The sequence below is a fragment of the Mustela lutreola genome, chromosome X (assembly GCF_030435805.1).
Source record: "Mustela lutreola isolate mMusLut2 chromosome X, mMusLut2.pri, whole genome shotgun sequence".
In the NCBI taxonomy this organism is placed as follows: Eukaryota; Metazoa; Chordata; class Mammalia; order Carnivora; family Mustelidae; genus Mustela; species Mustela lutreola.
Genome location: NC_081308.1, coordinates 34953930 through 35026018, shown reverse-complemented (window position 1 = coordinate 35026018; position 72089 = coordinate 34953930). Strand labels below are relative to the sequence as shown.

General features: G+C 46.8%; 1 long non-coding RNA gene across 1 annotated transcript; it reads left to right on the top strand.

The window, feature by feature from the left end:
* Positions 1–32973: 32973 nt before the first annotated feature.
* Positions 32974–68814, top strand: LOC131821935 (uncharacterized). Its single transcript, XR_009350022.1, has 3 exons — positions 32974–33229; positions 66271–66560; positions 67382–68814. It is a non-coding gene; the product is annotated as an uncharacterized LOC131821935 (long non-coding RNA).
* The last annotated feature ends 3275 nt before the right edge of the window (positions 68815–72089 follow it).

The following is a 72089-nucleotide window of genomic DNA, read 5'->3' as shown; positions in this document are numbered from 1 at the left end:
CCAGGGGTCCTGGGATTGAGCCCCACATTGAGGGGAGTCTCTGCTCAGCAGGGAGCCAGTGCCCCCCACCTCCGCCTGCCTCTGCCTACTTGTGATCTCTGTCTGTCAAATAAATAAATAAAATCTAAAAAAAAAGAAATGTAGTCTTGGACTGTACAACTGGGTATCAATGACAACTCTAAGCCATGCAAAGGGAGTGGGGACACAAATTTTAGTGGAACAGCTAGCTATCCCTGTAGTAACACCCAAGTTAGAACTGTTTTGAATCAATTGAGTCTTATGGTCCAAAAGACTCAAGAAGACACTGTCAAAGCTCAAAGACTAAATAATTTATTTTGTACCAGGGACCTCCATGGCCCAGCGATTGCTATGGGATGTGGTTTGACTATGAGCTGCCAGGCCCAGCTCAGTCCTATGAGATCCCACACTTCCACTCCCTGTTTTGAAGGACACATTTTTCTTCACTTTGCAGGAAGCTCCATCCAATTTCAGGACACAGCCCCAAACCAATGACCAGACCAAATGGGCCATGAGACCTAAAAGATGCATCAGTATTGGTGTCTACCTTCAGATCACAAGGACTGCTGGGCTTCCCCACTTCCTGCTGCCATGTTCAGTAACAGTGATGTCATTTCCACAGTCCGGGGCACACGTTTTCACTCTCTCTGCCTCCGATTCTTCTCAAGGTACTTCCAACATTTGACGGAGCTCTGGGGCATGATTACCTCTATCTAGCACCAAGCATCCAACCCATTGTTGGTAATACACAACATTTGAATTTTCTCATGGAAGAAATGGACCTCCAATGATCCTCCCCTTCCATCTCCTGCCCCAGCATGGCTCCTTCTGGCCAAATGGCACCCATCACTCAGCCAGGTGGTCACTGCACAGAGCATGGAGCATAGTGTTTATGGAAAGATTTTCAACTTCCTATGTCTACAAGGAATTAACCACTCAGGAATGAAAGAAAGGCATGTTTTCAGTTCCCGTGCAGGGAAAATATTAAAAACACATACAAATAATCATGCCGGGAGAACAAGAAGAACCACTTCTAACATAAATCCAGAATGTAAAAGAGTTCAATTCATGCTTAGAATTCACAGCACATCATGTCAGATAATGGCAAGACAGTCCTTCATTATTTCATTGAACACAGTTATTCAGCATCTACTGTATGCGCTGAGTCATAAGGCTCCCTGGAAAGCTATGACTGACAGGTTTATAGGCCACAGAAACAAAGTGGAAGAGAAATTATTAACAGTGACTATTTGGCTTGCTTCCAGATTACCAACTGATCATTTCAGAGGTTAGTTGCAACTCTGTAGTTTGGTCAGTGAAAATGACTCTAGTTAAAACCTTGTTCCTGGCATCAGAAAGCCTGGCTTTTGATCTCAGTCCTGTCACTCTCTGGTTGGGTGAACTTAGGGCAGGTCAGCTGTCCTTGCCAGCCCTGAGGCTCCTCATCTTGGGGATTCCTATGGCTCTTTTCAGCCCTGACATCCCCTGGATCAGATAGATTCCAACGAGAAACTTAGAAATGACCTCACCTTTCCTACTTACATCATCCCAGCTAAGAACATGCAGATCAAGCCATGATTAATTTTATGGTTGAGACAAGGTCCATTTATAGGGTATGGAGGTTTAGTTAAGGCAATTGAAGTTAAAGTGACTGCTCTCTAAATGACCAGAAGCACATAAAAAGGGGATTTTTGTGAACATGAAGAAAAGGAAATAATTGGTGACCCAGGGAGAGGAAGGAACACTTTCTGAGCTACTGGGGATGAGGCCAGGAGGAATACTTATGTAGATAAAAGAAAGCATGTCAAAGGTGGATTAAATAATAATTCAAAAACCTATTTGGTGCTGGATGCTTTATAAACATTAGCTCTAATTTTAACCTCATCCCTGCAAAGTAGGTACTAGCATCCCCATTTTATAGATGGTGGAAACTGAGCTGAAGATAGAGCTAGTTTTCCCAAGGACACCCAGCTGGAAGTAACAGCAATGTCTTGCTGATTCCCGAACCTGTGTCTATTTTTTTTCCCTCATACCCTTCACTGCCTCTCTGGTTAATGACTTAACAGTATTCCTAAAGCACAAAAGCAAGAATATTTTTCAGTAAAGATCAACAGAAGGAGCAATTCCAGACAGAAGGCCAAATATCATGCCAAGAGTCACCTGCTAAAGAGTGAAACTTAGGGCAGTGGCTAGTCTTTATGATTGTAACCTTAAAAAATGTACAAAAATATAAACTGCTATATTTATCTGTGATACTTAAGGAAAGAATATCAATATCACAGCCAGGGATCTCAGCAAATGGTAGATTTCATATTTACTTATATAAATAAGTTTCAGCTTCCAGTTCTGGCAATACTAGGATTGAGATAACCCAAAAACCCATTTTCCACAGTTATCTAGAAAGAAACAAATATTTATTTGAATGAGTAGATGTGTATGTGGGGAATTGACAGGGGCTGTGAATGAAAAGTGTACTGGAAACTGGACAGGAAGCTTGTGAATGATAGTGTGAGTGCCTTGGGGTGGAGAGAGACACTGTCTCGGTATTCGAGGGTCTTAGACAATTTAATGCCCATTTATCATGAGTGGGAGCTAGTGCTTTGGGTCCTGCGAGGCAAGAGTTGGACCTGAGATATAGCCGTAAAGCTGGAACCCTCAGTGTGAAGGTAAGTTAGGAAGAAATCTGCCTGCTATCTGGGAGGCATTGTCTGTATCAGTCTAGGCTCTGAGTGGAAAAAAGTATCTCCTAAGAAATTTCAACCTGTATCTCATGAAGGTTGGAAAATGAATATATATTACTTCTGTGGCCCAGGAACCCCCAAGTGAAGAGATTGTTATAAAAATGATAATGAAACCCTTGGAGAATTTAGTAGAAACAAAACCCAAAATATGACAGGACACCACATCAATCAAGTCTTACAGAATTCCCACACATAAGGCTGTGCTTAAGATGAGCTCACAACTCAAAAATACAAAGCAGTTGAAGAAATAATCCTCCATAAACAATAGAGAGCAGGACTGGACACCCAAGAATATCTGATAATATAAAAACCTATTAGAGACTCTGATAGTTAGTTTTATATGTCAGTCTGACTGGGCTAAGGGATACCCAGAGAGTCGGCAAACTATTATTTCTGGGTATGTCTGTGAGAGTGTTTCTGGAAGAGATTAGCACTTGAATCCACAGACTGAATGCAAAAGATTGCTCTTACCAATGTGGGTGGGCATCACCCAACTTGCTGAGGGCCTGAAAAGAACAAAAATGTGGAGGAAGGGAGAAAATTGGCTCTCTGTTTGAGCTGGGACAGTTATCCTTTTTCCTCCTTAGACATTGGCCCTCTTGGGCCTCAGGCCTTTGGACTCAGACTGAATTACATCACCAGATTTCCTTGTCCTCCTGCTTGCAGATGACAGGTCATGGGATTTCTTGGTTTCATGATTATGCAAACTAATTCCTATAAGAAATCTCTTTTTATACATATTTCTCTATATCTTATTGGTTTGGTTTCTCTAGAAAACCCTAATACAGAGACCATAAAATTAGCTTATTGACAATTATTAAAAATGTAGAAAAAGACAAACCTGGGAGGGGGGCAGAGAACCCAGACACTATGAAAAAGAACATGCATATTTGAAAAACAATTAGATAGAACTAGAAATAAAAATATAGTCATTGAAATAAAAATCTCAGTGTGTGGTTAAATAGGAATTATTGAACCTGAGAATGATATCAATGAATTATCAGGATGCTGCACAAAGAGATAAAAATAAGAAAGGGAGGTGAAAAGATTTGAAGAATAGAATTTAAAAAGTCCCATACACAGCCAATAAGAGTTCCAGAAGGGAAGAACAGAGAGAATGTGGGAGAAGAGATAGTCAATGACATAATAAGAATTTTCCAGAATTGATGAAAGACGGATTCAGAATGCACAGTTAAGTCCTCAGCAGGCTACGTAAAGTAAACCCAGCCACATCATGGTAACATTCTAAAGAAAGAGGGCATTTTAAAAGCAGAGAGGAGAGATAGGGAGCCTAAGGAAGAACATTAAGACTGGCAGCAGATTTTTCACTAGCAATAATAAAATCTAGAAGACAATGGAATGACAGCTTCAAAATGCTGAGTGAACACAATTTAGTTAGAATTCTATACACTGTGAAATTATTGATTAAGAATAAAGGTGAAATAGACATTTTCAGACAAACAAAAGCTGTCTACCACCTAGAGATTGTCTTTGAAAAGGCTCCTGAAGGATATACTCCAGAAAAAAGGAAAATGGTCCTAGGAAGTAAGTGTGCAATGCAAGTGATGTTAAATAAACAAGATGGGGGGTGTTGATTTGTGAAATAATAGCAATGTTCTCTCATTTGAAGCACCAAGCAAAATAGGACAATGATACCATAAAAGATTCAGGAAGATGATTTGGAATAAAAGTACTCTAAGTACTCTCCTGTTCAGCAGGAGAGCAGAGCTATTGATTAACTGAACACTTTATGTCAAGTATGTATTTTAAAACTTTCAGAGTAACATGAATGGCATAGAAATAGAGTAAATAATTTCCAAACCACTAGAGGGGAAAAAGGAAAATAAAGAGAACCCAGGTAATCTAATAGAGAAAATGGAGGACAAAAGAAGCAGCATAGTAAATAGCACAGAATAAGATAACATACACAGATACACCAAATCATTCATCAAAAAAAATGGGCTAAATACTCTGGTTTTGGGATATATGGAAAGTGAAAATCATTTTCTAACTCAAGAAGTATGTGGCTCTGTTAAAAGGTAAGACACTCCCTTCTACCAAGCACATTCATATCAATTCTGATGCCAACATAGCGTCACTAGATGGGGCGGGGGGTAGGGAAACTAAAACGAGAATGCTACAGGACTTCTGTTGTTTCAGGGGAAATGTACCTATTCCAGTTGTGCGCTTACATAAAAATCACTCCAAAGCTTAGTGACTTAAAATAACTGCAATCATTTCATTATCTCTTGTTATTTCTGTGGGTCAGGAGTTCTGGAAGGGCTTGGCTGAGTGGTTCTGGCTTGGAGACGCTCATGTGGTTACAGTTAGCCTGTGGCTGGAGCTGGAGTGGCAGAGAGCCAAAGCCACTGGGGGCTGGGTCGGGCATCTTTCTCTCTTCTCATGGTCTCAGGGCTTCTCCACCCATGTGAACTATTTGGGCTTATAGCACGGCAGACTTGGGGGTAGTCAGACTACTTAAATGGTGGTTCAGGGCCCTAGCATAAGTGATCTAACAAATGAGGTAGATGTGGCATCACATTTTTGACTTAGCCTTGGATGTCACAGTGTCATTTCCAACACATTCATGTCACATTTGAATCACAAGTCCACCCAGATTCCAGAGGAATGGATAGGACTCTTTCATGATGAGAGGAATGTTACAGTCCCATGGTAGAGCACTAACGTGGGATGCAGAATTGTATGTGGAATGGAGGGACATTGTTGGAACCTTCTTTGGAAAATACAATTTCCCACAGAATGGGTGTTGGTAAGCTGAACGAATTGATTAAAGAAGTGAGGATAAATAAGCTAGAAGTATCACCAGAGGAATAAACTTAAAATGTAGCTTGTAAGCTAGCAGAGAAATGTGAAATTTTCCATGAAAGTCAGGACAGAAAAGAAAACAAACACAAAAAGAAATTATGGCTACTAGAAAATGGGAAACAAGGCAGTACAGTGAATTCATAAAGGTAATTACAATAAATATAAGTGTGCCAATCTCACAGATCAGGACCCAGCCTGCTAGTGTTTGCTCGCAGCTATTTTGTATTCTTAAAGAATACAGAATAGTGTCAAGCAAATGAGTGGAAAGACAGATATGCCAGGAAAGAGAAATCCACTAAAGCTGGGGTAGTAATTTTACTGTCTGACAAAATAGAAGTCAAGGCAACAGACATTGAAGTTAGGAAGGGGTAATATATACCTGGAAGAGGAATACTAGCTCCAGAGTATTTAACAGTGATGAACACATGTTTATTTATTCACATAGCAAAATGTATGAAATGCCTACAAAATTCTAGGCATTATTCTAGGTTTGAAAGATACATTCCCTGTAATTAGCAACATAACGTCAGGTCTTTAAAGCAACAGTGGGCAGAACTAGAAAACAAAAGAGTTAAGCCAGGAAGCGTAAGTAGAGATTTTAAGATTTCTGTCTCTAAAAACTAATGGCTCAAGAAGACCAAAAAAAGCTATTGAAGATTGGAGCCACACAATTAATGAAGTTTTACCTAATGGATTCAAATAGAATTTGAGTCTCAGCAAACAGATTACACATTCTTTCTGAATGGGCATGGCACATTTACAAAAAAACAGGATGTCACCTACCAAAAAGGCCACCTAAGTGAATTCCACAGCTTCAGCATCATACAGGACTCTCTCCCTTTACCTTTCAGCCCAGAGTCTTCTCTGCACCAACTTTTGGAAGGCAAAGCAGATGTTTGAATGACTTTTTGACTCTATTCCCTGCAAGAGTCTGTTTCCCCAAACAAACCAAAACCCAAAGAGCAAAAACCATGTCCTGTAGCAATGAATTGGACTATCCCTATTTTTTCTAAACAAGAGTAACTTCTGTTGGCAGGGACTCTCCCTAGTTATCTTCAGTTCTGGTTTTGCCTTTGTTCTGGGTTTCCTCAGGGGAAACAAAATGGTGCCAGGCCAAGAAAGAGAGTTTGTTTCCCCTGAGCCCTGAGTGGAGCTTTCATCCCTATCTGGCTTTCCCGGTGGTTGTTTGGGGTGACAGCAGTGTTTCTGGTGGCAGTGAGGGTTTTCCTTCACAGCAAGCTAGACCTTCTCACTTGAGAACAAGGTCATGGGATTTGTGAACTGCCTCAGTCAGAGACTGCCTCTCAACTGCAAGGCTTTAGGAGGCAATTCTGCCATCAGCTACTAAAGGTGTCACCAGAACTTCACCAACAGAAATCCGAAGCCTCCAAACCAATGCATCTCAACTTTCGTTAACAGGGAGGCTGTCTTTGGAAAGGCCTCTTGGGTTCAACGCCTGCCTCAAAGTGTTGACATCAAAGTTCATCCTTGTCGTCAAGTAGTTTCTCACTGAGGACAAAATTGTAGACCTAAAATCTACCCCCAGTTCCCTTCCCTTTCTTTCTTTCTTTCTTTCTTTCTTTCTTTCTTTCTTTCTTTCTTTCTTCTTTCTTTCTTTCTTTTTTTCTCCTTTCCTTCCTTCCTTCCTTTTTTTAAATTTATTTTTTATTTTTAAAAAAAGATTTTATTTATTTATTTGACAGACAGAGATCACAAGTAGGCAGAGAGGCAGGCAGAGAGAGAGGAGGAAGCAGGCTCCCCCCTGAGCAGAGAGCCCAATTCGGGACTCGATCCCAGGACCCTGAGATCATGACCTGAGCCGAAGGCAGAGGCTTTAATTCACTGAGCCACCCAGGCGCCCCCCTCCTTTTAAAAACTGCTTTGTTGAGGTATGCAAGATGTACCCAAAACTGTATATATTTAATGTATACAACTGGACATGTTTGGGAGATAGGTACACACCCGTGAAACCTTCATCACCGAAGGTGCCAGAAATGAACCCACTGCCTCTGAAAGTGTTCTTTCACCGCCTTGCTTTTCTTTCCCTTCTGTGCGAAGAGTGCTTAACAGAAGATCTACTCTCTCTGTGCATTTTTAAGTATACGATGTAGTGTTGCTAATCACAGACCTGTGTTATGCCCACTTTTTGTAATTACAAGATTCTCTCCATCTCCATGCCCCAGACCTACCTGAGGGGCGGGCAATTTTCAGGGCCACGGCTGAGCACTTCTTTTTCTTTCACCCAAATGTTTATTTTGGGAAAATTTCACAAAGATATGCTTGTTTAAAAACACTTCAAATAGTAGTACCCCCCCATACTTTTATTCTAAAAAAAAAAGAAAAAAGAAAAAAGAAAAAAGGCTGATCTAAAGCTGAGGCAGACAAACAGAACTTCAGAAATCTACAGGATGATTTCTGTACTTATTCTTGGATAGCAGCCTTTCAGACATAATTCTCAACTCTCACCCACATATTTAAAAAATAAATGAGTCTTTTGATTGGCATTTGGAGTATTGGAACCTGAACCCCGGCTTTATTTTTTAAAGCCTGTTCCCATTTGTATTCACAGGCGAGCTTTGCTCTCTGGCCCCATCCTTGCCTTTTGACATTTAGGTGTTACCCGAGGTAATAAGTGGCCCAGAATTTACTCTCTGAAGTGGAGATGGGGTACCTCCAACCTGCTTCCTGGGTTACCACTCAAGGGTTTTCACATGTACAGCTCTGTATTTAATGGTATGTAGTAGTTAATTTGGCTTCACGTTTGCAAACGCCTGTAAAAACGATCGGTTTTTATAGAAGCTTCTTGTGTGCGGACTTCGGCTAATGCATTCATTCCCATGACTGCTGTCTACTTGCAGTGAGCAAGGCGTCTGCGTTTATGGCCCCTGATCTCCATCCCCGACCTTCCTGGTGGGCGTGGGCAAAATGTTCAGGGCCATCTCTCTCCCCTTCCAATTGTTACCTTGAAATTTTTCAAAACTTTAGAAAAATAGAAAAATCATACAATGAGCACGCATACACCCTACATCTCAATTCCCTATTATTTTTGTCACATTTGCTTTTCTGTCTGTCTGTCTGTCTGTCTATCCCTCCAACAACTCAAAAGTAATTTGCAGGCAACAGGACAGTTCACCTCTAAGTATTTCAACTGTTTTTCCTCAAAACAAGGACATTCTCTTTCATGAGCACAAGACCAGTCTCACATCCAAGGAATTTGTAGTGATACAAAAATATTGCCTAATATATCTCCATATTCAAACTTTGTCAATAGAGCCTCAGCTGTACTTTGTAGCATATTCCTTTCCTGATCCAGAATCCAATCAATGATCAATATTGTATTTAGTCATCATGCCTCTTTAGCCTTTTTTAATCTGCTTCTTCAAGGAGGCTGGTTCCTTTTGATGGGAAGTAGTATTTAGAAACCAAGAGCTTGGTGGGCTCATTCAGACCGAGTACTCCTAAGTAGGGATGTAATGGTTATTGAGGACACAATGGCAACCCACTATTGTGCCCCATCTTCTGCTAACTCAGGAAGGCAACCTAGGAGTTCCTAGGGAAGGGTGTGCTAGGGGAGTTTGGAGTCAGACAGATGCAGCTCTGATCCCCCTCTCCCCCTGACACACAGGAGCTCCAGAAACTTATATGAAGTCACCAAGCCTGTTTTCTCATCATTAGAATGAAAAATCATTGCGCTAATTTCACTGTGTTGGGGTTTAAGATTAAACAAGGTAACAAGGCCAACCTGTCATCATGTTCATTTATTCAACATAGATTTATTGAGCGTGCCTTCCACTGGGCTACATGCTAGAGATACACTGGCGCACAAAGCTAGAGCAGGCTTCCGGTTCTTACAGAGTTTACCATCGAGTGGGGGGACATCCACCCAACGTCTGTCTTGTTCAGGTGATAATCCTGCAGATGGAAAGGCAGACCCTATATCTTACTCATTTGGGTATACCTTCGAGGTCTGCACGGTGTCTGGGCACACAGCGCTGGTTGGACTCTTCTGGAACTGACTTTAGAAACCGCCAATTCCAGGGATTTCTTGGAAGCTCTTCCTTTATTTGCATCCTTAAAAGCATTCTCAAACTGAATCTTTGGCAGGTGAAATCTGAAACGAATCTCTTTTGACGAGTAGTGGGGCTTACGTGGATTGACGACATCCACCAAAGATTTTCCAAGAGATGGCAAGTGAAGTCCCATGTTCTATTAATCAGTCAACAGGCGAATGTTTTCTGAGCGTTTACTATGTTTCTGACACTAGCATTTGAAATGTAGAGAAGTGGAGGTCTCCGTCCCATGTCTCAAAAGCTTAGTTCGACAGGAGAGACAAGAGGAGTGAGCACACACAGTGCCCTGTCATCGTGCAGGAAAGAACATTCTTCATAGGAGAAGTCAGAGTGGGACCAGGATGACCATCAACTTGCCCATAGATTCCATCAAGCCTTGTGGGGGTGTTACAAAGTGTTAGGTGAAGGAGGGAAGGATGGGTAGGTAGGTCATGGAAACCACCTGAGCAACCATGTGGACATGGAGCTACAATTCAGCTGAGCGAACGTTGGCTTGTGCTTTTTGCCATGTTCAGGAAAGGGTGACCCCTTACCAAATGAACCACGGGCAATTCGCTTTAAAGCACCGCATCCTTGCCTATCTTTAAACCACTGGTTAGAAGAAGGACATGGAAGAATGCTCCTGGGGCAGTTTATGAAGAGAAGCAAAGGCAAGGAAATCGAGCACCAGCCGAAATAGCCCCGATGAAGCCACCCACCGTAGTGGTGGAGAAAGCCAAAGGCTCTGGAGTTCCAGGCTGGCATGGAAGGGGTCTACCTGTGTGACCACAGGCAAGCTATCTGACCCTCTCCGGAGGCTCAGCTTCCTCCCTTGGCAAGCGTGGATCATGACATCCACCTGCCTCGTGGTTGAAGTGACGTAATACATGTTGGGTGCGATCACACTCCCCCAAACTTGCCAGAGGTCCCAGCGCATCCAATGAGAGATGCCTTCCACGGCTTCCTGCCCACACCCCGTGTTTCCCCAGGAGGCCTCAGAGCTCAGCATCCACGCAGGGAGAGGAGACCCCCGGGCTCCATCGCCCCCACTCCTCCCTGCCTGAGAGCAGATGGTAAGGAGAGCAGACAAAGCCAGGCAGGAGAAGTGGCAACTTGCTCTTGAACGGGTCGGCAGCCCCCCTTCCCCTCCCAGCCTCACCCTGGGCTGGGAGCGCGTGCTGGGAAGAGGATTAAATCAATGCCAATTCACATCTCTCCAGAAGCTGGCTCCCTGATCCGAACTAATAAGCAAATCATTAGTGAATTAGGGCTGGGGAGGGCTCGACACAGCGCTCCTTAACTCCAGCTGTAAGACAAGCATAAAAGCCCCAACCCCCTTCTTTGGCGACCTCAAAACGCTCACACCGAGGAGATTTTCTGTGTTAAAGCAGCGAGCAAGTTCTCAACCCGCGTTGCCCGGCCAAGCCCCAGGATCCTTGGGGGACCATAGGGGGCAGCCAGCACTTTTTTCCCCTCCGAATGCTGGTAACCAGACCCTGCACCACAAAACCTCCCCTCTCCCACCAGGCCGCTAAACCTGTGTTCTCTGCCGTATCAGGGTCCAGAGGCCTTTGGAGCCAGGCATGCCAAGCTGTGTCCCTCCCTCCCCCGCCCTGGGCACAGACTTGGCCCCCTTGCTTATTTCCCGGTGAAAGCCCATTATCTCTCATTTACATCTAAACTAGCTTTTCATACTATTTTAAAGGCTGCTCCTCCCCTTCTGTAATCTCCCTGCGAATGAATTAAAAGTTGATTCTTGAAACGCACAAATCTTGGGGGCAGTTTCTTTTTCCTTCTTATTTAAATCATATGCTGTTTTGGACTAACCCTTTTATTTCCTCCCAATTATGATTTCTGGTGTGTTTTCCAGAGCTTTACAACATGGCATCTGATTATACACAAAGCTTCAGAATAAAGCCCTGTTTTTCCCTTCATTAACGACACAAAGGATGGCTGTGTGATCCACACAGCACTTTGTGATTTAATGCAGCTTTACCGTCTAAATCACACCCGGCTTGGGCAAAGCAGATTTGGGAGTGAATCAACGCATTTTCTTGCTGCCAGGAGCTCCCTTGCAGATTCCAGCAAATTCTTTCACCACACGGAATTAGCATTTGATTAAGCTCTGCAGACACGTTCAAACTTTTACCACTGAGCGCCGGCAGGGCTGCGGTAATCTCCCGAGAGGGGGAGGCACCAAGAGCAGCCGCTGCCTCTCGTCCCCTCCCCCGCCCTCAACGGGGACACTCCGCAAAATTGTGGGAGTGGTGGGTGATGGATGAGCTGAAGAGAGGGGGTGCCGGAGAAATGTGAGGGCTCCGGAGAGAGCAGGGTGGGGGGCTGATGGGAAGAACATCAGATGCGTGCCTGGGTGGCAACCATCCTTTCTGCCCCAAACTGGCACTAGACGGGCTCTCAGCCAGTGGGCTCAGCTCACCACCGAGGCACTTTGATTGCACGATTCTCTGGATTCTCTGACACAGGGAGATGGGACCTTCCACCAGAACCCCCGCCCAGTCCCTGGTCAGAGGGAGTGGGGAGGGTCTCCGCCAGCGCTCCTGCCCAGCCCTGCGGTCCTGTCCTCGGGATTCTGCTGCCCCTCCCGGCCACCTCCACCTAGACAAGCTCATGATTCACTTCCAGCAGAGCTGCGAGTAATGCCTCCCAACAGCCTGGGTTTAAAATCTCGTCCGTTTCCATTATGCAAATTTGAGAAACGGAAGTTTATCAAACTGGGGCTTTGTACCTAGAAAGCGGGTGTGCCAGCATGGGGGGGGGTATAAAGGCTTTATTGCCACAACTTTGGGGTGATTGCTTCTCTCGCAAATGCCAGGAGCACGATTGAATTATGCAGGTCTTCCCAAACAGGTGGCAATAAAAACTTTACAACCTCCCACACCATCACATATTTTGTTTATGCCTCTTAGGTGTCTTATTTTGTTAGAGGATTTTTTTTTTTTTGGACCCTTCTGTTACTATGGAAACGGGAGTAGGTGGAGTTGGTTCCAGGATACCTGTTAAGGCAAACACAAGGTAGATCTGTTGTCCTTGTGTGCTCCGATTCTATCCTCTGTTCAAGGAAATAGCTGGGTTTCTAAGTGACGATAAGAACCAATAAGCTCCGGAATGTCACGGCCATTCCAGAGTCCCACGGCATCCCTGTGAGGGAGAAAAGGAATGTGAGAAAAATGTCCATTTTACAGATGGTGAAACAGGTATGAAAAGCATCTTTCCAAAAGTCAGATAGCAACCTGGCCACACCGGAAGAAAAGAAAAAGTGCAAAACCAGGGTATCGTCCAGGGACCTATTTGTCCAGGGTCCTCCTGGAGCTACAAAACCAAAAATCATGCCTGGGTTTTAGTAACCTGAGGAGGGGGGTCAGGCTGTAGTGACATCTGCTGGCAAAAGTGGAACTGGCCAAAGCAGGTTTTTCTGTTGCTGGCAGCTGCCGGGCCAGGAGCCAGTGATCTCTGTTCCTGGCGAGGGCTTGTGGACGGCGCGGTGGGGAAAAGGGCTTGTGCAGCCCCTTCTTAATGTGATATGGAAGACAGGCACAGCTGGGCTAGGGTGGGGAGGGTCCAGACGCCAACAGTCCCAGGTACCCCCTCAATTCCAGGGCGGTACAACTCACCAATGGCATAGAGGACATACCTGAGATGGAGCTTCTGGGTTCTGTTTTTAACGAGAAGAGGTTTTCTGATTTGGGTGTCCTGTTGCGCTTTCTTATTCAGGGGCAAGTTGGGATTCCCATTCCTTATAGAAGAGGGGGTGAGGAAAATGGGTAAGGGGTTAGGAAGAATCTGAGAGACACCCACTGAAGAAGCCATCAGCAACCACAGAAACGAGGGGCTCCTGCAGAGATTTTTTTTCCTGGGGTGCCCCTGTGTAGACAAGGATGTCCCCGCCTCAGAATGAGGGAGTTGGTCTAAGAGGGTACTGGAGACGGGGAGGAAGACCTGGCCTTCACAAACCCTGGAAAACCTTCTGTATTGGCTGAGCTTTGGTCTCACCATTTAAGGAAAACAAAATGTAATGCCTGTCTAAGCTCTTTCCCTCAGGGATGTGTCATGAGTAAAAGCGTGATAAGCTTCAATGTTTGCAGAATTTTACACTCAACTAAAGGCTGTCGTGTATTTCTGTCCTGCCAGACCCATCGCCTGGAGATCTCTTCTTCAGGGAAGTCATACCCCCCACCATCTCAGAGGACACTGCCAGCTGGGGCAGAATTTGTGGCCCCTAAGTGACAGGCTAGTTACAGAAATGGAATAAGCATTTAGAAACTTAATATGACAGAGTAATTTTACTTCGATCAAATCCAAGTACTCTAACTTGGGGCTCATAAAATTTTATTTTATTTTTTTCCCTCAGGAATTCATTTTTCTTGTATTTGACCAAAGATTTGCCTGTGACAGATTGGAAAAAAAAAAAAAAAAAAAACCACCACCAACAAAATCAACAACAGGTCTCTCACCACAGGAAGTCTGAGAAGCACTGCTCTGTGGGGTCCCATGGTCACCCTCCTACAGCATCCTCCTCCTGGAAGCTTTCTCAGTAAATTAAGTTATGAATTCTCAGCATAGAGCCCAGCTTGGCTTTGGGGGGTAGCTGGTGTAGGCCAACCATAGGGCTGCTGGTGCCAGAAGTCAGGGCCGTCCTGTTCTCTCTGCCATGCCAGGCCACACCTGGCTCCCCAAGGACCCTGGAGACTCCTCCTCCCCATCCATCTTCTGATGCTTGGAAAGTGCGAAAAATGAGCCCTTCTCAGCCCCTCTTCTCTTTTTGTCTTAAGTGAACCAGATCACATCATGATATTTCATGATCTAGTTCATTTGGCTGCAAATCCCCAGGCCCCACCATCTGCAGAGTTGCTGCTTGGGCTCATGTCTCCTTGGGGACACACTCACTGCCCTGTACCCATTAGTGCCACCTGCACCCCCCAGGTACCTGGGCCCTTCACGGTCTCCCTTACACTGTGGGTGTCACACATTTCTTGGGACTGAGAACGGCCTCATGCTTCTCATCAACACAGTGTGGGCCGTACTTACTATCCATGCAATGTAAGTGAACTTGGCGGGAGTACTTCCCGAGACCCTATGAGGTCTCCCGAAAGACCAGTTATTAACCTCTGGTTATTACTATTTTCTAATATTGATTATTATTGTCTTCTGATTATATATTGATTTTTGTGGCCTTGGGAAATTCGACCTAAAACTTCCGCTCGTTTTCTTTCTTGGCTGCAATACGGATATTATAGGGAATCTCCTTCAAATGCTCCCAGGATTAGATGAGAGGATTCCACAGAGGAAGAGTATCCTCCCCGCCCTGCCCCAGAGTTGACTGCTTCTATCTTACTGGATTTACCCTCTTCGGGGAGGGAGTCATTCCCCTGTGCACCTTTGTTGTCACCCCAGGCCTGCGGCACTGAATCATGTTATCAAGTGTAGGCAAGAGGGGTGTGTCCTTGGGGGCAGGATGGGAAGGGAGTGCGCCCCTGGTGGATGACTGCGGTTGGGCGGGTCCCTGCCACTTCCACTTCCTACTGCCTCCTGCCCCCACTCCCATGTGACCTGCGCTGGAGAGGCCAACATCTTTCTTTCCTCCCGGTGATGTCAGGCATTTTAGTAAATGCAGCCCCCACCGACACGATTTGGCCTTTGGTTTCTTGCTTTTTTTTTTTTTTTTTTTTTTTTTTTTTTTTTAATTTATTTTTATTTTTTTTTTTAAAGATTTTATTTATTTATTTGACAGAGAGAAATCACAAGTAGGCAGAGAGGCAGGCAGAGAGAGAGGAAGGGAAGCAGGCCCCCTGCTGAGCAGAGAACCCGATGCGGGACTCGATCCCAGGACCCTGGAATCATGACCTGAGCCGAAGGCAGCGGCTTAACCCACTGAGCCACCCAGGGGTCCCTTTTTTTTTTTTTTTTTTTTTTTTTTAAATCGACCTCACCTCTAAGATTGCCTAGAGCCAGTTTATTTTTAAAGTCCATGGGCAGTCACTTTTACTCCATGTCACTAATTTCATGGACTGTGTTTTTCTCATTTTTTAATCTGGCAAACATTCTCCACCATCCTGCACCTTAGCCAGCCTGCCCGGGTGATTCAAACATGCTAAAATAATGAAATAAATATGATCTTGAGGAAGTGTAGCAGTAAATCAAGGCATTATATTAATTATTGTCATGATTGGAATTCTCTAGAGCTGAAAGGCAATAGAGATGACACATATTTTAACACCTATTTAATGTCAAACTTAGTGCATTTAAATCTACTCTGCATTTCATTTGAGTCCTTTCTCTACAAAGTTGCCCATGCCACGGATAGTTCTAGAACACCTAATTGGGAGCTATCTATCAGTTGCTAAATGCTAGGCTCACAGCAGGTTGCCAGCTGGTATGTGTCCCACCGTGCCCTAGGGGTGGGTGGCAAGTGGCTAAGCTTAGCACTGCCTTCCTCATGCCTCAGCATGCATTGCAGCTACTGCCTCCTATCCTTCTAGCTTGGATGCCTTAGCCACTTTCTGGGTATTGCAGGTGTCATGGCTGCCAAAAAAATTACCTTCAAACTTAGTGGCCTTAAACAACCATTTATGCTCCCAGATTCTATGGATCAGGAATTTGGACAGAGCACAGCTTCCGGGAAATGACTTGTCTCTACTTCATAATGTCGGAAGTCTCGTCTGGAAGACTCAAAGGCTGGGGCTGGAATCTTCTGGAAGGTAGTACACTTACACATCTGGTGGCCGGTGCTGGCTGTTGGCTGAGATGTCAGCTGGCTCTGGTCTCTCCACGTGGTCAGGCTGCCTCAGAGCATGGTGACTGAATTCCAAGGATGAGTGTCTGAGAGAGAGCAAGGTGGAAGCCGTGTCCTTTTATGACCTAGCCTGGAAGTCATGTAGCATCACTCCTGCCGGACGCTGTTGGGGAGGGCAGTCATGGGACTGTACTATGGGCATCATTTGGGAAAATAGAGTTGGCCACACTGGGGCTGTCCTTGGGGAAGTCCTGGCCTCTCCCCTGGATGGAGACCTGCTGGTCATCATCTTCTGGCTGGAAGGAAAAGACTCTTGAGCTATCGTCCCAATTACATCCCATAGTGGCAGAAATACGCATCTCAGTTCCACAACCAGACTTAAGGAAACTACCTGAATGTTGGTTTATAAACTCACTTCGGATGACAGCATTTTCCTGCTGTCTTCGTTTGGACTCCCATAACGAAGTACCATAGATGTGTGGCTCATACACCATAGGATTTATTTCTCACAGTTCTGCGGACAGGAAGTCCAGGGTCAGGGTGCCAACACAGTCGGGTTCCAGAGAGGGCTCCCTTCTGGCTTGCAGAAACTGACTTCTTATGTCCTCACCTGGTGGAGAGAGGACAAGAGCTCTCTCAGGGCCCTTTTACAAGGCACCAACCCCACTGTGGGGGCTCCGTCCCCATGACCTCATCACCCACCTAAGATCCCCCATTCCCAATACTATCTATCACACCAAGAGTTTAGGATTTCAACATATGAGTTGGCGGGACACAAACATTCAGTCCATAACACCTGCTTACAATGCTTTTAATGCTTTCCCACTGGGCTTACTAAAAAAAATGCAGGCTTTTCCAGGAGGCTTATGAGACCTACATCTTCAACCCTCTCTCTTCCTACTCACTGTCCCCCCCCACCCTGAGCTCCACTTCGCATCTTCAAACCCACTATCTCTTGCCTGTGGGCTTTGAGCAAAACATTGCTTCTACAGAACAGCGCCTAAATGAACCCTAATCCTTCTCCACCAACTCCCTCCCTCGCCTGGATATTTAATTCTCAGACTTGGATCCATTATTTCCCTAGAGTATACCCCATGCCAGAAGAGTGGGGCCAAGAGAGGCTTGCAGCCACTGCCACAGAACAAGTCAGAGCCCGCCCATCTTCCATGGCTTCCTTTCTTTTTTAAAAATTTATATTTAAATTCGATTGATTAATATGTAGTGGCTTATTAGTTTCAAGGGTAGAACTTAGTGATCTATCAGTTGCATACAACACCCAGTGCCCATTACATCATGTGCCCTCCATGCCCTTCATCCTGTCACCCCACCCCCCAACCTACTCCCTTCCAGCCGTCCTCAGTTTGTCTCCTAGAGTTCAGAGTCTCTTACGGATTGTCCTTCCGTGACTTTCTAGAACAGTGGTGCCAATAGAAATATACAGTGAGCCACAAATTCCAGCCAGGGGAATGATTTAAAACTTCCTAGTAGCCACATTAAAAAGAGTAAAAAAAAATGGGTGAAATTTATTTTATTAATATATTTAACCTAATAGATCCCAAATACTTTTCATTCTTTTTTTGTACACCAAGTCTTTGAAATCTGATGTGTATTTTGCACTCACAGCACATCTGTGTGAGGACTAGCTTCATTTCAAATGCTCAGTAGCCACACAAGGTCACTGGCTATGGTATCGGATGGCACAGATATAGGACATTTCTACCATCACAGAAACTTTCATTGGATAGTCTAGGTCTGGGGTATATTTGCTATATATCAAACACAGAAGGAATATAATCTCAGATGTACTTGAATTTCAGGTATCAGAACAGTCCCTGAAAAGGTGAGTGTATTTTGCAGAATTAAATAATGCTCAAACACATTGTACTCTAAAATACATCAGTCTTTCTTAAGAATATTTTCTCTTATGACCACAGTGCCATTATGAACAATATTGTCGCAATTTCAGTAAATTTATCAATATGCTATTTTAATCTAATTGACAATTCATATTCTCATTTTGTCGATTATGCCAGTAGCATTTCCCTCCCCTGTTAGGATTTAGGATAGCATCAGACACTGCCTTTAGTTGATATGTCTCTTTCTTCTCCTGTGTGGGACGTTTCCAGGCCTTGAATAACACAAGTTTGAACCGTGTGGGTCCACATACATGTGGATTTTTTCGATAAATACAACACAGCACAGCACTGTAAATGTGTTTTCCTTAGGATTTTCTTTTCTTTTCTTTTTTTAAGATTTTATTATTTTTGAGTAATCTCTACACCCAACATGGTGCTCAAACTCACGACCCTGAGACCAAGTGTCACAGGCTTCTTCCTGTGGAGCCAGCCAGGCGCCCTTCCTTATGATTTTCTTTTACTTTTACTTTTTTTTTTTTTAATGGGCTCCATAATATTCTTTTTTTCCCCCTTTTTTTAAAAAAAATTTCTTTTCAGCGTAACAGTATTCATTGTTTTTGCACCACACCCAGTGCTCCATGCAATCTGTGCCCTCTTTAATATCCACCACCTGGTTCCCCCAACCTCTCACCCCCTGCCCCTTCAAAACCCCCAGATTGTTTTTCAGACTCCATAGTCTCTCATGGTTCACCTCCCCTTCCAATTTCCCTCAACTCCCTTCTCCTCTCCATTTCCCCATGTCCTCCATGTTAATCTTACGATTTTCTGAATAACATTTTCTTTCTCTAGCTTAGTTGGTTGTAAGAAGACTGAAAATAGTATACGTGACATACAAAATATGTGCTCCTTGACCATTTAGGCCATTGGTAGGGCATCGGGTCAACAGTGGGCTCTTAGTTGTTTTGGGTTTTCTGTTGTCTTAGGTGGGTATGAGATAAGGGACCCCCTCAAAACCCTCAGCGCCCTTTGCCATTCGGGGGAAGGCCTCAAACTCTAGTTCTGAGAAAGGACCTCAGAATCCAGCCCTTCTGAATCTGGGGGACCGTCCCCTGAGCAGCTCACCTGCCAGAGGTGTCAGGTCCCGGCGTCACATGTTGCAACAGCCCCTGATACCACAGGGCTAGCCGATCTATTGTCTCCTCTTTCCTTGCCTTCTTGGGGACTTTCAGGAGTGAGCCAGGGAGCCCACCAGGAAGGCAGGCAGTGGCTGGCTGGAAAGCTGACTTTCCCACCCTGTGATTTTAAAACCTGGCCCCTCCACGAGTTCACATAACCTCTCTTAACTGTCTAGATTGCAAAACCAGGCCAGATTTCCCCGAACTCCCAGGAGACCCACATGAGTCCTCTCATTCGCTCAATTATAGCGGCGGACAGATCACAATGGAAGGAAGCACTAAATTAACGGTGACAGCCATTAATGCGACCTCCTCGGTGGCAGTGATTGCATTGGGGGATCGCAGATCCGATGGCTATAACATATTGGGGATGAGGCCGCCCGCGTTGGCTCCTCAGCGGGCCTTGAACTTGTTGGAAAAGACCAGGCCTGTACACAGGGCCCCGTAGCCATGGCAACGGGCTCTCGCTCAGCAAAACACATAAAGATGATTCATTTTGTTTTCCTTTCCTTTCTTTCCACCCAAATTTTCATGTGGGTTGGAATCTATTTTTAATTTCTTTCCTTGGAGGAGAGGCTATTTTTAATTTTGTTACCTCCCTCCTGGGGGACTGCCAGGCCTGGATTTGAATGACCCAGGGAGGTAGGCCGTACCAGGCCTGAAGTCCTGAAACTTTTCTGGGTTTTTCTGGAGTCGGGAGAAGGGGCGGGAAGGTACAGTCTGGGCTGGAAATGATGCCGGTGTGGCCTCGGTATTGAGGCTGGGACCTCATGTCTTGGAATTCGCCTGAACTCTTTCTCCCGTTGGTCTCTCTGGCTTCCTGCTGGAGGAAGGCATGTCCTTTCTCATGAGTTGGCCCTAAGAAGACCAAATATGCTTCTGCTCTGACTGGGTGCTTTCATATCCATGTTCTTATTCCATCTGAGTGGTAGCTAGGTGGGGCAGAGACCTCAAGTGTGGCCCCATATCTGAGGGCCCTCCCTCCTGGAGCAGTGCCAGATGCCACTTCTCAACCCCCTGGCATCTAGGTGGGCACGGGAGTCGTTCCGTCCCACGGAGCAAGGGCTGAAGTGCCGTACACAGCGCCACTTCCAGGCCCCGTCCCTAAAAGGTCCTTTGGCACCCCTCCCTCGAATTCTGTGTTTGCTTGCTGCTTAAGCAGTATCGGGAGATCCCCAGGAGGGTGGGAGCCCCAGAGGCCCTCGGGAAACGGTGGGGCCACCCACTCCACCAGAAGTTGCAAACCTGTCTGGCTGTAAACTTGGATGGGGAAAAAAAATTGATCTTTATCTCCACTAACTTTCTAATGAGATTTAGCATTTCCTTCAATTATGAATGTAGGCAACAAACCACGGCGATATTAGCAGTTCCAGAGACCTTGTCTCCAAAAGAAATCACAGACATTTCATATCATATTACCGTTGTTATGCTTATCTCAAAATATCATTTCCACTTATCACTTCTTTGAAATTGCAAGTTATTAGACCTGCCACTCTATCTTATTAATTACTGCATTAATAAAGAAGCATATATATTATAATATCACAACTGTTTTTTTTTTTTTTTATTTTGGTAACTACATTTCAGTGTAATTGGTTTTCTTTGTAATTTTATTTTATTTTATGCGTTTATAAACCTTGTGAGAAGCAGCCCATAGACATCACAGCGTACCAAAAGAGTCCACAGCACAAAAGGATAGAAATCCTGGCCCCATGGCCCTGGCTAGTCACATAAAACTAAGTTATGAATGAATGATGACCTTCTATTGGGCTACACCAGAAGCAGTTAGAGAGTGTTTGTTAAAGCAACTAGCATTCCTTACTTTGACCGATAAACCAGGACAGGAACAGCATGCTACCCAATTGTATAAATGGGGAACCATAGCTCACAGGAGGCAGGAGGCTTGCCGAGTGTCACACATTCATCAAAATGACACTGAGATTCAAATCTCACCCTCCCGACCTCAGTCCAGGGCTCCTTAAGATGCCCTACCTGGTCCCGTCGTCTTCATACCTCAGTCTCAGAATGCTTCTATGTAGAAGTGAATGAAGTAAGAAAACTTCTTCCCCAGCCTACATGTTGGTTGGCTTTCTCTGTCCGTAAGTAAACTTTCTGAACAAAGCTCTAGAACTTTCTGTAGTGATAGGAATGTTCTATGTCTGCCCTGTCCAAAATGGCAGCCCCCAGCTGGGCCTCATCCCCAGAGAGTCTGATTCAGCAGGCCTGGGGGGAGGGGTGGCCCATGAACCTGCCATTCTAATTAGGTCCCAGCTGTGGGTCACTTCTCACCCTCAACACGTCTGTCACTGGGCGTCAGATACATTTTTGTTATGGGGACAGTCCTGTGTTTTGCAGAGTGTCTTGCAGCATCCTGGCCTCTACCTAGTTAACATGAGAAGCATCCCAATACCTCTCCCTCACAGCTGTGACAACCACAGATGTCTCCGGATATGGCTGATGTCTTGGAGGGAGCAAACTCCACTTCCAGGTGATAACCACAGGTGTAGACAGACTCAAAGACATTTTCTTTTAAACATCAGAGTTTGAACAGATAACGCTAAGAAAATACAGCTGACCCTTGGATAATGAGGGGCTTAGGGGTGCTGACCCTCTTTGCCATGGAAAATCCATGTATAACCTTGGACTCCCCCAAAACTTAACTAATTGCCTACAGTCGACCAGAAGCCTTACCGAGAACATAAACAGTCAACAAACATATATTGTGTGGGTTCTATGTATCATATAGTGTATTCTTACAAATAAAGGAAGCTAGAGAAAAGACAATGTTGCTAAGAAAACCATAAGGAAGAGAAAATATATTTACAACACTGTAGTGATTTCATGAAAAAAATCCACGGACAAGTGGCCTCACGTGGTTCCAGTCCATATTGTTCAAGGGTCCACTGAATTGAAATCTGAACTTAATTTCTTCTTACAGCTGCTCTAAAAGTACCCAAACCTGATTATATTCCAACGACACACCAGACTAGGTTGGGATTTTTTTTCCTTCAAAAATAAATCAATCGCGTCTCCTCTGTGCTGGTTGCCGTGCCTCGCGGCCCCCACCTTTCCCGTCCTCTTCACTCCCGTCCTCAAGCTTCTCCCTCACTGTGTCCCCCCCCTCACCTTCCCTCTTTTCCCTTTTGGACTTCCTGAGGCTTCCCTATTTCCATGTCTTTCCCTTCTTCCCTCCACAGCCAGGGCTTCTCGGCCTCCCTCCCCGCATGCCCCACTCCCTGCAACAGACACTTGCGCTCCCGGTGCTCTGTGCTGTTTAATCTCCATGGCTGTTGTCTCTGCTGGCTCGGGCTGGGTTTCCCCCGCTTTCTTCCTTTTATCTCCAGTCTGTGTGTGTCTTGCGCTGGCCAAGTTTGGCCTCTGGCCCCAGACAGTCTCGGCTCCATCTCTCTGCCCGCTCCCTGCCCCCTCCAGCCCCCGCTCCCTCACGCAGAAGCAGCCCCCTGGTACCGCCGACGGTACCAGGCAGCTTGTAGACAGCAGAGGAAGGAAAGCCCGCGGGATAGGCTTTCTCGGCTTCATGCCAGAGTCACGTTATGCCACCGATCCAGGGAGGGCCAAGGATCTAGTTGGTACTTCTTTTCAAAAAAGCACTTAGAAATTGTTGTCACCCTCGTGGCTAAGAAGGGTAAGGAATGATCTGTGTCGGTGGGACAACGGCACGGGGCTTGGCATTTGTCCTGCGGAGAAGTCAAACATGTCAGAGGCTGACATTCTCATACGGAGGTGACATTAAACAAACAAGGTGGCGGGGAACTCTTTAAATCACCCGCAATATTGCGAGCAGTCAATCAATAGAGCAGTGACAGGCCGGGGCCACAGACTTGCCCATGACCGCTGGGTTTTGCGTCTCGCGGAAATGTGCTTGACAGGAACCGCGCTGCTAATTTGGGGCGGTAAGCCTGTCTCTCTACCTTGACTTTATCCCAGGGTTAGTGCATTTTTAAAAAAGTGACCTTTGAAAAGACACAGGCTGAAGATTATGTCTACTGAGCGCTCACTCACTAGGTGGGATTACTTGGAAATATCAGACTGTTGACTAACGCTTTCCGTTTTCAGCTGCCTCTCCAGGCCGCTGTCAGAGGCACTGTCTCACACGTGCAAGGTACCAGTGATTTCAGTCCTTATTTATGAGCATAAGGCCAGGAGCTGGAGGGGCCCAAGCGAGGCTGGCTCCAAAGGAAAACCATGAGGCTATTGTAAATGCCTTGGACAAGACACGAAGTCAACCAGGCTTCATTCTACAGCAAGAGGTTAACATTTCAAACCCAGGTGCTCCCAGGAGAGGGGAAGGACCTGGGCTTGAATTCATGCTAACTTGTAAATCACTAATATTAGAAAGACGTTCTCAGCCCGTTTTTGATTGAGGAAGGCAGGCCTACCTGAGGGTTCTAACTGACCAAGGATGGGGAGACACGTGGGAGGGGAGAGCATCACACTGTTGACGATGGGAGAGGGTCTCACACAAAATGGGGACCCTCTCTGGTGTGAATACAGGCCTGGGAAAAACCACAGGGGCCTCTCCCCTACGTGTGTCTCAGTGTGGTGCGTAGCCCTCTGCGGCCATCATGGAAACTGAGAATGTCAATGTTAGGAGTGGCGGTGGAGAGGGCTGCTGGTGAGGCGCTAAAACCATCCAAGGGTGGGGGTAGGGGTGCTGGGTGGCAGAGGCAGGAAGCCAAGGAGAGCGATAAGGGCATGGACACTTTAGTGAGACCAGTAGTGAGACAAAGGTTCTCAGGGACAGGCGATGGTCTCTCAAAGCATCGAAAGATTGGAAGGACCGTCTAGGTCTCTCTGTTGTCCATTGTCCTCCCCAATAGGCCTGCCAAGGGGTCCTATTGCTTCTATTTGAGTATCTCTAGCAAAGAGGAGCTTATGACTTCTGAAAACTTGTTCCATGCTAGACAGATTTAATGGTGGGATCTCCCTTTCTCTCAAAAGGTCTTTGGACTCTAAGTGTTATGAAGAGTTAATCCAAATTCTCTTTTACAGGACAGCTTTTTAGCTGTTTGGTGACCACGTTTATGTTCTCTGTGGGTCTCCCGCCCCGTAAATAGTATTGGTGTCATTGATCATTCCTTATACCCTATGGCCTTGTGACCCTTCATGGTTCCCACCGGCCTCCTGTGGGTGCACTCTAGTTTGTCAATGTCCCTCATCAAGTGTCAGTCCAAACAGCACACAGTTCTTGTTTCGGTTAGCTACTGCTGCAGAACAACCAGCCACACAAAAAATCCCAGCAGTGTGCAACAGTGAGCTCACAATTTGCCGGACGAGCTGGGACGTGGATCATCTAGGTCAGGCTTACCTGGGCAATCCTGCTGATCTTGATGGGACTTGCTTGCATTTCTGGGCCCAGCTGATCTAGGTCAGCCTTGACTGGGCCATTCATGTGTGTCTCTCATCCCCCACTAGGACCAGCAGGCTAGCCCCAGAATGTTCTCACGGAGACGGCAGATGCGTAAGAGAACAAGCCAGATCATGCAAGTGTTTTTCAGAACTTTGTCGTGTCCAGCTCGTTAACTGAACAAGTCACATGACCAAACCTGAAATCAAGAGAGGAGCGGAACTCTGGCTCCTTTGTGGGAGGAACTTTAAAGTGATATGGCAAAGGGCAGGGACAAAGGGATGGCCGAAGAATTGGGGCCATTAATACAGCCTATTGTAGATTTGATCTGGTCAGGTCAACGCAGAGCTAGATTATTCCCTCTCTTTTCCTGGACACCATGTTTCTATCGGTTCAAGTTAAGATTTAATAACCTTTTCAGGTAGCCACACTGATAGCTTACACTGAACTTGCTGTCAAGTAGAAACTGAAAATGTTTTTACATATGCTTGCTGAGCTCTGGACCTGTGCCACTGACCTTTTAGACCACAGTGCAGGGCAGTATGTGTATTCCTATTAAATTTTTATCTTGACAGAATTGGGCCCCAAAATATTTAAGTAAGAGGGAATCTATACCTCCTTTACTTTCAAGCCTCATATCTGCACATTTCATCATGGCGTCACCGGGGTTCGTTTTGGTGTCAATGAATTGACTTCTCAAAGGTAGCTAGAGTGCTACATCTCACTGCTAGAGACTGCCTTCTGGGTTGCCAGGGATCCATTGTTCTGGTATTTTAAACAGTAGGAATTCAACTGATTCCACCATCTTCTGGCCTCCTTTGTCTATCATGTCTTGGGATGCGAAGAGACATTGTAGAATGCCCGTTATGATCACATAAAGGTCAGGTAGGATTTAGAGAGGAGGTGCCATTTCAGTCTGAGGGAGCAAGATGAGCTAGATCCTTCTATGAGAGTGAGTTGGTATACTGGTGGGTACAATGTCTGCAGGTAGGCATGGAAGGCTCATGAGTGGGGCCCTTGGAGATGAGACCAGAAAAAGAATTTGGCTTCATGGGATGAGAAACCTTGGGTACCAGGATAATGATATTGGAATTTTACCTACGGACACTGGTTTTCAAAAACTTGCAGAGTATAATGGCTCCTTGGAGGTGTCCCTTAGGGCAACCTTACTTTGGTGAGTATGACAAAGACTGCTTGTCCCCAGTTGTCTGTTCTCTTCTTCTTCCTCAGTCATAGCAGCCATGATTTTTAGCAGGGTATACGGCTCTCCCAGAATAAAGACTGCATTTCCCAGCTTCCCTCACATCTAGGTGTGGCCATGTGATCACGTTTTAGCCAATAAGGTTTCAGTAAGAACAGCGTGAGTAACTTCTGGGAAATGTCCTCAAGGGATGAGGTGCAAACTTCATCCCTTCTAGCTGACCAGATGTGCATCTTTGACTCTGAAGTGGCACTGGAAGTCATTTATGGCAAAGTAATAAAATAGAAATAACTTGAGTCACTGACCACATGGAGTTCGACACCATTCATGAAATGACTACTAAGGATTTCTTTTACGTTAGCAAGAAATAAAAAATTTTTGCTATGTATTATGTTGAGTTTTGCTTAAAGTAAACCCAATCCTGATCCCCTTAACTAATACAGAGAGATAGGAGACCAAGTAAAATCTGACTGTGATGTACAAAAAAGAGCCAATGGTGATGTGGGAACAGTTGGCTCCTGGCTGTCCCTGTGCATGCTGGGAAGGCAGTCATGATATAAATGATTGAGAACCGCAGTTACCCCTCTTCCATCAACAAAGCAGTTACACTTGAATTTATGGGCATGTGGAGCTCTGTGGCACTGTTCCTCTTTCCCTGCCCGACTCCTAAGACACAGCTCTGCTCCAGCCACCTGGTCTCCAGGGTCCTGCTGGCGGGATCATCACCCCAGGTTAGGAGATGCAAGATTGAGCCCAGAGTATGGGGATATTGTCTGCATGAGTGTTCTTGAGGCAATGGCCAAATATGCCCACCATGTTGGTAATCAGAATGACTTTTATTACCATTGCTTATAAGCACAGTTATAGTTAGTAAATACCTATTTATCCCCCAACGAGTAGCAAATTGTCCCTCTCCCATGTCTTAACAGTGAAGAGGGAATTAGGAAATGAGGCCAATTTTAGTGTAAATTTTACAATCACCAAGTTTAAGTGTAAACAGTTTGATTTCTATGAAATTGAACTGAAATTGACCTGGCACTCCATTTGACCAAATTGCAGAAAACTTGACCTAGGCCTCCATATAATAGGAGTCACTTAGAGATTGTTAAAAAGCTCAGTCAGCTCAGGCTGCTGCCCCCAACTTCCAGGGCTTCTAAGCTCTGGTGGGTTGACCATTTTTCTTGGCAGGGGAGCATGGCCTCTGGTAGGAGGCTAGTTTTTGTCTTGCCCTGGTTGTTGGCCAGGCTGTGTGTATTTGATCACCAGCACCTACCCCACCACCTGTACGTGGAAAATACCGGTATCCCTTCTGCACCTGCTGTCTGTACAGGCTTCCTTTTCAGGCAGGAGAAGCTCTGCATGCCTTTCTGACTGCCTCTCAAGCCGTCTGGGCCAAGCTGAGCTGGGCACGTCTCTCTGACATCATTCTTGTTGCAAGCCCCAAGATAGGCGATCCACACACACATGCTATAGCCCTTGGGCACTGTCTTGGCTCCATGGAGGGCTGCTCTGAAAGACTCCTCTGCTCAGGGATTCCGCCAAACTCATCTACCCTTTCCCTTGGCGTTCCTCTGATGCCGGTGCCAGGGGTCATCAGCTGGGCTTAGGTGTGGGTGCCTTAAGCTAGGGGTGCCGTTTCGATGCTGGGCTCACCAGTATCTAAGTGTGAATCTCCTCCCGGCCAATTCTCTCCTCTGGCCAGCTGGCTTAACCTTGATCTACTTTGAGGCCGGAACACGCCTTCCTTCCTGCTCTGCTGCTTGGAGCTCCGGTGTCTGTTCCAGGCCCCTTAGGCTCTTATTCTTTTGGCACACAGACACCCCTGCTCTCTCTCTCTCTCTCTCTGTGCTTGTCACTGAAAGCCCTGCCTTTCCAACTTTGGCCTCTGCTCTGAGTTTTCTAAAAGTCTATGCAGGAACTCCAATGGCTTCTTTGTTTTCAGCTGTATTCTCACCACACACACACACACACACACACACACACACACACACCATGAATGCCACTGCCATCATGCACAAAAGGCTTGTAGAGGCAAGAGGAAAAATGTAAGGAAAAAAAAAATCCTGTTATTAGGAGTGTGATATTATACCATCACCATGGTTTTCTTTTCTAATTATCAACCAAATGACCAAAGCTTAAAAGAAAGTGGCTGGCGGGTGCTGTTTCTAGGTAGGCTCCATGTGTTTATTGTACCTACCTTTCTCTGTGGACATCAACAGAAAGAATCTGCTAGAAGACTGCGGTGTTTTGCTGTCTTTCCTGCTTCTAATATGCGTATCACCCAGGATTGTTAGCATCCATGAGGCACAGCTCAGGGTCACATCTCTGGTGCCACATTGGATCAGCTCTGTATGACACACAGCATTCTTTTGTCTACTTTTCTTTTTTTTAAGTAACGATTTTTATTTATTTGTTTGTTTGACAGAGAGAGAGAGAGAGTGAGAGAGGGAACATAAGCAGGGAGAGTGGGAGAGGGATAAGGGGGCTTACTCTAGGCAGGGACCCTGATGCAGGACTCGATCCTAGGACCCCGGAATCATGACCTAAGCCAAAGGCAGGTGCTTAACCGACTGAGCCACCCAGGCTCCCCTTGTTTCTTCATTTCATATAACACTTGAACAATTCAAAAAACATAGGGCAGATTTTGTTAATTTGAATTTTTTAAATGTCATTCCCCCCTCCCTGCCACATATATGTAGATTGTAAAAATCACCACAAATTCTTCCCTTCCCTTCAGGAGGGGAGGTAGAGACACTTTCTCTGCCTTTCTACGCTGACCTTGAATGTGTGGTTTTCTTTGACCAACAGGATCTTAGCAAATGTCATACGGCAGAAGCTTATAAAATGCTTCCGTGCTGGGGCTCATCCTCTCACACTCTTGGGGTTGAGGTGGGGAGACCTGCCGCCACCATCACATAAGTAAACCCCAGACTAGCCTGCTGGGTAATGAGAGACTAGTGGCCTAGTCACCCCTGAGACCTCAGCTCTCTTGGCAGCTGACCACAGGTGTAGGAGTGAGCCTGCCCAAGGTCAGAAGAATTGCCCAGCTAGGCACAGCACACACCGCCAGCCCACTGATCCTTGAGCTAAATGAGCTGTTCTTGTTCTAAGCTCTTGAGTTATGGGGTAATTTGTTACTCAGAAAAAGCTAACCGTTACAGGATGCTAAACATAACTGAATGTTTGGTGAACCGGCATTTTGTAATTCTGGGGCTTATAGACTGAATATAAATTCTTTCCGTTCAGGAGTATAGATTTAAAAGACAGAGGCTGAATTTATTAAGTGTCCAGAAAGTACCTTATTTCTTTTTTAGAAAAGCTAATCTACATATTATTATGCTTAAAATGCAAATGTTAGAGCAGTATGCTAAGTATGACTATTAGATTAATTAAGTTTATGCTGTATATATGCTCGTATGTCCATGGAAAATTCTAGAAGAACCCCAAAGAAACTTAATAAGGATATCTCTGGGCTTTGGATGAGAGGTGGGATAGGGGTAGGAAGAACTTTAATTTATTGTTTATATCAGGTTTCTATCATGATTATCTGTTAATTTTATAATTAAAATAGTACTAAAATCTAAAATTTGAAGCCCATCACCAAATGGTTCAAGAGTCCAAGCCTGGCTCCAGGAACTGTGCTGTTTATTTCATCTGTATTCTTTTTTTTTTCTTAAAAGCTCAGTGTCCAAAATACATCCCATTACTTCAGGATTTTCATCAGCGTAGGCGCCAGTGAATTGAGTTTTTAATCTGGTAAGCATTTGCTGCATGTCAAAAATACTGGCTTTAAAGAAAGAAAATGCTTATTTATTTAGTTTTGTATTAATTTCCCACCAACTTCCAAGAAATATTTGAAACTCCTAAGGTAATGCATTAATTAAACGCTGCTGAGGCAGAATTTCTGGCCAAATAAAAGACCTTGTATTATCATGGTGTTACATTTGCAAATTGAAAAAATAAAACAGCACAAAAATCCAACTCCATCGAGGGCTCCTAGATCCACCAAACACAGTCTGAATCGAGACTAGGATCAGGTTGTCTGAACTGGGAGATGAAGATCTCAAACAGAACGAGGCCCCGGATAGTTGGCATTAGCTGCTGTTCAAGCCCATGGCTGCCAGGGCCTGAGAAACTGGACCACGGGCTTTAGGGTCCCCTTGGATTTGAGTCCCAGGACCCAACAAAGCAACGCAGTAAAGAGCCTGTGGGAAGCTATGCTGCCGAGCTCTGATGGCCTAATCCAGTCCTCGAGTGGGTTGGTTAACCACGTGACCAAATGGCAGCTGAAGACTGTGCCATCAGCCTGCCTATCACACGCTCATTGCAGAGAGGCAGTAGGAAGCTAACCCTTGGTTTAGGCTGTGGAAAACATTCCAGGATCAGAGTCTGTAGTGGATGTCTCATAGATGATGCATTGTATGATGAGTATCTTGGCTTTACGGTGCTTTACCTATTGTGATTTATAAGCAATAGATTTTGGTCATTTGAGGGACCAGAGAGAGAGAGTGTGTGTGAGAGATCACAGAGGCAGAGGGAGAGGGAGAAGCAGACTTCCCGCTCAGCAGGGAGCCTGAAATGGGGCTCGATCCCAGGACCCTGAGATCATGACCTGAGCTGAAGGCAGACGCTTCACAGACTGAGCCACCCAGGCATCCCCAAAATATATTTCTTATAGATATTTGGTCTTCATCCATTGTTCCTGGTTTACAGCTCCTAAAGCCCTTGGCCTTTCCTGTGTGATAAGAGCAACTGGGGCACCTTGTGTCATATTTGGTGTTTTGTCCTCAGTTCTTGAAAGTGCTTCAGAGCCATAAAAGTAAATGAGTGCCTGGTTATTCACAGTAAATCCCTTTCCATCACTGCTGGGTGTATGTTAAGGGATGACTATTGGAAAATGCCTAAGGTTGGGGGCTTTTGCCAGGGAAACCAACCATGAATAGAGGGTTTGAAATTTTCAGGGTTACCCCCCCGATTTCTGGGGAGGGGAGAGAGATGGAGGCTGGCCAATGATGTAATCAATCACGTTCCTTTAATGAAACCTCCATAACCCCCCAAAAAGACTGCGTTGGGAGAGCTTCTGGGTTGGTGAGCTCATGAAGATGGCGGAACTGGAGAGGGCACGGAAGCTCCTCATCCTTTCCCCAGATCTTGCCCTGTGCCTGTCTTCTATCTGGAGGGTCCTGAGTGATGTCCTTTTATGATAAACCAGTGATCTAGTAAGTATGTTTCTCTGAGTTTTGTGAACCACTCTAACAAATGAATTGAACTTATGGAAGAGGTGGTGGGAACCTCTGATTCATGGCCAGTTTATCAGGAACACAGGTGACAATTCGGACTTTCAACTGGCCTCTGAAGCTCTCGTGTGTGTGTGTGTGTGTGTGTGTGTGTGTGTGTGTGTTGGGGGAGCGGGGAGCAGTCTTGTAAGACTGAGCTCTTTTCTTGCGGGATCTGACACTCTCTTCATGTAGACTGTGTCAGAATGGAGTTAAATTGTAGGACACCCAGCTGGCATTGTTTGATGGTGTGGGGGGAAAATGCCCCCCCCATATGAATTGGTACCAGAATCCTTCTTGCAAGCTGCCCACGTACCCAGACAATGCTTCTCATAAGGACAGAGAAGAAGTACATTTGCAGTGATACCTGTTGATCAGGGTCAAAATGAAATGAAGGGCTTTCGGAACAGTCCTACTGTCTTGGAAATCCATACTCTGGTGTGCCGAGCATGAGCCCAAACAAAATAAACTTGGGATGTTGACAGAAGACCTCATAGGTAGCCTTAGTCAAAGTTTTTTTGTTGGGCAGAATATAAGCCTAATTACGCTGGCTCAATTAAAGAGATCTGTTTTTTTAAAGATTTATTTATTTATTTTAGAGCGAGAATGCGAGTGGGGCGTGGGGGGAGGTGGTGCAGGCGGAGAGGGAGAATCTCAAGCAGACTCCCAGCCAAGCACAGAGCTTCACCCGGTGCTGGACACCATGCCCCTGAGATCATGGCCTGAGCTGAAACCAAGAGTTGGACGCTTTGCTGACAGCCACCCAGGCGCCCCTACAGAGATCATTAATAAAGACATGCAGGGCATCTTAAGGGACCACAAACTGGTTTGGGGGCAGGTGTTGCCAACAAGCTGACAGGGTCCAGGTTAGCCAGACTCTTTTTCTCCTTGGGGGCCTAACATTCTCTAATTTCTTCCTTTTCCCACTTAGCTCTGTAGGTAGATTTTTCAGTTTACTCATCAGCGCACCTATAGCTGGAAAAGGTTGCTCCATTCCAGTTCTGTGGGACCTGTCTGAATCCAAACAGACACGCTAAAGGACTATATCCAGCTTGGTGACTCTTGGTTGAGGTTTCTGGTGACTCTGACACAGCTGTGTGTTTCCTTCAGTCAGAAGGCTCATGCCTGGTTAAAGCAGATGTTGGCAGCACCCTGTCTATGGTCTTTATTGTTTCAGTGCCTGCCGGCTGCATTTCCAACCGGCAGCCCCCACATCTGTCTGTCTGGGGGCTTCTCTGGCATGGACTCCGCTGAGTGTCGGCATGGGTGGCTGGCCAGCAGTGGCTAAGCCCATGAACCCCCGGGGACAGATGAGAGTGAGTGTGGAAAGACCCTGATTTCTTTGCCCCCTTGGTGGGAAAACCCCAGGGCTTGTCTTCTAGACCATTCTCCAGTGGGGCTGAGCTCCAGTTACCCACAGTGGTAACTTGCTTGACAAGGCATCCGGCAGTTGCTGCTTCCCTGTTGCCATTGGCCAAAGTCACTTAAAGCACGAGGGGAGCAGAACTGTCCGCGGGGCCGACCTGGGAAGGTTTCTCTTGTTAGAAAGCAACCATTATAAGGAGAGGTGGCACATCGGCTCACGATAAAAAGATTTACACCCACATGGAAATCCACAGTGCGGAGGGTGGGGCTGGGCTGGAAACCATGTGGGTGGAGATCAAAGGCAAGGGGAACAGAAGTCATATTGTTCTAGGAGCATATTACAGGCTGCCAAACCAGATGGGGGACGTTGATGATGGGTTCCTGGCCGAGACCACACAAGGGGCCTGAAGGCGAGACACCCACCGATGGGGGGCGCCACCAGCTGGACGGCCGCACAGAACTTCTGAACCAACTCCTGACTTGCCTGGCTAGCCGGTTCACCTCTTGTAAGATTGAACAGTGACAGGAAGGATCGCTACTCGGGAGTTAATTCAAACCAGGAAGGAGGAGCTGCTGGTGAGAGAGCGGATGGGGACTTGGGAGGTGAGTCTGTTCTCTCCGAAGGGGGTCATCAAGAGTGGGCTGCTCAGACTTCAGAAGGCTTGGAGCAGGGGTTACGGGGCTCTGGATCCATGCATATCCCCAAGGGCTGATACGGATCCCACCCCCGACTCTGGGCTCTGCCTCCAGGTTTCTGATTGGGTCACTTGGGAGCGAGACCAGGCTTCTCAGGGGTTCTTACTGCAAACTGGGGGCAGGGGTTGCGCAGAGGACCCTTTGAAGAATAGTGCTTTAGAGAAAACAGATGTAGGGAGTCACAGCTTTCGATGTTTATACGGACCATCCAGAAGGTCGGAAGAAGGCAAAAAACAAAATTCCAAGTCCATCACCACCAAGGAGTCTAAGGAGAAAGGAACAGTGCATCTGACCAGGAGCTGGGGTTAGGCTCGGAGCCCTGGTGAGTACGATTTTTAGGAATCGCACAGAAGAGCTGGCATAGAGCCAACAATGAACACAAAAACAGTTGCAAGAACAGTTGAGCCTGGTGGCAGGCAGGCGACAGAGCGGACTGGGGTTTCAACAATCTCGGGGCATCCGTGAGGGTTTTTTTAAGTTAAATTCTGAGTCAGAAGGTGAACTAGAAAAGCTTCTGCTCAGTGCTGGGGCGGCGGAGGGGGGGTTCTGATGAGCCGAGGTTCACACATGACAAGGAAGTGGCCATTACTAGACACCTTTCTGGGCAGACACTACCTCATTTAGTCCTCGAAGCAACACTGCAAGGTAGGCATTCCTTGTACCCCGTGGCTTTCTGCTCTTCGCAAGTGGGAGAAATCCAGCTCACACCAACTTAGACGCAAAGAGAATGGATTGATTCCTGTACCTGGGAAGCTGGGCAATGGGGCTGATGGGAGGCATAAATGGGGGTCTAGGGACACAAATGATATGGGTCAGAGTCCTCATTCTTTCTCTCTCTGTTCTTCTCACGGGCCTCCCTTTTCTCCAGTAGACAGACATCCCACACATGGTGGGGAATATGGCCACAGCTGGGTGTCTGCCTTATGGCCTTCTAATACCATAGACATCAGGCAATGGACCATCCCTGCTAGTTCCAGAAGCCCTCTAATTGGCCTAATCATCTCAGTGCTGTTCCTGAGTGGGCAAGTGAGTAGGATATTCTCATTGGCTACCCTGTGTCACATGCCCCGAGGCTGAGTCAGAAGTGGGTGGAGCTTGTTACCAGAAGAAGAGACCTGGAGTGCAGAGTTCTGATTAATCCCAAACAATCACAACCACGTTTCCATTCCCATTTTATTGATGTGGAAACTGAGTCTGAAAGCGGTAAATGAAGTCGCCCAAATGATATTACCTGGTATGCTACAGAGCCAGGATTCGACCCCCACACTGTCGCTTCTGCCAAACAGAGGTGTGCAGGATTGGAGAAAGAAGACAGAGACCGGAGCTGGTTTTCTAGAAGGGTGTTAGCGAAGAAGCTACTCACGGCCCAGGCTCCCTTTCCGGGGCCGGTGAACCCCTCTCCCTAGTTGCTGTGAGGGTTGCCGGCTGCCCCTTCTCCTGACAGTTGCCTCCAGCTAGATGGGGGCCACCCATCCGAAATGCCTGGGAGGTCCCCCATACCCTAGGGTGTCCAGCCGCCAATGGCCAACTATGGTGAGAAAGTCTGGTTGGTCCCCTCACAATGCGGAGCTCCCTGTAGAGCTAAACCCAGGTGAGACTTCACCTGAATCCACAGCTCCGTTCTCCCCCTTCTCTTACTCCCTTAGAGATTGTCTGCTCTTCGCAAGTGGGAGAAATCCAGCTCACACCAACTTAGACACAAAGAGAATGGATTGATTCCTGTACCTGGGAAGCATTTATTTAAATGCTGGAGGCATTTATTTAAATTCTGGCAAAATGTAGGTCACCTAGAATGGACCACTGTTAATATACAGGACAGTGGCATCAGGTATGTTCATGTCATTGCACAACCTTATCACCACCACGCACCTCTAGAACTTTCTCATCCTCCCTAAGTGGAATTCTAGACCCATTATACAACAGCTCCCCATTCTCCCCAATTTCCCCAGCGCCTAGCAACCACCATTCTGCTTTCTGTCTCTAGAGACTTCAAGTAGATAGACTCACAGCGTTTGTCCTTTTGTGACTGACTTATGTCACCCAGCATAATGTCCTCAAGGTTTATTTGTGTTGTAGCCTATGTTGGAATTTCCTTCCTTTTGAAGGCTGAGCACTATCATATGGAGAGACCCCATTTTGTTTATCTATTCACCCATGGACAAAGCCTTGGGTCGTTTCCACCTTTTGGCAATTATGAATCAGGCTGCTGTGAACGCGTGTGTGTGCATAACTGTTTGATCCCCTGCAATTCTTTAGGGCCAGCCCTCAGAAGTAGAACTTACTGGATCCTCTGGTAATTTTTTATGTGTTTTTTAGCTGTTTGTCCCAGTGGTTGTGCCCCTTTACCTCTGCACCCCCAGTGTAAGAGTGCCCATCTCTCCCCATCCTTGCAACAATTGTTAGTTCTTGTTTTGTTTTGTTTTGTTTTTTTGTTTTGTTTTCTTTGTTTGTTTCTTTTATAATGACCATCCCCATGGGTGTGAAGGGGAGGCAGGTGTTTGGGGAGGCCAAAGCCTGCAGAGCATCCCCATGTCTCTCTACAGCAGCTGCTGGGATGATGGGGCTGAAAATGTTCTGCCACTAATGGCAGCCTCATGGCGTCCAGGTCAGGGGAGGGGGGCTGGGTCCCTCTCTGCCTTCACGACAGGGGAGGGGAGTGGTGAGGTGCTTTATTGCTTCGGTGTTTAAGATTTTCCTCACCGTTCTCTAAATCTTTTTGCCCATGGGTGCACACAGAACCCCGCTGGGCTGGGGAGGAGAAGGAGGATTTTAGTGACAAATTGCTCTGTCCTCAGATGCAGTTCTGTGGTGTGGGGCTAGGCTGTTGCTTGTCAGTACCCAAGGCTGACTCTTTCCAGAAGCACTGGAGACATGGGGTGGGAGGGGGAGGCCCAAAGTTCTCCAACCCCCCGGGGGTGCCCAGGCACCAGGAACCCCAGTGTGGACCCCACCAAGCCTGGTGGGATTTCCCTCTGCCTGTTGCTCATGGTCTTAGGTTGAGTTCCCCTAAAAGCAGACGCCCCAGAGAAGGATTTCAGCCCTGGTCGTTGACATGGGAAGTGAGCCCAAGAGGCACAGCGAGAGGAAGTGAGACAAGGCAGGAAGGAAGGCCAATGAAGGTGCTTCCTTGAGCACGTTTCCACCATGGCCAGTTCAGGGGGAGTTCAGTGCCGCAGGGAACCTTCTCAGAGACTGTCTGGAACACGGCTCAGAACTGCCCAATGGAGAGGTAAGGAAGCTGGGCATTTCTCCCGGCCCCCACTGTCGGACGGCTGTTCCGGAAGGAGCTGATTCCTTGGCTCTTCCAGCCTGCCGGGACCTGGTGAGAGCACACCCCTGCAGCCAGAGACTGGCCTCGGACAGAGGGATGAAAAAAGCAGCTGGTGTGTGACCCCTGGGGTAGGCTGAGGGGATACAGGCAAGGCGCTGACAGCATCTGTGACATTTTCCTTGACATTAACGTGTGTTGAGGAAGGCGCTGACGTCAACCTGGTGGAAGGTGGGAAGGTCACCATGGAGGGTGTGGTCCTCAGCCTGGACGGAGTGAACAATTTCAGACTCTCAATTTTGTGTAGTAGTTACTGGGCCCCTACTTCATACCGGGCACCAGACTATGAGTTGTCCTCTACAGTCTCATACTTGATCCTCACGACAACCTTGTGAAAGAAGAGATAAGTTGAGTGCCGTTTTTTCTTTGTTTTAATTTAGAGAGAGAGAGAGAGAGAGAGAGTGTGTGTGTGTACAAGTAGGGAGCAGGGGCAGAGAGAGAATGTCAAGCAAACTCTGTGATGAGTGTGGAGTCCGACTCGGAGATCGATCTCACAATCCTGAGATGGTGACCTGAGCCAGAACCCAGAGTTGGCTGCTTAACCAACTGAGCCAGGCGCAGATGAAGAAAAGGCTCAGAGACGTTAAGAAAATTCCAGAGGGTCACACACAGGGTTGTCTTGGTATGTCTGGTGTTCCACTGCTCCTCCCAACAAAGTCACCCTTATCGGCTCTGAGGATGGCTTGGAACTGGGTGGACTGGGACTTCTGCTGGATGATAGTTCCAGGATCCCCAAATCGCATTGTGCCTGCGTAGATGTGTGACGCTGTCTGTGGTCCAAATGATGTTGCCCCGGGGGTAGTAAATCGGTACAGCCACTCCGGGAAACAGTGGAGAGGCTCCTCAAAATATTAAAAATAGAACTACCATGTGAGCCAGCAGTCCCACTTTTGGGTATATACTGAAGGGGATGAAATCAGTATCTGGAAGAGATATCTACATGTTCCTGTGCATTGCAGCCTTATTCACAACAGCCAAGATATGGGAATAACCCGTGTCCATCAGCAGATGAACAGATAAAGGGGATGCGGTATATATACCATGGGATATCATCCAGCCAATAGGAAGAAGGGAATTCTGTCATTTGCGACAACCTGGATGGACCTTGAAGGCATTACACTGAGTGAAATAAGTCAGATGGGAAAAGATAAACACTGCACGGTATCATTCCTAGGTGGAATCTAAAAAAAGAAAGAAGGCAAACTCATAGAGACAGAGAGTATGAAAATGGTTGTGTGGAGGTGGGGGAGCTAGGGAGGGGCTGGTAGAAGGGTCCCAACTTTAAGCTGTGAGATGAATAAGGTCGGAGGATGATCTGATGTATAACAAACATGGTAACTCTGTGTTGCATGCTTGAATTTTTCCAGGAGGGTGGAATTCTGATGTTCTCACCCAAAAAAGGGGTGGGGGGAAGAAGGGGCTAGATATGTCAGTTGACACAAATGTTAATGAACTAGAAGGGGGAGGGACCCTTTTACAACGTGTATGTAATATACACACATGTGTGGGGTCACCAGCATGTGCATTAAAGATCTAACAATTTTGTTTCTCAATTACACTCAATAAAGCTGAAATTAAAACAAACAAACAAACTGGGCCTTGCCCTGGGGAAGCTGCCATGAGCCATCCACTCTCTGAACACCCTGGGCCACAGAGTTATCCGGTGTCTCTGAGCTCTATCCCACTCTCCCTTCAGCTGAGGAGTCCGGATCAGGCTGCCTTGTGTCTAAGCCTCCGCCCGGCTCTGTGAGTCTGGGATCCTGTGTGAGGTCAAGGCATGGCTCTGAGCTTCGTAGGCTCAGAAACCCAGTCTCACGTTTGTCTATGTGAGTCACCTCTGGAACCAAGTTCACACGACGATGTTAGACGGAGCCAGAAGGTTAATGCCGTCTTTGACAAACAGAAACTGGTTGGCTGAATGCTGCCGTTAGCTGGCCTCTGACCCTGGACATTAGTCACAGGGCTGTCCAGTTTTCTGGGGTTTGAGTGGAGGCACAGAGTCTGAACGTGCTCCCATGGCCCCTTCGTAACCCTGGAGTGGGCCACACCTGTCAAAGATGTGGCTATTTGAGGTGGCCTGGTGGAGGGTGACATTTTCCCTGAAAAATGCTCCCATGGACACTCCTGATTCCTGTTTGTGCCTCAGTTTCCCTCAGGGTTCAAACAGCAAGTGGTGGGCATACTCAGAGTAAGATATTTTGAGGAAGGATTACTTCAAAGGCCCTGTTCACAGAGGAATGACTCAGAACATTTCGAACCTGGCTGGAGAAGGAGCCTTATGGAGGGGCCATGAGTGGCCTTTGGGTGTGGTCAGCCTGAGGTGCCCCTGAAATAGGGAGCCAGGCGAAAAAGTAAGTTCACCCCACTCCCCTTCAGATCACCTTCAGGGGTTTCCATTGGCCCAAGTCCAGTGGAAACCACAGAGCTCAGCCTGCTTGGGGCCAGTGCAGGTGGGAGGGAGAATGATTCCAGAGGGGAAAACACAAGGTGCCCAGCTCGGCCCTCGCAGCTCACTGTCTGATGGACACATTCTAATTTCCTAACAACTTAAATTAGGCTGCTGCCAAGTCTCGCTGGCCGGGGCACTCCATCCCTCCAAGGTCACTTTGCTGTCCTGTGTACAGTGTTGATGGCCTAGTTTACTCCTCAGGGGCAGGCTTACTGCCTTTATTTTCAGCTGTCGGGGAGGAGCCACTTTCTGGCCCTGGACGGGGACATAAATAAGGCTGACTGAGGGGTATTTGAGAAGGGGAGGTGCTCTCAGTGGAACTGAGAGGCGGGGAGCAACTTGGATCTTTCGTTTTGCCACAGTGGTGGCTGTGAACGTAGGAGGGCACTGTGTGCCATGGGCTTCTTACTTTTTATTGTGATTGTTTTAGGTTGGGGAGAAAATTGTGTGATTCCCTGGCCTTTCTCTCTTCCCTCCCCCCCACCCTCCCTCCATCCTTCTTTTGCTCCCTCCTACCCATCTCTTACTAAGAATTTCAAATAGGGCACCAGGGTGGCTCAGTCAGTTAAGCGTCTGCCTGCGGCTCATGATCCCGGGGTCCTGGGATCGAGCCCTGCATCAGGCTCCATGCTCAGCGGGCAGACTGCTTCTCCTTCTGACTGCAGCTCTCCCTGCTTGTTCTGTCTCTCTCAATCTCTCTCTCCCTCTGACAAATAAAAAGAATCTTAAAAAAAAAAGAATGTCAAACATACACATAAGTAGACAGGCTAGGGAAGTGAACCCCATGTACCCATTACCTAGCTGTAGCAGTTATGAATTCATGCCAGTTCCGTTTGGTTTCATTTCTAGCCCATTTGCACCCCCCTGCCCCAGAATGTTCTGAAGAAAATCTCTAATGTCCTATCACTTACATATGAATATTTCAGTATGCATCTCTAAAAGAGCATACTCTTTTTCCAATATTCATATTTTAAACACATTTTAAAAAAGATTTAAGTTATTTATTTGGGAGATAAAGAGAGAGAGCGCATACAAGTGGCAGGGGGCAGGGGGAAGAGAAGCCAACATTCCGCTGAGCAGGGAACCTGATGCGGGGCTCGATCCCAGGACTCTGGAATCAAAGGGTTGGGATCAGACCTGAGCTGAGGGCAGACATTGAACTGACCCAGGTAAGCCACCCAGGAGCCCAGGTTTTGTCCATTCTGAAACTTCATACAAGTGGAATCATCAAGTGTATACTCGTGTATCTGACTTCTTCCGCTCAACAGCGTATCTGTGACCCTATTGTTGAGAAGAGCTTGATCTTTGGCCTTGCTTGATAGTAGTCCATTACGTGACCAACACCAGAATTCGTCCATTGTCTGACTGACAGACATTTCGATTGTTTCCAGTTTGGGGCTATATGACTAAAGCTTCCAGGAACATCCTTCTGTGTGCCTCTTGTTGGAACAGGAACTCATTTCTCTCCTGACTCCCTTCTTGAGTGTGAAACTATGGCTAGGAGGGAAGAACGCCTTTTCTTTCCTCACTGACTGCAGGGTGACCTTCCATCTCTTGGTCTTTTCCCCTCACCTGCAAGCTGGTGAGGAGATTGCCCTCTTCCACCAAGCCACCCCTCCCGGTGAGGGGGTGGCTCTTGGGTGAGGGGAGACCCATCTCACCCAACCATCTGCTTACCTGTCCCACCAGTACATTCTTTCTAGGACAGTCTTCCTGTCAACTCACCTCCTTCTTAAGTAAAAAAACAAAGCAGGACAAGATCATACAAACGAAACAGCTTCCCTTGACTCTACATCGCACTCTAGCTAAGAACCTGTATCTCTCTTGCCCCTCAATGACCAGAGTCTTCAAAGTGTAGTCTGCGCCCGTCGACTCTACTTCCTTCTCTGCTCTTCACTTTTTATCTCCTGGACACGCAGCCTCAGCCACCATCCCCTCTCAGAAACTGCTCAGTCCAAGGTCATTGTTAATTCCCTTTGCCAAAGCCTAGCTTCACGTGTCTGTACTTGCCTCATGTATTTAGATATCTGTGCTGGGTCAGCCCATACAGTTCGGTCCCAGTTTGGGGATGGGTGAAAGTGATGACTGGGACCCAGGTCAAGGTTGCTTTTAGTTTGGTTGACTTCCATTTTTTTTTCTTTTAAAGATTTTATTTATTTATTTGACAGACAGAGATCACGAGTAGGCAGAGAGGCTGGCAGAGGTGGGGGGGAAGCAGGCTCCCTGCTGAGCAGAGAGCCCGATGCGGGGCCCCATCCCAGGACCCTGAGATCATGACCTGAGCCGAAGGCAGAGGCTTTAACCCACTGAGCCACCCAGGCGCCCCAGTTTGGTTGACTTCTAAAGCAATGCCTAAACCATGCAAAGGATTGGAACAAGACGTTGATACCAGTAGTGGGTGGCTCCCCAAGACACTGCAGGATCAACTGAGGCATGCCCACAATTCAATGGGCCAAGCACTCCATGGGAACTGAGAGAATCTTCCAGATAATGAATGGTGAGCTCACTGCCTTCTATATCCATGGTCATGCCAACACCCCAAAACAGCTTTAACTATCCCATAAGGTGACTCTGCTCCCCAGAAAGCCAGAGTGTTCCCTCTGGATCCTAGATCTTACAGTTCTTGATGTGCCTGCTCCAAACCATTCTCCCTTTACGGTCACTTACACTAAGAGCTCTGGGATATTTTATTATGTCTACTAGAGGGGTTTCTGCGGACTGACCTGGCCATGACCTTCCCTGGCCGTCCTGCTCCATTTGGTGTTATTTCTGGCTCTAGGTTTCTCTGAAGCAGACTGGGAGATGGGAACTCGGAGCAGGTAGCTAATGTGGGAGCTGGTGCCAGGAAACACAGGGGAGTAGGGAGGAGTGAGGTGGGAAGGGGGCAAAGCCAGTACACTGGGTTGCTGCAGTGGGCAACTGGAGCTCAGTCCCCTCAGGAGGTCCTCTGAGAACCTGCGTGGGATCCAGCTCAGGAAAGAGAATGCTGGGGCACTTATCCAATGGCTCCTGCTCCCCTCCAAGCCCCTGTCAGACTGGGTAAAGGGGATGAGGAATGTAGACATGAAGGCAAGAGCAGTAGCAGCCATCTTGTAACCGTGAGGGTAGGGCCAAGAGAATTGAAGACTAAGGGGCTGACATTTTCAGACCCATCTTTGCCTACCTCCTTTCTTGTCCCATGAGCAAAACGAATCTTACTTGTTTAAGCCACCATAATGAAGTTTTTTGATACATGTAGCACGAAGAGAATGCACTGCTTGATTCTTCCTTTAAGATGGAGGCACTCATTTCCCCAGCTGCAGACAGTGTTGAATGCTGGATGTCACCCAGTCCAAAACAGTTCATAATTTCCATAACTTCTTCCAAGATTCCACATCCTGATTTAGCCACCTCTCTTTCTCTGGTTTGTGTGTTTATCTGATGTGCTCACTGGGCTGTAAGTTTCTGAAGGGTAGGACCATGCCTTCCATGACTTTATGCTTTCGGTACCTGATCGAGGGACTGGCCCATAGCCTACTATGTATGTTTTAGGCTTCATGATCTTTGACTATCCAGATTGTTCTCTTCCGAATGTCCCCTTTGCCAATGATCTCTCAAAGTCTGATTTTCAGAACTAAGCTGAATGTACCAGGAGTGGTCTTGACAGGAGTGAGGGCAGGATTTTTTTTTAAGATTTAATTTATTTATTTGACAGAGAGAGATCACAAGTAGGCAGAGAGGCAAGCGGGGGGCAGGGGGGGGGCAGGAATCAGGCTCCCCGCTGAGCAGAGAGCCCAATGCGGGACTCGATCCCAGGACCCTGAGATCATGACCTGAGCCGAAGGCAGAGGCTTAACCCACTGAGACATCCAGGTGCCCTGGTCAGGATGCTTTTAAATTTGTTTATTCAAAGTGAGCTTATTGCCCACTACATTTATTTTTGCTAAAGCAACATTTCTCACACTGTATACCAGGGCCCCTGCTTTCTAGATCTGGACAGAACTTTATGATTCTTCTTCTTCTTCTTTTTTTCCCCTATGAAATGTCACCATTTGCCCAGGCGTTGACTTCCAGTCCTAGTTTATACTAGAACGGAACCTGATTCTTACCATTTCATTTTCATATTTGAATGGACCTGACTTTGAGTTCTGCAAATCACCAGAAACCCTTCATGGAAGAGGTTGAGGGGACATAGAAATAGTAAGTGAAGAGCTTACTATTTTGACAGACTCACTCTCTTGCAACAGTCCGTTGAAACATGATTGGAATCCAAGTGGATTATCCAGTCTTTAAACTACCGCACCAGCTTGGGGGCAGCCTGGAATTTGATAGGTCTGTGTCTTTCATTGGTCCACCTGCTCCCTGCATAAAATTGTTGAAGGGGCCTGGAGGGGAGTGTGAAAGTGTATCACCTACTTCGGAGTTTATGAGATTGAACTCAAGCCTTCTTCCATCACCACACCACCTGGCTGGAGCAGGGCTGACAGTAGGCAAGGGAGAGAGAGGGTCAGATGGGGGCCGGGGAGGGCTGGTGTGTATCAGTCCCTGCCCTTACATCAAATCCAAATCATTTCTTTTTGGATGGCCTACTCTTTAACGTGCTCAGTACCTCTTCTCCCCTCCACTAGTGCAGAAAATGGACAGCAGGTTGGCTCCTGGGTCCAGACATGAGTTGCTGCCAGCCCTTCACAGGGATGGTGGTCGAGCCTTGCCCCTGCCAGCTCCGTGGGCCCTGCCTGCCAGGCGTGTCCTCTTGGTCCGGACGCATTGATGCTGGGAGCACGTTTTATGATTGTGTGCTTTCTCTTTCTTCCAGCATTAAAATTTTATTCTCCACATGTCAGCCTGCTTATTAAGAATCTCCCAGGTGCTCCCACCTCGGCTCCGGCCCCTGCTGCTGTTTTCTCGTCGACCCTGGGCACGTGCTAAAATGTCCTGTCCCAACTAACTCAAGCCATATGGAAATTTCTCTGTCCTCTACTCCAGGGGAAAACGTCAGGGTTAACCCCCCACTCCCCCTTACGAATGGGGGCCCTCCCTTTCCTTAACTGAGAGCAGGAGCTCTTAACCTTTTCTGTGCCAAGCACCCCTGGATCCCACTTCTCAAACTTAAACGTTGACAGGGCATTACCCCAGAATCTCATTACAAAGCAGATTCTGATTCAGTAGGTCCAGGTGGGACGTGAGATTTGCATTGTTAACAAGCTCCTGGCTAATGTAGTTGGTCCAGGGACCACATTTTGAGTAGCAGAGGTTTCCAAACTGGGGTGGGGGGGGAGCGCGAGGGGGGCAGGGGCTGCCCTCACGCCTTCCTTCCTCCTCACCCGCCCTTTCCAAGCGCCAAGGGAATATCTGTGGCCACATTTGATGCATAAACAGTCTCCGGCAGGCGCGGAGCATCACAGGTGCGCTTCCGGCCCCGGGCCCAGCCCCGCCGCAATTCATCAGCTCCCAACAAATGCTTCTTTATAATCGGGGAAATAGAAACCCGCTCTGCCCGAGCTGGGAGCGCTGCCTGCGCTCCTCCCACCTTTCCGGGCCTCTGCGCAAGGGGCGGACTTTAGGCGGGGCGGCTTCATAAACTAGAAAAAAAAAAAAAAAAAAAAAAAAGAGGGAGACGAAACAATTAAACCTAGCGAGCCAGGATTGCTCCAAGGAACAGGCTTTCAAAGGCAGCGGAGTCTGGCTTTTTTCCAGGCTGTGGGATCAGCCAAAGGGCGCAGGCCTCCTTCTCTTGGCGTGACAGGTGCGCCCCGGGGGCAGGCACTGGACTCGCCCTTTGCCCACCCCCCTGCATGCGTGAAGAATGACTCGCCGTTGGTAGGGTAACCGATCCCATGTAATAGGAAAACACAGAGAAAAGCCATGTTCCTTTTTAGTCCAGCGGAGCTGTGCCCACTCCCAGACTTTTCAGAGCATAGATTTACAATCACACCTTCCAGAGATGTTCTGGAAGCTGCCTGTTCTAGCCACGTTCCTTCCTCCCTTTCTTCCCTCCTTTCCCTCCCACTTTGAGGCCTTTTACCCTTAACTGGAATCGTTATCATGCTCATCGACTCCAGAGCTGGACACTGGACAGAAGCTTTTAAAATCAAGTAAACAAATGCCATTAGGTTCCACTTTCCAACCTGGTACAGACACTAAACCCAACATCCAATTTGTAAAATTTTTTTTAAAGAAAAAAATGGTCTTAGAGCAGTGTTTTCAAAGTGTGGTCCTGGGATAAGCAGGCTTAGCAGGGTCTGGGACCTCCTTAGAAATGCAGATTGTGGGACCTTAGCCTAGAGCTGCCCAATCAGACTTTCTGAGGGTGGGGCTTGGCAAGCTCTGTTTTATTAAGCCCTCCAGGCTGCAGTTTGAGAAGCAGCCCTCTAGAGAAAGAAACGCAGAGCCCATACCCAAGATCTCTAGAATGTACAAAGCAGAGCGGGAGAGCAAACACGCTCTCTCCTGGGTTGGAGGGAAGGAGGGACAACAGCCTAGAAGGCGGCCTAAGGTCTGGCTGCCTGTGCAGACCATCCCAGGCCACACGTGAGCAGAAGCTGCAGTGAGGTCATTGCTTCATTGGAGTGGTTTGAGGCATAACCTCAAGTATGCCGCTTTGGCATGTAGATTATTTCCAGCCAAAGGCAATCAACACCCGGCAGACTTTTATAAAAACTTTTATCTTTTTCTTAACTACCTAAAGGAATTTAGATAGGGGTCTTGGCCCAGAAAAGAATGCTATTACCAAAGGTAACTTTTTATCAGAAAGACCTATCTTTATGTCAGGGCAAACATCTAATTAGCAAACACCTGCTCTTCTTATCATCGTGTGAATTACCTTCCTCCCCTCTGAAGCCCCCAGGCTCCTATTCCATTCCTGAGGATGGCGTATGAGACCCAACTGACTTGTCCTTTGCGCTAATATTCTTATGTGGCTCCTGTACTTACATAATTAAATTCATTTTTACCCTGTCAGTCTGTTTTATATTGGTTTACCTGCCAATGAATCTAGAAGGGTAGAGAAAAACTGTTTCCTCCCCTACAGGGTTGGAAAACCAGCCAGGAGACTTCACGGTTTGGACGCTGCTGGCTCTGGGGCAGTTGCAGCTGAGAAATCCTGGGGTCTTTGACAAAAGACAGCAGAAGGCAAGAATTCTTACCATGTCAGTCTCCTGGATCTCTATCTGCAGGGTTTGGTGAAAGTGAGAGTCCTTTTTTTTTTTTTTTTTAAGTTTTAAATTTAAATTAGGAGAAAATATTTGGGTGAATTATTTCCTCGGGTATAGCAACTTTGCTAAAGATTTATTATGAATACTTTTAATTTCTACTGATCCTGTTCCTCCCAGAAATAGCCATTATTTTGTTTTGCCTCTGTGTCCTTTGAGTCTTTTACCATGAGAAGGAAACCATAGGGTAGACCGCAGGCATAGGCCCAGTAGGCCTGTAGTTTGAACCCACCTCACAGCCTGGTGAACTCTTGGTTCTCACCCATCCGGCATCTGTTTAGACACACTTTAAGTTTCCCTGTGTAAAAACTGGGTGAGGTTTTCCTTTCATCTTGTTCTGTGTCCTGAGAGTTTGGCTTTGTGATCAGTGAGAATACCTTAGTCTCCACCATTCGGAAGATACATCTGATAGCTAGTCCAATAGCCTGGGATTCAGAGCTGTGTCAGCTCTCAGAAAAGTTTTTCAGAAGGGGTCGCAGTCCATAAGGAACCTTTGTTGTGTCAACCTTCATTGAATCATTAGTGCTGGAAAAGTCCCATTCACATAGAGCCTGCCCGGTGTCACAGGTTAGCGGGTCTATGACTAGAGGTGCCTCCTGTTCCACGAGAGACTGGATCTTGTGATGGCCCCATATTTTGTGCTCTTTTGTGGGACACCTCTTATGTCGGAGGCTAAGCCATAAAAAAGTGTACCAGTTTGAGTTACTATTGAGATGGATAGATCCTGCTTGTTAATTTCCAGATGATAGATATTTTGCATTGGAAAAGTTGCTATATTTGAGCACTCTTTTTTTTTTTTTTTTTTTAAGGGAGTTCCTATTCTAAACAATTGTCTTACTGGTACTTATAGAAAGACCTAATTGAAAAGTGGATATGTAGAAGTGTAACAGCTAACCTCAGGGACTCCCACAGCAAGATGAAAGAACAGAAATTAAACTTAGAACAAAATTAAAGTTCATATCCAATGTAAATTCCCCCGCTTGAAATCCAGCCCCTCCTTAGCAAATTCCCTTAGCTCCCCAAACTCCTGCACTTTCCCCAGAAAATCCCTTACACACTCAGCTGCTTATTTTAACTTCCCTGTCCCTACAAGATTTACAGAGAGCCCTCCAGCCTAATCTCCAGGCCCAGGGTATACAGGTTACTCATGGAAGTGCTAAAAGCCAGGAAGTAAATTTAACAGAAGCACCTGGGATGGACAATAAGGTTCATTTTGCTGGGCTGCATAATCAGGCACTGCCAACTTCAGGCCTTCCTATGCAACATCCTTTGCAGCCATATCCAACACCCCCCACCCAGAGAATTCATGTCCCCCGGACAGCAGCAGATTTTTAAAATTATAAAGTCCTCTTTACCTTTCAGAGGATCCTATCAAATTTAGAGAGGAATTTAAAAAGATGAATTGTCACTTACAACCCCATTCATGAGGACCTCATTTGGCTGCTAAGGGGTATTCTTCTCACCCATGATTATATCGTAGTTATCAGACAAGCCGAACAATTCCCTGAAAACCTCCCTTCAGAGAGGAAACGACCAGAATTTTTCCTAGGCCCTTCTACAAATGATCAGCTGAAGGCTGCTGTTCAGGGGCTGACACAGTGGCTTTTCCCCCCTAAGGTAAATTGATCCAAAATTGAACTGCATACTCAGAAAGAAGGCTTTTTATCAGAAAGCTTGATACTTTACAAAGACATACTGCATTAAACCCTGAAAAAGTTTGCTGTGTGTCCCAACTGAAAACTGACAAGATATTTACAAGGATTTGCAATAGCTCTGTGGTCAGAGAGATTGGTTGGATTGGAAGCAGATACTCACAACCTGTAGGAATTATTTTTGGGAGTCCTCCCCTAAAACATAAAACTATGTACCTAGAGGGAAAGAAAAAAAAATCTGGATTTTTGTAAAAGTATTCATAAACACATATACACATACACACACGCACATTTGTGTCTGTGTGTGAAATGGGTAGATTAAACTATAATGTCATTTTGGCTGTGATTCAGTTCTTTCGGGAATTGAGAGCAACTGTCCTTATCTTACAAATCTTTACCAAACTAAACACGCAGCTGGAGAGGCTGTTCAGAGTTCACCTATTCTTGTTTTTTTGTTTTTGTTTTTGTTTTTTAGTTCAGTCCCAAAAGGCTTGTAACTTCCATTCTTCCCTGTGCTTTCGACATGTAAATATTCAAGTACAATTTTCAGGAAAGCAGTTCTTATCAGAAGAAAAACAAAAAGGGAGAGAATGCATTTGAAATTTAGGCTAATGAAAAATCATGTGTTTTCTGCACAAATAATTGTGCCAAAAGCTTTAGCTGTCTGAGCAGATAAACTGAACTTACTCCAACTGTTGTTTTAAAACTAGTGAATTTCCCATTGTCATACCTTTCTCATGACAAACATTGTAAAATGAAACCACAAGGTCTCTGTGTCCGTCTGGATGTTTGTGTGTGTCTGTATATTTATATTGTGCGTGCACGGTGTTTTCCACCACAGGACGGAATCGCCGGAATGAACTCATGCACAAGAGAGCTCTATTTCATTGGCTTAAAAATTAAGTGCTTCTAAATACGGAATATTCAGAAATAGAATAAAAACTAACCCAACTCCTTATTCAGTTCACAAGATGTGGGATAATCTTGTGCAAATAAAAGCGAATTTAAGGTTCGTTTAAGTAAAATAAACATGACTTTGGAGTCACCAGCACTAAATGTCAACTAAGTTTGTGTTAATCTGTTACAGGGTTTGTCAGCAAGAAAGAGAACTTCAGATAATGGTTAGATATTTAATACCTCGTGAAATTTTCATGACTAATCTAAACATAACTATTGAGACCAAGCGAATTAAACAGATGCAAGTAAGATAAAAGTTTATAAATAAACTTTTCAACAATATTTATGTTTTATTGTATGTCTACCTAAATTAGTGTCTCCAAACACTTTTGCTAAATTAAAACCTTAGAGTTTTGCTAAGTTGAATTAGGTGTTGGGTAGTCATTAAATACCTAGATTGTTTCCAAATAAGAGACAATATTGAAGCATCAATTACTGAACACAGGTTTATCTACTTTTGGCTACTTATTGCAGAGAACCTATAAGACACTTGGATGCATCAGTGCTGCATTGATTGGAAAATTGATAAAGGCATATGCTTCTAGAAAATTGTGTGAAGTGTACTTATTAATTTGCCAATCTAAAAGATGTGGATGTAACAGGTTGTAAGTGTTCAATTTTTTTTAAATTTTCTTTGTTTTTCAGTAATCTGTACCCACAACGTGGGGCTCGAACTCACGACCGGCCAGATCGAGTCACACGTTCTTCCAACTGAGTCAGCCAGATGTCCCCTTTTTACTTTTTAGTTCTCACTGGAAATTAAGGCTTCTAAGAATTAAGCATTCTAATCAGTGAAATTTAAAGTATTAGAAATAATAAGTGTAACAATTCTGTAGGCAAGGAATTGTTTTTGTAAAAAGGGGTATGAGATATGAAGATGCATTTTTGTTAAGGGAAAAAAAGTGAATTTGCCTTAAACTAAAACTAGTATAGAAGTGCGGGCAGAGAGAGAGAATTTTCCCTTGTATAATCAAGCTAGCTAAAACTGAATTGTTTATGATGTAAAGTGAACTTAATTTGCTTTCATCTGCTGAAAGGATAAGTTTTCTTCAATTGTGGGTCTGCTCTTAGTAAGAAATTATAAACAAAAATTTTGGTTTATCTTTTAAATAATGTGCCTAGAAAAGAAAGATTTTGTCTTGTCAAAATAATTTCCCATGTTTCATACCAAGTCTTTGATTACTTAAGAATGCTGGGTCTTCCCTATCAAAAGAACTAACATTTTTTTTTTTTAACAACTATGTAACTTTCTGTATTAGCCTGGGAAGTCTTTAATTGTTACTATGGTTACATGAATAACAATAGTTTCACAACGACCCAAGATCCTATTTGACCAAGTGTTTTAAAACCTCTTGACATTTTTGACAAGTTTCCCCCAAATCAAATTCTAAGCAAAGTCTTTTCACCTCAAACTAATTCTGGAATTTTCCAGAGGTCCCTGGAAAATTGCCAAAGATTTGTTCTCTCTCTTTATATATAAAATACGGGAGATGTTAAACTAATTAGGCTTATTTGATAGGCTAAATTATGTGGGAAGCTTTGTCAAATAAGAAATAATACCAAGTCTTCTTCATGTTGTATTGTCTAGGTACATGATGTAACTGTTCTACAAATTGTATGAAATTCCTAAAAATCTAGTTTGTCTTGGTTTAATATTAGCAATCATAATTCTAGTTACCATTTTAAAATGTATGTCACAAAGGGGCACCTGGATGGCTCAGGTTAAGTATCTGACTCTTGATCTCAGCTCAGGTCTTGATTTCAGGGTCATGAGTTCAAGTCCCACATTGGCTCCTAACTGGGCATGGAAAGTATGTTAAACAAACAAAAAAAGTGTCCTCTAGTCATCTGTGCTAGATGTCATCAGCACAAAGATAACCAAATTTCCTTGTCAATTGCACTGTAATGAGTTCCTGACACATCCTTTTTTTTTTTTTTTTTTTTTTTTTTTTTAAATATTTTATTTACTTATCTGGCAAATAGAAATCACAAGTAGGTGGAGAGGCAGGCAGAGAGAGAGAGGGGGAGGCAGGCTCCCCGCAGAGCAGAGAGCCCGACTCGGGCCTCCATCCCAGGATCCTGGGATCATGATCTGAGCCAAAGGCAGGGGCCCCAACTCACTGAGCCACCCAGGCGCCCCTCCCGGCACATCTTTAAATAACCATGGCCATTTTTAAGTCTTTCGTCATTTACAGTTATTGTTTCACTGAATGCTTTTGCAAAAGTGTTTATAGTAGTGTTTACTCAAGGAGATTCGTGGAAAGTGCTCTTGAATACAGATTTCTGATAACTTTAAGATAAAAAAGGAAAAACTACCTGAACTGGGTAGGAATTTCTAGAACTAATGAAAAAACTGGCTTCAAGCAGAGCAAGAATTAAACATGGAACAGAACAAACTGATGAGGTTGATTGCTATTTTTATGACTTTTGGTTTAGAATATTGCTGGGTCTATTTTGAAGTTCCAGATTTAAGCAAGCCTTTTCATCTTTTCTCTTAAGCTATCAAAAAATTTGGTAAGATATACCTTCGTGAACAAGGATGAAACAATTACTTTTTCTCCCTACCTGATCCCTTTAGAATTGGGAAACTCAGTGAGCATTCTTACTTTCCTGGCAATATAGTTATTTGCATAAGTACAATAAAAATCTGTTCTCCTCTTTGTAACAGGACACAATTGGATGCATTGCTTATATTGCCAAGGCTTTGACTGGAATGTCATATTCGAGAATGTGCACAGACTCAGATATGACCAGACAGCTTTTAGAAACTAAGGTTGACTTAATGGAGCCATTAAAACCCCTTGGAAATCGCAGCCTGATACCTTGGTCTGCAGGGTTCTTGGCAGCCTTACCCCGTGAGCAAGAAAGGTCACTTCCTGGTAGTCTCATGAACTTCAGGATATTTGGGGGATCTTGAGAAGAGAGGCATTTACCCAAATCTATAGATATTGCAGGGAAAGGCTATTGGCAAGTCCTTGGTGTGGTTTCTTGGCCTCGAGAGGCTTTTGAAAGTTTAATCTGAGATTCCTTATGAAAAAGTCCAACAGCACAGACTTAAAGAAACTATATGGTCCATCACTGTTCTTGCTGCACTTGGGCATATAATCAGGCCAACTTTATCGAAGCTAGACTTGGTTTTCAGGCAAATTAATCTTGTTGTGGTTCTCTTTGGAAAAATAAAGGGGGGTTAATTACAGACAGAAAAAAAAAATGACTCAGTAATATACCTTTGTGGCTATCAAATTCCAGTGTTCTGTGTCTTTGAGGTTTTGTTTTTTTACTGGTAAACTGGGCTAGATCTTGAATTCTTCTAGTTTCCTCCAATATTTGGCTATGACTCTTCAAGCTAACATTTCCAATTTCCTCCCACCCCTCCGATTTGGAATCACTGAGAACTAAAACTGCCCTTCTTTTGAAGCCATGTAAGCTAACATTAGACAACTTGAGATAAACTTAAGTGAAATCACCACAAATGTTCATGTATGGACAGTCTTGGTGTCGGTTGCTGTTTGGGCCACGCAGAAAGATCTCTAGAGATGCTCACATTGCAGAGCAGGAATCACACTGTCAGACAGCCATGGCCCGCCCTCAGTCCATCTGAAGATGCTTCAAACTGGACATCTACATGTCTTCCCGACTGTCTGCATTCGCAGCTCAGATACGAGCTGCTCCAATCATTAACCATTGTTTTTCTTTGTCCATAAAATGTTTTCGATTAAATATCTCATTGCTTGCACCATAGGCCTAACTTTGAAAGCATCACCTGCATCACCATTCCTGAAGTAAGACACAACTGTTTAACTGAACCGATCTATTCTCAGCACTAAGCAACTGGTTCAATGAGATGGAGAAATCTACCAACTCCCATTTCTGGGCCATGGAACTTCTTAGGGAAATTTCAAAGTTGGGACTGAGGGGGAGCAAAACACATGACCGCCCCAAATATGCTACTTTGGTATGTGGATTGTTTTGAGCCAAAGGCAATCGAGACCCAGCAGACTCAAGAAAAGCTTTTACCTCTCCCCTAACTATCTAAAATAATTTAGGGGCCCTGGCTCACAGAGAAAGAGAGGGCTATTACCAGAGAAAACTTTTATCTGAATGACCCATCGGTACAGCAGGGTAAACATCTAAATTATCAAACATCTGCTTTTCATATCATCTTGTGAATTACCCTCTTTGCCTTTGAAGACCCCAGACCCCTACCCTATGCCTTGACTCAGAATGGAAAAGGAACATCATCTGTCCTTGGGTCTCATAGTCTTAAGAGATTCCCATATGTACATAATCAAATTTGTTTTCCTCCTGTTAATCCGTTTTGTATCAGTTCACCAACCAAAGAACTGAGAAGGGTAGAGAAGAAATTTTTCCTCCCCTGCAGGTTCCTAGCGCTCCATTTGGTAACCCCTCCTCCCACACTCACTGGCTGGAAACAGGACCATCTACTTTGTACTAATAAGCTGCCTCAGTTCTAACAGGCCCAATATGATAAGAGTGTGGAGGAATGAAATATCTGGAGTAGTTAAGTAATCAAGGCAGGAATAATTAGGTAGACTAAATCCCAACAGAAATAATCCATCTTTCGGAAAGAAATGACATTTTGAAAAATTTAGAAATCTTCATCAAGCTATTATGTTGCTGAAATACATAAGCACTTTGCATTATGTTTTCTTTCCCCACAACGCACAACACATGCGAGAGTAATTAAGGGATTTCACTCTGTCCTGAGCACTTCATCTCAATGATGGCAGCACTGGACACTGGAGACTCATATAAATAACCCATCAGTTAACTTTTCTAAAGAAATCGTCTGTCCTTTAAAGAGAATATTATTTTGTATCCAGGTATCAAAAAGAATTTTGCCGAATGTTACAAACCTTCGGGATGTTTTTATTTTTGCACGAGCAGGGGAGGCAAAACAGGTTCCATTCCAAAAGTTTCCCCGGACCGAGGCTTCCTTCTCATCTCTGCCCTTCTTCCCACCTCATCCATTGATATTGGTGATTAACCCACTCTGTGAAATATGGGAGCTCTTACCCTGGAATGCAGGAGAAGATTTTAGCAGATTATATCCTCCCATGAAAAATGGATTTGTCATCAGTGACTCAGAGAGGACATCGTGGTGTGCACAGATATATGGATTAGCGAGGGGCACTGTGTTGTGAAAGAAGAAGAGAGTGCTGGGCTGTGCACAGGGAGTCTAGCGGTGTGCCCTTGAACTCAGCAGGGAAGGAACGTGAACCTCGGTTTTCTCGTCTGTACAACAAGCCTGGGAGGGGGCTCTGCTCAAAGTTCTCTTGCTGCTTTTCACTCTTGATTCTACAAGGATGGATTTCAGGTGCTCAAAATATCTTCAAAATGGCCCCAGAGGAAAAATCACAGGGACGAGGTCTCGTGTTTCTATGGGGAGGGTGGGCGTGGGTATGTCGGGAGCCGACACTTCTGTGTCCACTCTGGCACACCTTTTGGGAGGTTCGCTGTGCCTTTTCTTGGCTCAGGACTTGCTCTTCCTGCCGGGAGTTTGAAATCATTGTGCGACAACGATCCACCTGGCCTTAGGAAGCAGAGCACATTTATTCCCAGTCATTGCTTGGAGCAAGTGGAGCGCGGAGTTTAAATGACTTCCCCTAAGCTGCTGCGGGAATGTGGAGCGGAACAAGCAAGAGGATCGTGGACCTGGATTCTCCACTCTGGGAGGCCACCTGCTGCCTCCAGTCCTTGACCCCCTCTTCTACCTTTCCCCCGCCTCCCCTCCATGCTCCCTGCAGCTTTGGGGGTGGGGGGGTGGTCATCTGAGGTCAGAGATTCTCCTCCCTGAGGTGCCTCTTGGTGGCTGGCTCTCCCTGGTGACAGGGGCAGAGGCTTCTTGCTAAATCCCACACCAAGCCGTCCACAACTCTGGTAATTTTCACAAGAGACCTAGTGGTCTCAGCCCACCTTTCAGCAAGATTTAATAGCACAAGACTCTTGTGGGGCCTCAAGCTACCAGGAAGAGAAATGTTTGCAAATCTGTGGTTTGGAGAAAGCTGCGTTCAAAACAACAATTCAGATCTTAATTTACAGCCTGCGGATTTGCAGGGAAGAGGATTTCTGGTCAGATGGCAATTAATGGGGCTTTATCCCAAAGCCTAGTTCATTTCCTGCCTTTTAACTCCTTTGCTGCTGTCTCTTGGAGCCACTGCCTTGGCTGGCAAAATCATTTCACGAATGAGCGAGAACGCTCATTCATTCGTTCATTGAACCAACATCTGCAAAACAATGTACAAGGGGGTACTAGGTTCCTGGAACAATAGATGAATGCCACTTTGGTCCCTTGAAGTCCTTGAGGAATGGGGAGCCCAGTGACGAGAAGTGGGTGGTAGAAACATGCTACGTAGCATGACAGGAGCTACAGAAGACGTGGACAAAGGAATACTGGTTTTGCAAGCAACAAAAACAATAGTTCGAGGACCAAATCCCAGCCCGAAGACTGGCTTTCTTTGGCCCGCAGGTCATTTAAAAAAATGTATCCAACATTTAGACACTGAAGGATTTCACAAAATAAGTCATGCTTCTTGGCTTCTCTGGAATCATTTGAAGATCAGGCAATTTGGAGACAACAGTATCGTGACTGATGCTGGGTTGTGGCTGCCCCGTTTCGATGGGACTCGTGTTGTCTGGCTAGACACAGTGCTCCAGGTGGCCATGACCTGTGTCCATGTCCTTTCTCACCCCTATTCTCCCAGCAGCCAGCAGCATTTAGGTTTGCAACTCTTGGAATCAAGAAAAATGGAGGGGCAGAGATGAGATGAGTGACTTCACTGCGGGGGTGGGGGTGTCTGTGTCGCTGTGGGGGGTGAGTGACCCAGCCATGCTCACGAGCTCCTCTGTGAGCTGGTCTCTTTTTTTCTTGACTCTTTCCAGTAGCTGTTTCAGGCACCTTAAGCTTCTGCTTCCCATGACCACTGGCACTTCTGGGTTGCTTTGTGCCTTCGGGAGCTGTTCTGTTCTACTCCACTGGCCGCTGGCTGTGCGTGCATATTTAAGTTTAAGTTAAAATGACTCAACATGAAATAAACCTTAAAATTCTGTTTCTCAGTTTCATAAGTGCTCATTAGTGATTGACTTCCATTTGGGACAGTGCAGATATGGAAAATTACCATCATCACAGAAAGTTCAAGTGGACAGCACTGCTTTGGGGTTTTGCTGAAACTGACACTCTTTCTTCCGTGGATGAAATCTCACACCTTGCCTGCAAGCAGCCACCCTTCTTTTAAGAGACCATGCAAGCATCTGTCCTCCTTTGGAAGCCTCCCCAGACATTTCCTTCTAGATGGACTGGTCCAAAGCCATCTTTCTGTCCCCCATTGTTTCTCTCTTATGAACCCGTCACGGCACAGAGCACACCTGGTTTTGACATCTGCAAGCTCCTTTCGGTGGGGACAATGTTATTCATGGCTTGTTTCAGCCAGAGCTTAGACCAGAGGTAGTTCCATTGGCACATGGTAGATGCTCAGCAAATGTCTGGAGAATGAATGAGGGCCTGGCGTTCCAGGCAGTGGGAAGGGTGGGACTGGGACCTTGATGGAAGAAGCAAGAGCTAGGGAAGCTTGGGAGTGAGATGGGACAGTTCTTATCAAAAACCTCATCAGCTCAGCCTAGCGGTCAAGAGCTTGGGGGCAGGGTCACTGGGGCTCAGGGTCAGCCACCCCCAGCAGAGCACCTGCTGTCCCAGACCTGTCAGTGAGGCAAGGATGCCAGAGAACTCTTTTTACAAGCTCAGCCTCGGGTGGAATGCACATTCACAGCAATTTCCAGGTCGAGCGAGCTGTTACCGCAAACCTCTAAGAAGTCAGTGTCTCGCAACATTGAGCAATGAGCAGCCAGCCTTGTGGGGATGAACTCGGAGTCCTTATTTATCAACTCGTCTTTTTTTCCCCTTCCCTTCTCTGTTTCCTGGTCTGTCTCACGGGCTCATTCCTGCCAACCCGCTGACCCTCGCTCCCCACCCAAAGCGGGCAATTTATACAACCAGTGTTTATACCTCAAGGTATCTGGGCTTTTCAGGCAAAAGAATTATGCAAAATGGCATGAAGCAGAAACATTGATTAAAAGAGAATTTATCATTAAAAAGGATGAGAAATGGAAAGATGTGCCTCCATAAGTCTGCTCCATGTGGGTAGGAATTCAGGCATTTTTCCTTATGGGAAGGAGTTCTAGTCAGTGCTGGGTCCTAGAACCCATGTCGGCGAAGGTGGTGGTGGTGACGACTGGGCAATAAAGGCGAAGAACTTGAAAGGGGTATGTGTGCATGTGTGTGTGCACACACTTGGGCACGCTTTGGGGCTTTTCATCTTGAAACTACAATTTTCCCAAATTTGGCCAGGGACAAAAAGTAATAGGCATTTCTGTTCAAATGCAGCATGTGTTGTCTTTGATTTGGTTTCAGGGAAACACAGCGTGAGATGGAGATAGTAGCAGAAGGTTTTTTTTTTTTTTTTTTTAAATTCAATAAGCTTTATTGAACTACTATTTACATTCGGTAAAGTTCACCTGCTTAAAGCATACAGTTCAAAGATTTCTCATAAATTCGCACAGTTGTGCAACCGTCACCACGATCCAACTCTAAAACATTTCCATCACCCCAAGAAACACCTTGCGTCCATCAGCAGTTACTGCCCATTCCCGCCCCTGGCCCGGACAATCATTAATCTGCTGCCTGTCTCTATAGAGTTTTCCTTTTCTGGATGTTTCACGTAAGTGAAATTATACAGTACATGGTCTTTGTGTCTGGTTTCTTTTATGAGGTATAATGTTTTCAAGCTTCTTCTGTGCTGTAACACATATCAGGCTTTTCCCCCTTTTTATGGCTGGATAATATCCCATTGTGTGGATGTACCACAGGGTATTTTATCCATCTGTTGCTAGGCATTTGTGTTATTTCCACCTTGGGTCTCTGCTCTTGCTGTTGACAGAGGTGGGAGGCAGGAGGTCCAGCCGTCTGCAGTAGGAACTCATAAGGAGCCAGCACAGAATCCAGAACATTATCCGCCTGACCTGGGAAGTCAGTGCTCCTGTGAAAAGTGAAATAAAACTAAGCAACGATGATGACCCAAACCTTACTTTGATTTTTAAAATTTCAGGTCGATCACCTGGGCTTTAAAGGGTTGCCTAGTACCAGCAAAGTTCTGTCCTAGGCTTTAGGTGGAAAAGAAAGCACTCTCCAGCTTACTTTCCAACTCTTGGGGGCTGTAGTTTACGACAACAATTGGCAAACCACAGCGCACGAGGCCAATCTGGCCGATGGTAGGGACAGAGATCATGCAGCCCAAAAAGGTGACAATTTTTAAGGTCCAGTCCTCCGCAGAGCAAGGTCAAGGGCTTCTGGCTCAGGAGGCTAGGCGTGCAGCTAATCAGATAGTAGCCCCTGTAACAAACAAATCCAAGGCTTTAGGGGCTTCGTGGTTGGAACAATAAAGGATGACTTCTTGTTTAGGTCACAGCCAATGAGTCTGGCAGGGAGGGGCTGTGCCCCCACGCAATCAAGCAGAGACCCATTGTAGTGGATGCTACAGTAGTAGGTCCTTTCTCTGTCCCATCTCGCACCTGTTGTAAATGTGGGCTGCTAATTGCTTACCCTCAAGCCACGATCCAGCTGTTTGCCCCGGGCGGACAGGCAGCCACTCTACTCAGAAAGGATAGGCAGCCCCAGGGGGAGCCCCCAGCCAATGACCAACCAGCCCAGAGCACAGATGCCTGGCTCCTTGGCCTCCAGTGGACACAGCTTTTTGAGGCCGTGAGTACTCCAGAGCTCCCCAGGGGATCGGAGACTTAAGCTCATCTCAAAGGACCCATTTGCTTAGATTCTTCCTTGCCTTCTCCTGCTCCTCTCACTCCTCTGCGGGTTTCACCCAGGAGCTTTCTGTCACTAAATCCCATGCACGGGAGCTGTCATATGGACCTCTGCTTTTAGGGAAACTGACCTACTCCTAACGTGTAGCTGTGCCATCTGCAAAGCCTGCCTTCCAGGTTAGTCCAGCATCACTGGTTAACAGATGGGAGAGAGAGCGAGAACGAGAGAGAGAATGAGTGAGTGAGCGAGAGAGAAGACACTGTCATTCTGAACTATTTCAGCCCCTCTGCTCACACGGGATGGGTGAAAGCTAGTCTCTCATCCAGATGAAAGATGGCTTCAAAATTAGTTTAACCGTGTGCCCAGGAAGAGGAACCAGGTTTGGGGGCCATCTGGCACGTCTCTGTCCCAAGACATCTGCCTGAAACGATCGCAGAGTGAAATCTCAGATCAAGACAACACTGTGGGCCAGGTCACACGGCAGAACACGGCTACTTTCTCCGCGAGTGGAGGAGCCACGGAAGCCTCCACTTCTTCGTGGCGCTCCTGTCCATACCGCTGTCCCTGGCTCCCCTTTCAGGGCAGTGACCGGCAGAGACTTGTCTCCCCAGCTCCTCGCCAGGGCCATGCACGGGGCATAATATGGAAGGGAATAAATGCTGGGTGAATGAAACCGCTGTGGGTCAGGGCAGTCCCACAGAGGGCCAGGAGTCGGCAAGGGCCTGGGTGTGGCAGAGCGGTGTGCGGGTGGCTGGGAGGCATCATCACGGACAGCTGGGACAGCTGATTTTCAAAGATGGGCTCCCTGAGTAAGCAGAGCCTGCAGGGCACAGATCTAACCCTCTATGGCCTGCCTGTTCTCTCCCCAAAGGGCAGCAGCTATAACCTCCAAGACCTCCAAATGAGCAGCTCCCTCACCTGTAAGCAATTGCAAATCTTTGGATAGTATTAAAGTCGATCCCTCTTCTTGATAGCGCTCCTAGTTCGTCTTGGTGGCCTCTCTCCTCAGTGCTGCGCTCCACATTCTTCGTCTGTGTCGGTCTCTCTGCCAGCTCATTAGTTTCTGAGTCTGGATGTTTCTTGGCTTGATAATCAGCAGCCCCCTTGGCTAGGGGCCTGCCTGGCTCTCATTAGCAGCTCCAGTCCTCATAGAGATCACAGGGAACCCCCATAGAAGTCATATTTGTAAGTATCTGCTGGAATGATAACAACAAGACCGTACAGAAAGGGAACGGGAACACGGTAATTAAAAACATCGCCTGGTCACCAATGGTGGCTTGCCCTTAATGAATCACATCAAGACAAGATTCAAAGGAGATTTAAGTTTGTGTTGAGAGCTAGCAAGGGGGTTGAGTGGGTTCTTAATGCAAACCAGGCGCTGTGGGGTTAAATGCGGCATTATCGTCTTCAGGATCTTGTACTTAATTTCCCTAAAATCTCCGCGTGTGTTGTCTTATTTGTCAGAGACAACTTGCCACGCATTCCGTATATCAGGTATCATAATTTGCATGTTGGGGATCGGCTCACATGTGTCTGACTATTGGCAACATGGTTTCATCGCCATCTTGGAAATTCCTGATGGAAGCATTCTGGCTGCCTTGGAGATGTCTCCTCTGTATATTCTTAGAAACAGAACAATAAACACGGACACTTGGGGAGAAAAAGGGCAACATGCTCTTTTCTCCAGCGTATTAAAAAAAAAAGTAAGACGCCGGCTTCAAATTAATCCACAGAACTTTGAACAAAAATGAGGTTCCTTTCTCAAATGGAAACACTAGAAAACAACACAGCAGGCTGCTGGAGGCCAGAGTAGGGGAAATCAGAAGGGCCGTAGTTCCTGCAAGGAGAAGGAAAAGTTTTGCATGGTGCCATACCGTCCCATTTCTCAACCCCGGGTTCCCAGGCACTGGTCTCTGTCAGCCCATCAGAGGTGACTCACTCTCCAGGATGTTTTGGGATACCATACCCAGTGCCTCACAGTCAATGTACCTCTTGGAGTTCCTGAGGAAGATTCAGAATCAGATACTCTGTCTTCTTTTGTCTCAATCACTTGTCACTTTCTTAGGTATGGGCCACCGGGAAAGACTAAGCAAGGCCCAGGTGCCGTCATTTTGAACAGACACATCTGCCTGAAGGGGGTTTGGAAAGGAGAATGAAGGAGAAAGAAGATCCTAGAATGTTGCGTCATGATATCTATCTATCTATCTATCTATCTATCTATCTCATGGGTTATAATGTAGTACCCACTGTTCCAATATGAGTTCAGAGCTGGTCCTAGAAGGCTTGTTTGAGAACCATTTGAGCAGTGATTATCTTCTTGGGAGGTCTACAGGTCCCTGCTTGCCCTAAAGAAAGGCCCTAAGGATTCGTCATTCATGAACCTCACTTCCTCAACCTTCTCCCACAAATAAAAACTGGGTTAGAGAACCTGTGTCTTCTGTTCACTGAGAAGCGGGCTGTGGGACTCCGAAGCATGCGTGTGCTAGGCGTCCTTTGGAATTCCCTGTCTGGTCTTGTTATTCTCTGTGAATCTTCTGACAGCCTCTTCCTCCCTGGTGATGCCTGTGCCCATCAGCCCCGGAGCAATGGGTCAGCAAGGCTTCAGGAAGGCGGGGAGAAGGAGGCTGCGCATCCCAAGCTTTCTGGTTTCAGCCTCCCTCCTCCCACCCAGTGGCAGGGTGGCGGGGTTCTTAATGATAATTTTTAAAAGTGTCAGGCCTCTGCTCATTTGCAAATCATTGTGTCTAATTTGCATACCAGATCCAGGAGGCCCCCTGCTCCGCATATGGAAAATGGAACACGGTATAAATAAGATAAATGGATTAGGTCAGCTGACTGCAACCGTAGCCACAGCCGCCCCACGGGCCCTGTGCGCAACAACGACGGAGGAGGTTTGTCAATCCGGCAATTTATTCTGCTCCTGGAAGTGGAGAAGCAGAATGTACACGCGCGCACGCACGCACACAGACTCGCCGACCACCCCGGCAGGGAAGTAGGCCATCACAGAGTCCCCGCACGCGGCCAGGGTGGCCTTCTGAGCCTCCCGTGGTGGTGAAGGGAAGCTCGGGGACACCTCCTGCCCTCAAGGACCACCGTCAGAGAGAAGGTTTGTGCCTGCAGACCGTGGGTGGCCCATCGAGAGCCAGTCTCCTTGAACTTGCTGACAAGTGAGAAAACATTTCGTTCGAAGGAGGGGGCTGGGATTCATGCAGGCTCTCTCACCTGGGTCTGTCCTCAGAGGCCTGCTCTCCCTGGGGCCACAGGGAGTCTTGGCCCTTTCTCAGCTGGAGAAACAGTTGTCCTAGCAGCTAGCCACTCGCTCCTGCTCCTGTGCACCTGCCAGCCCCTATCTTCAGCCTGACCCACCCCCCTTCCGGACGCAGGCCATCCATCACGGCAGGGCCATCCAGGCGAGCAGCAGGCGCCTCGCCTCGTCCTTTTTATCAGCACAACTGAAGCCAGGCACGGGGCGGGGCGGGTGGCCGCCATGGGATTATGGCGATGGGATCCGTACCTTTTGCAATTAGTTAATGGCTTGGCTATGAGGGGTATGCTTCTTTGGCCTTCTGTTTTGGGATTAATGACCTAGGATGACAGATGGAAACTAAAAATCGCACAGGAAAGGAAAACAAGCGTGGGGTTGGGGGACAAGTGGGAAATGCTGGGGTGGTCGTGGGGACACGGAAGATGACATTGAGTCTGGGCACAGGGAAGGGGTTTGGTCCAAGAAGCGTCCCTGCGGTTGCTTTAGGAGCTGGGGTTTTGCAGGAGCGGTAAGCAGGTATGTGAGCGTGTGCACACAGGCAGGCTGTGTGTGCATATATAATTGCGAGTGTGTGCCTTTATATGTGTGTGTGCTGGTGCAGGTGTTTGCGTGTCTGCCTGTGTAGTGTGCCCGGTATGTGTTTGTGCACGGTGTCTCTGCAGTATGTGTTTCTGTGGAGTGTGCAAGTGTGTGGGGGGTGTGCATGTGCGTGCACCCAGGCTGGGTCTGGGCAAGCAGAGGTTAGGCAGGCTCCGATGAGGGGTTGAACCCTTGGGCCCTCCTCGGCAGGCCACCCTCTTGCCTCAGGACCCCTTTCTGTCTACCAGAGGGGCCATCTGTCATGCCATGTGTCTGTCTCTCTCTCTCTCTCCCATCCTCCTAGGGCTCAGCCCACTGCCCTGTCCCTGTGCTGGGTCACCCTCCTTATCCCGCCCAGCCCAGGGTTCGGGATGAAACCACAGTCTCTCCTCTTTCTCCTCCTTCCTAGAACGTCTGCTGTCAGGGTTTCGTGGCCATCAGAAATGGGAGAAAAGTTGGGAGGGGAGGGGTGATAACTAATGTGTGGCAAACGAGTGGGACAGTCACGATCAGGAAAAAGATTGGGGGAGTGACCCCGAACACAAGTAGACACTTCAGAAAGGGTCAGAGGTTCTCAAGGGTCTAATGCTACCCGCCTTTGGGGCTGGGACTACGAAGGATGCCCTGGAGGGAGGGGCTTAACAGGTGGGCTCTCCAGTGCGGTGCGGTGGCTGCGGGTAGCTGGAAGTGCACCGTAATGTCCCCTGGGATGCAGGCACTGTCATGCCCTTTCTCAGCTACAGACAATATGGGGGTCTTCTGTGACTTGCTGGCCCTGCTCCTCCCCAGAGGGCTGGTGTGCCCAGCTGACCTGGGCCAGCAGCACTGGCAGGATGGGTTCATTTGGAGACCTCCAGGCTGGAAGGGAGCTATAGGAGAGGAAACATTATTTTCCCTCTAATCCTTCTCTCGGCTGAGATCCTCCCCCCCGCCACCCGAAATAGAAGACTAGCAGGAGAAAAACAGACATTTGATAATATGCATACCTCCAAGGTACATGGGAGACACCCCGGAAAACTGAGTAAGTTCAAACTGGCCCAAGCCACCCCCTTAAATACCATCTCCAGCTAAAGACCAGAGAAGATGTTGGGGGAGGGGAGGCAGGTTCTGGGAGGTTTTCCGGCAAAGCACAATAATCAAGAGTAAAGGTGTTACACAGATTTAGGTTGTTGCCTTCATCATCGATAAGAGTTTCTAGAGATTTCCCTGTCATCATCCTCTTCCTGGTACAGAAAAGGAGATACTCTTAACGAATGCAAAGTTCTCTTGTACGAGGAAATGTCTCTACAAAAAGGTAGCTTCTACCTGGTTTTTAGAGCTTCTCCTGTGTCTATTGCTCCTTAAAAATCATCAGCCTACAATTAATCCTGATGCCAAAGAGAAATATTTTGGGGTGGCAGTTTCTGCTCCCCCAGAGGGCCAACTGTAAACACTTGCGTCCTAAAATTCAACATAATGGAAGCCAGAGGAGTCCAGCCGCAGCTTTATGATAGTGACAGTGGTGGTGGGGAATTCTCTGAGCTTGTCGCCCAACCCTTGGGGTGCCCCTGCCCCCACCGGCTGGAGTCATGACACAACCCTGGAGAGACATATCCTAGATGCCACACATTCTGCTTGGCAGGGGCTGATCGGGCTCCGTGCCCTTCCATCCGGGAACCATGAGAAGACTGACTCCCTTTTGGATGGAGAAAGCTTGTCCTTTTGTTGGTGACCATCTTAGGAATTCCCAAGTGGAAGATAATTTCTCCCAAGCCCCATTTCAGGCAGGGCTCCTCGGGTTGCTTGAGGGAAAAACCCAAGTCAAACGAGCTAATGCAATTTTAGTTTTATATACCTGGGGTAGTTTGGGGTTTAGGCATGGCTGCATCCAGGGGCACACACTGTAATGTCAGCTCTCTCTTTCTCTGCATCATTCTCTCTCTCCCATTATTCTTGCCTCTGCTTCTCCCTACATTGTGGTCATTCTCTGCTGTAGCTCACAGCACTCTCTGGGTAGAACAGGAAGTTCTTGCCTTCACAGCCTCCCCATTTAGCCATCTCATGGAAACAGAGCTCCTTCCCCAGCAGTTGTATGTTGGTAAATGTCTCACAACTGGCTCCTGGAATAAAAAAAGCTTGGATTTGTAGCATTTGCCAATTTCTCCATGGTACCAGTATTCCCACGGGTGGGCAATTTCAAGTCACGCGAGAGTTGCGTGTCTTTGGCTCTCCTAAGCTGCTGCTCTGGGCTCTGCACACCCGTTCCAGGAGATCAGTCTGATTGCCCCTGTCTGGAGTTCAGACCCAGCCCAGGACTGAGCTCCGTGTCCAGGGGGAATGGCTGTGCTGATTGGCCAGGATTTGGTCTCTTGTGGTTCTGAGGCTGGGGTTAGGGAGGGGGCACAGGAAGGTGAGCTCAAGAGCCAAACTGTAATGGTAGAGAGTGGGGGTGAGGACCACCAGAAGGAGCTCCCCCCCACACCTGGCAAAAGCATGTGTTCCCGGGAGGCCTTTCCCACCGCTGACACTCTGTGGGGTGCCTCATATGTGACTCTAGCCAGAGTGACACTCTCCAAGCAGGAAGCTGAGATAAGGGACGGGTCAGAAAAGGAGCCGGGTGAGAACGGGAAGTGGGGGGGCAGCTCTCTGATGGGTCCCAGCCTATCGGGGGACCCATGAAGGGGGCATGGTTGACCCAGTTTGGCAGGGACCCGGCCGCCTTCTGTGTTCATTTCCTCTAAAACAAAGATGTCAGGGGAAGCTGCAGGCTGGCAGGGCTGCCTGCAGAGAGGCAATGTCGCGTGACCAGGAGTTGTGACCTCCTGGCCCGAGCACAGGATGTCGCCTGGCCCCGAGGAGTGGTTGACTCATCTTCCCCTAGGAAACGGGCCAGGCATCCAGGTGCAGCTAATCTGTGTGTGTGTGTGTGTGTGTGTGTGTGCGCGCGCGTTCGCGTGCGTGTGTGTCTGTGCACGCCCACGTGTGTGAGAACTGACAGGGTTGGGGCCCTCCGGCTGTCAGCTGACGGCAGCTGTGGATGGCTGTCCAGGGTCCTGCGGGCCCTTGGAGCTGTCCCAGGGCCCAGTAAGAGCCAGTTCAATGTTAAGTACAGGCAGAAGGGGCAGCTGCTCGCCAGAGAGGCTGTGCTGTAAAGCAGCGGACTTCCAAGTACGGTCCTCAAATGGGCAGCATCAACCCCACGTGGGAACTGGTCAGAAATGCTGATTCTCAGGCCCCACCCTGGCCACTCTTAGGGGTGGATCTGCAGGTCCGCTCTGATGGGAGAAGCGCATCTGTCCAGAAACAGCTGGTGCTTAGCAGGATCTTAGGAGCCAACATCATGGTACAGGTGTGTGCTCTTTGCCTTCCTAGATCCACTCTTCACCATTTTCCATGACGTTCTGCGTTCCAGAGACCCAGCTCTGTGGACTGACATCATCGGGCTTCTTGCCCGCTGACTTTCCTTTGGTCTTGGCCTGTCCCAAGCCACAGATGGCAGGTGGGAGGAGGAAGAGGTCAGGGTGTTTCTCCTTCAGCCCCTCCCTGCTACAAAGAAGCCTGGGTCCTCCATCCCATCCTCCCGTCCCCGGAGCTGCAGCTCCTGCTCGAGGACCCCCCCCCACCCGGTTCAAGGTTCCACCTCCCCACCGGACTCTCCTATCACGCCATTCCCTCTCCTTGTCCCTAAGGGTGCTAACGGCTTCCAACTGCTCGTAGTTTCAGAGTGCCTTGGTATCCCTGTGTGGTTCCTGCCACCTGTCAGCATCTCTGCACGTGTCGTCTGCATTGAAGTCTGTTCATCAGCCTCTCCGGGGGTGAAGGTTATCTCCTGGCACCTGACAGATACCAGGGAGGGCATAAACAGCTGGCCTTCTGGAGATGACAATCCATTCCTCCACTGCTTGAAGGAGAAGAGAAGGAGCTGGGATAGGCACAGCACCCACTACCTATGGGGAATGTTCTCAGTGCTGGTGTCCTTCAGCCCTTTCCCTACTCCACCATTGTAGGTACTGTGCAAAGATTTTATTTATTTGTTCGAGAGCCAGAGAGAGCGCGAGAGAGCATGAAGGCAAGGGGAGGAGCAGAGGGAGAGGGAGAAGGTCTCTAACAGTCTCCCCACTGAGCGCAGAGCCCAATGTGGGACTTGAATCCATGACCCTGAGATCATGACCTGAGTGCAAACCAAGAGTTGGACGCTTCTGCACTGAGCCACACAGGCGCCCCTGTAATTTCTGGTTTAATAACAATCCAGGTCTGACAACTGGTAGAGCCAGAGTCGGGATTGAAATTCACGTCTGTCTAGTACCTAAGTCTGCATTTCCCACAATACGGGGTGCCTCCGCCTAGATTACAACAAAGGCCTGGAATCTTCTACGGTAAGATGATGTTCTTGAGATAGATACAGACCAAGAAGACCAGGGGCATTACTGAGGAGCCACAAGGAAGATGCTTCTTCTGAGCATTCACTGACTGGGTGGTTTTTGTTGGTACAGGCAGGGACTGTGGAGGGCACATCCACTGAGGTCCTCCCAGGTGTTATTAGTCACTTTAGCTAGACTATCTAGAGTAATTTATCAAGGGAATCCGATGAGAGGGAGATTATTCCCCACTTCACAGAGGAGAAAATCGAGGCTTAGAAAGATGAAGCGATTTTTCCAACAGCAACTCCCTCCTCCAGTCCCTATGGCTTCTCTCTATTTAAAATTTTTCTTTCATGACACTTACCTGTAACTGACATTGTATCTTTTATTGGTTTATCATCTGTCTATTACCCACTAGAATGCAACTCCAGGGTAAGCGATTTTTTTGGTCTATTTTTTCCCCACAGCTGTATCCCGAGGCTAGAAGGATGCCTGGCACATAGTAGGTGCTCACAAAATCATTACTGGATGTGCTGATGAAGGTACAGGTACAGTCAGTGAACTGCAAATGTGGGATTGGAATCTGAGACTCAGAAGGCAAGTTTTAAGTCTTCCACATTGTCATCACTCTGCTTGCCCCCAAACTGATACCTAGACACGTACATTTATTGAGCCTCGACCGTGCGTCCATCTCTGTTGTTGGTGTGTTTGTGAGCAACCGTGATAATGTTCTTTATGTTCCTCTAGAACTTAAATCATTTTTCCTAAAATATTTTAATGTTGAATTTCTTTTATATAATGGATTTTAATGTGGTTATGCCTGCTGTGCATGTCGGGTGGAGTTTTTACCCCTGTGTCCCCTTAAAGGTAACCCCCTGCCTGTACCCATGTGTCTCAGATCTCATGGGGACACTTGCTACCTCTTGTGCCGTGATGGCAGCCACTGCCCTGACCTACAACTTGAGGCACAGCTCAGGGCTGCCCAGCTCATTTTCCTTAAATGTCCATAAGGGGGGGAGGACCCTGTCTATGTAGTGGACGTATAATGGGTATTCAATAAACCATGTTCAAGAGAGATTTAATAACCTATATTATTGAACGATCACAGCAACATTATGCATTATTATCATGCCCATTTTGTAGATGGGGCAACTGAGGCCCAGTGAGTAAACCAGAAGCCAGCTGATTTCCTGAGCCCCTCTTCAACCTCCAGCATAGACTCTCTACATGTTTCGAAAATTTCGGTGTAAGATGTGAACAAAGGATCCCAGCAACTGCTTTCCACTCCAATGTGGCATTGGAACCACCTTCCAATGTAGCTAGCTGGCAGCAACTTTTGCTACGAGAGGCTCTCAACTATAGAAAAAAAAATGCAACTTGACAATGCATTTGTAGACACAGGGGCTCCTCACCCTTGCACGCTGGCCGGACATAGGGGGAGGGGCAGCTCTGGGAATGGGAAGTGGCCACCTTCGACTTGATGACTTTGCTGGAACATACTGCAGGATGCGTTTCCTGTCACATGGCCCCTTCAGCTGTGAAAAGGTGCTGCCCACCTCTTGAGTTCAGATGTGGGAGACTGGTTTCCGTTTCCTCAGACCACCTGGGCAGAATCGCACTGAGCCGGAAGTTCAGGGGCCGATGGCTGAACAGAGTGCTAAATTCTCGTCTCTGTCACAAAAGTATGTGTCTCCATCACCACCCTGGTCTTTGAGGAAGGAGGAAACTTAAAACCACCAAACCTCTTTGCAGAGGGCTTTAAGGAGATCCAATAAATTAAAGTCAGAACCTATCAGTTGAGTGAATTAGGGTATAATTCCTCACATTCCAGTGTAGCCGGTCTAATCTCAGAATTCCTTTAAATGACGAAGTTTACCACTCCCCCTTTTCCCACCCTCCATTAAAAATACAATTGTGCATTTATTCATGCGACATTGACTAAGTTCTTATCATATGACAGGCACTGGGCTAGGTGCTGAGGATTCAGAAATGAAAGAAAATGTAATTTACACCATTTAAAGAAGGTATCTCTAATGGTTAATTGTAGGTGTCAACTTGAATGACCACAGGATGCCCCCAAATGTGGCCAAACATTACTCTGGGTGTCTCTGTGAGGTTGTTTCTGGATGAGAGTGACATTTAAAGCAGTAAATTTTGGCCAAAGCAAATTATTCCTCCCACTGTGGGTGGGCTGTACCAAAATAGTTGAAATTCTGAATAGAAGAAGATTCATTTCCTCGAGCAAGAGAGGATTTTATAGAAAGTGGTCTTGAACTTCATCTGCAACACTGGCTTTTCCTGCCTGATGGCCTTCAGACTGGAACACTGTCTCTTTCCAGGTCTGCCTGTGGCTTCACCTTACAGATTTGACTAGTCAGTCTCCATAATCACACCAGTCAATTCCTCGTATGAGAGTCACAGTCCCCCAAAATTCAAGCTCATCCTAGAGCAGGGCCGGCATTCTGCATAAGATGACCCTACCCCTGCCACAGCCAATTGGCTGGGGGATAGGCACCTGACTTGACGGGGTCAAGCAGAGCTGTTTTTAACCTGGAGGAGGAAAAGCATCAGAGCAGCAGACTGAGAAGAAGAGGTAAAGCCCAGGAGTCTCTGGTAACCATGTTTCCACCCAGGGGAGAAAGCCAGGCTGTAGCGAGAGAGGGCAATGAAAAGGAAGTGGGAAGCCAAAGTGACAAGTGGGGGGATCGCGAGTGGTCCCTCGCTCCAGCTGTTTCTGGATCTTACCACATTCCTCTTTCACGGGACACTCCGGTATTCTTGTCATCAATCTTTCTTTTTTTGCTCAACATAGGTCAAGTTGGTTTCCGTCACTTTCAACCAAATCATTTTTTAGATTGAAGGGAAAACAGAAATGAGAGTAAAAAATGAAGCTAAGGTTAAGGTTAGTGGATGAACTTGAGGCTCTGTGGCTCTGTAGACATATGACAGAACGGGGCCACATGGTTAGCCCTGAGCTTTCCAGAGGCCAGCCCAAAGCAGGAGACATGATGGATAAGATTCAGTGTCTGTACAAATCAAAAGAAAGCAATTGGTCAGAAGCAACACTCATTGTAGATTAATACGGAGACCAGAGAGAGATTTCTCTGGGGTCTTTTTAGAGGGCACACTAGGCAATTTGCCTGTATGCCTCAAAGTCTGGACCACCAGCAGCAGCTCCTTGCTAGGCGAACTTGTTAGAAATGCACATTCTGCCATTTGTACTCTGGGGGTGGGGCCCAGCAACTCAAGTTTAAATAAGCCCTCCAGGTGATTTGGGAGTTTGAGAAACACTCCAGCCCAATAAGCCATGTTCCCACAATATCCCGTCCCAGCAGCCAGCACAGCAGCGAGCTTCACAGGGCGCTCTGTCTGGTCACAGTGCTCAATAATTGGACCCTGCTGGGTCAGCCTGTCGTGCTCCACTCTCTAAGTTGCACAACACCTGCTCTGCCATCCCCGGGCCATTTGGGAGGAGATGATAGGTCCCAAGGCCCCACCAGTGCTTGGGCCACAGAGCAGTCAGGTGACTGTGGCCTGGCCAATCATCAGGCCCAAGCGATCGAACCGAGGGGATCATATGACCCAACCAGGGCCAATCAGAAGTCCTTCGTAAGATTTGAGAAATGAATGCCAGTGGAGAATGGAGAGGAGTTTTCTTCTTTTCTTCTAGCAAGCTGAGAGGCAGGAGGGATAGGGAGATTGAGAGAGAGAAATGCAAGGGATAAAAGATTGATTTGATCATTTTTCGGCTCCTGGCTCCAGAATCTACAATCTTAACGATTATACCTGACCGCTTCTCGCCATAGAAATGTCCTAAGACTTTCCCAATTGGACTCAGGCCAGAAATGAATCTTTCGAAATCTGTGGCTTCCTGGGGCAACTGACATTACCACGGCTGGTCCCCTCTAGCCGGCTGTGGGAGTGGAGGGATAGAAGTGTGGGCTTCCGGTCACATCGCTGGAGTCGCTAGGACGAGGCTGGAATAGAGGGGCAGAGGCTTCGTCTTTAAAGAAGACCCCCTACCCCCTTGACTTGGAATCCAGCCAGGGGTGTATTTTGCCTCAAGTTGTTCTGGAAGGGGATGCCAGGAATTTGCGTGGTTCAAGTTAAACAGCCTATGAGCTCCTTACTGAAATTTGCAGACCTGAAATGGACATCTGCTTTGGAAACTGTCCAGCCTAAGTTGTTATAGCCCGACCTTACTGCAGATGGGACTGGTAGGAGTGTCCTTCATTTTCATCAGTTCTCCAAAGGTCTGTGACCCCCAAAAGTTTAAGAGGCCCTACTCCATGTTAGGCAACTCTGGATTGCTGCTTCTCCTCTGCACTTAAAGGACTAAACCGATTTTCTGTGTGAAACTCAGCCCCGCCTGGGGTGCTGCTTTGTACCCCTCCTCAGCAATCCCCAACCCCCACAGCAGGGAGAGAAACCTTCCCATCAAGCTGTGTCCTCACCAGGTTCTTCAGCTTCCTCACATGTCAAAACCCAGTGCGGCTAATTGTTAAAACATGTGGCTCCACATCCAAATAACACTCAATTCCCAAACTCTGGGTATTTGACTGGGAGTCTAACCTTGAATGCACTGTGGCTTAATGCCTGCCAAAGGCTGGAAGAAAAAAGTATTTATGGAGGATTTCCTGCAGGAGACACAGTCCATATATCCCATACTCTTAGATTTATCTTTGGATTAAGCTAGAGCTAAGAAGTGAAATGGTGAAGGGGAGCTGGTAAGAGCAGATGTTCTGAGGTCAAGTTCTGGATACACCAGTTACTACCTGGGCTGCCTTGGGCAAGTATCTTGCACTTTCTGGGTTCAGCTTTCTTATCTGTAAAATGGGCTTAATGGTCGTACCTGCTTCCTTGCGGTAGATTACCTTATTGGTCTTGATTCTTCTGTCCTCCCTAAATCTATGCCCTTTGTCTTGTAATTTCCACTGCCTTCCTGCTGTAGCAGATTGCTCTGCTAATGCCTCCCAGTACCCCCCTCCCCCAACGCCACCTTCACCTCCTTGATTCTGGGCTCAGCTATGTGACATCTTTGGCCAGCGGGAAGTTAGCAAATGTGAAGCAGCTGATGCTGGATGTTTGGGCTGGGGGCTTGCTTTCTTATGCCTCTGTCACTGCCATAAAGACACACCTGCTGGACAATGGGATAGGTGGAGCAGGGCTGAGTTG